Genomic DNA, 70,757 nt, shown 5'->3' with positions numbered 1-70,757 from the left:
TCTATAGTACAGACCATTACAAAAAGCAAGAAAGACGTTAAAAGAGTGGAACCCTTGCAGTTTTTAAGACTGCTGAGGATGCTGTGCTGTGGGTTCAGGGAGCTGGAAGCCATGATACACACAGGATGCAGCTTAGCCATCTGCTGAGAGCCAACTCTGAGTTCAAGCCAGCCGCATGCTGCCAGTAACACAGGCCATGGAGCCCCAGCAGAGCCCCGCAGCACAGAGGAGCCCCAGGGGAGCCCCGCAGCACAGAGAAGCCCCAGCGGAGCCCCGCAGCACAGAGGAGCCCCAGGGGAGCCCCGCAGCACAGAGAAGCCCCAGGGGAGCCCCGCAGCACAGAGGAGCCCCAGTGGAGCCCCAGAGCAGCCCCAGTGGAGGCCTGGAACCCAGCGGCTCACAGTTGGCTCCCGTGGCCCCCACTTTTGCCCCACTTGGACAGGGGGTATGTGGGTGTGATGGGGTTAGGTTAGGGCCTCGTAAGAAGCCCCGCCCAGTGACTCCCCATCCCTTCGATTCCTTTTCCTGTCTAACCCTCTGTGGTGTGTGACTGTTCTCCATCTTCCAATGGGTGGATGTCCAAAGATGGAAGCCAACAGGGGCTGATCCACAGCGGTCAGCTCCGCCCTGCCGCTCCATAGGAGACTGCTGTCTGTTAGCTGGGGCAAGACGCCACTCCTGCTCTCAGACAGCCGTCACTCCTGCTGAGCTCACTGCCTCCGCCTCTCAGCACCACTTCCAGCTTTTTAAATTAAAATTGAACTGCAGAAATAGCGAAAAGCATGTCAGCGTCCAGTAGGGCTACCACCTAATCCATGTCATCCCAGACACTTTCAACTAGGAATGGATTTGCAAAGTACCATTTCAATAAAAGGGGCTTGGATTTCACTTAAGAACTAAGTTCTCTCTGTGTGCTGATCGGTCAGTCTCCAATAATCATGCACGTGTCATTAATGTTAATGTGAAACAGCTGGATGAGTCTTTCAATCAAGCAATCAAACCAGTCAAAGCACAAGAAGAATTGAACTAATTAGCCAAGCACAGGAGCTTTTTAGTTTTAAAGTAGTCTGGAAAACCTGAAGTAGCTTAAAGTGTCCTCCCTAGCATAGATTAGGTAGTAACTCTAACATCCAGGCTGCTAGTCAGGGTGTAATGGGCCGCTGGGAATTGCAGTGCTCTTCATTGGCCGTCCAGGGCCTCACACACACACACAGACACACATAGCCTTTTGGGGGAGGTTCCTGCAGTAGGGTGGGCACTTAGAAGAACATGAGCCTGGGCAATAGGGCAGGAATCAAGGTAGGAATGAGGATGGACATGAGGACAGGAATTAATGTGGGAATGAGGACAGGCATAGAGACAGGAAGATGGGAATGAGGTTGAACATGAGGACAGGAATTAAGGTGGGAATGAGGATGGACATGGGGACAGGAATTAAGGTGGAAATGACGATGGGCATGGGGACAGGGATTAAGGTGGGAATGAGGAAGGGAATAAGGATGAGCATGAGCCTGGGTTGGGGGCCCAGCATCCTTCATAGACTCTCTAGACAGACATTTCATTTTAATTTGCTCCTTCATTTCCTGGCAACATCATCACCCAAGGCAGCTCACACATACTAAAATAACCCGGGCCATCCATTACAACATCTGCCCTGTCGGAGGCGCTTTAACCTGCGGCTGTCTGCATGTCTCACAGCCGTTTAGAGGACAGTTATGAGGAATGAGGGTGTATTAAGAGCCCAGCAGAGCCCATGTCTGTATCTCGCTATCTATGATGACGGGCATGGGGACAGGAATACTTCCTGTAGGAAACAGTAGCCAGAGATCAGAGCATAATGGAGACTCCAGGAGGATATACTGTCCATTCCCAGGCCCTCCGCCTGAATGCACAGCATCATGTGCTTAGTTACACACATTTCTGTTACCAGGAGACAGTTTGGCCCTCAAAGTGACCCGGCGTGTGCTGGGAAGAGGAGGATTCGCCACAATGAAAGTGCCTGACGCAGGCCTCACTGTACATACCTGCAGACACTGTCATCACAGAACAGCAAAGCACCTGTCACACAGAGCGGCGCTAAGTGTGAGGTGTTTTAGCAGCTGAGCTTAATCTCAGGCTACACACACGCACACAGAGGTGCTACAGTAAGTATGGGGTGCATCTTCGTTATATCTACCAGACAATTTAAGGACACAGCAGAAGCAGCATGTGAGCTGGAGCAGGCAAAGGCACTGCAAGAGATCCAGGAAGTCATCAGGAAGGGGGAGGAGGGAGTGGCAGGTGAGTGAGGGGATACCCACACACACACACACACACACGATTCACTCCCATAGCCCTGCACTGCCAGCACCCTGCGATAAGCACCTGTGATTCACACAGTCTTTTGAGAGGTGTGTGCTTGCCGCAGGTGTCCTGTATGAGATCTGCTAGGGAACCTGTTTTAGTATAAAAATCCTCCCCCCACATGAGCGTCATCTCCCCACACAAGCACCACTTCCTCGCACGAGCGCCATCTCCCTCCACAAACGCCATCCCCCCTTATGGGTGCCACCTCCCCATATGAGCGCCATCTCCCTGCACGAGCACCGTTCCCCTGCAGGGCTGGGATGGTGATCGTCCAGCACCCACCACCCCACTGCAAGCTCACCGCTCCTATTTTTAACTAACTAGCTAAATTCCGACACGTCATGTTATCATACCGTTACGTAAGGTGAGGGACGTTTCCGGCTGCGGGGAGGGAGCCTCTCCCGCTGGCCAAGGCACCCGGACCCACGTGTGCCTGGCGGCAGCGCCACCATGCCCGCGAGCGTGTGCTGTAGTGTTGCCAGGGTAACGGGGCGCAGATCCAGTCTCGGAGTCAGCTCCCAGTATCGACTGCGGCATCTCCACCTGCATGCGGCATCTATTGGGGAGTATGAAAATCGGCGTGTCCTGTCAGTGCGGGTGACGGAGGTCTCACCAGTGAGACGCTGCTGGGAGCAGAGCCAGGAGCCCTTCCAGGTAGGACAGGACCGCGCCGGGGACCGGCCATGTGAGTGAGCAGGGGCTCTGAGGCTGCCCTTATGTACTGGCTTTCCTGTAGGGCAGCTTGACCTGGGGGGGGTGTGTGACCTGGGATGTTGGCAGCGACCCCTGTGGCAGGGTGGTCGGTCACTCATGCGGAGATTTGGCCCACATCGCCATACGGGGGGGGGGGGGGGGGGTGGATCTAAAGGGCTAAAACTGCAGAGACAGCAAAAACAGGCAGTGAGCAGAATGAGAAGCCACCCGGCTGGGGTGATTCCACTAGGCCCCACAAGGCACATGGCCCCCTGCACCGCCTGGCCCTCGCTTTCCCATGATCCCATGGGGCCATGTGCCCCGCCCCCACTCATCATTTTCGCTTAGTTTGTAATTTACAGATGTCCCTCCATCCACACACAGACACACATATTAGGTATCTATATCTTTATGGGGACCATCCATTCATTTCTATGTGCATAACCTTAATCCCAAATATGACATCCTTATCCCCGTACCCAGTCCTCAACTTAATCATAAGTAACCAAATGAAATATAAGACTTTTGGTATTTTTTGTTTTTTGATTGCATTCACAAATTCACAAAAAAAATGTCCCACAGTGTAAAAATAACAGGTTTTCATCATGTTGTAGGGACATTTGGTTCCCACAATGTAATATATATGACCACACACACACACAGACACACACACACACACACACACACACACACACACACAGACACAGATCTACCACCTCACTGCCCAGCTGCAGCTCCTGGTTTCATAGCAACAAGAGCAATGAGAGAGAGGTTTGGCAGCACAACTCACACACACACACACACACACACACACACTCACAGAGTCACTTACTTCACAGATAAACATATGTTAATATGCACACTAATATTTAAATAAGGAATGGCTCTCATTTGCATAAATCCTGATGCCCCTAATCAAAGGAGGGTCTTGGTCTTTTTTGGAGCACAGGAAACCGCAGTGCTGGATCCACTCGAACTCCAACAGCACGCACCACTGCGAGGCCATGTGTTTGGGCCAGGTGGAGCATAGATTCAGCTGCTCACCTGGGGGGAGGGGGGGCAGGCTTGCTGTGGCAAACGCATGCCAGCACTGTAAATGCACTAGGCTAATACACACACACACTGCCGGAAGACACCAAACATCACCTTCCCAAGCACACTGCGCACGGTCCGGCCTCCTCTGACGCAGCGACACGAGCGCACTGACGCGCATTACCAGGCATTACAGGCGATCACAGTGTGTGAGCAGACGAGGATCTCCGGCGAGCTGAAGCCAACAAGCCCAAACACAGCGAGTGCAGAAGCGGAAAGAAGGAATGCAGGCGAACAAGATAATCTGCTGAGCAGACGGAAACGCCAGCAGTGTGCAAACCCCCAGCCACCCCACGCCTCTCCAGAGGAGCCCATTCTGAAGCTGTTTTCCCACATTTCCCAGCCCTGACCTCACATCAAAAGGAATGTTAGATTTCCATCTAATCATGTCCCCCTGGCCTGTCCTAAAGAAACCTCAGCACGTCCACAGATTCCTTGAACATCTAGGGCTCAAACTGGCTTCAGCATCTTCACTGCTTCAGGACAAGGGCAGATTCAACAGCGCTGAAGAGCAGATGGAGCCCTGGCCCAGACGGAGCGAGATGAGGAGTGAGGAAGAGGAGCTCACGTGTGCAGACTGCAATGGACAATCAGCTATTACTTTGGTCCTGTCGTGCCAGAGGAGGAAGAAGGGCATAGACAGGGCACCATGTCCTTTACTGGTTTGGCTTGGATATGCAACTGGAGTGTCCAGAGAGGACACTGGGACACAGCAGCTGTATAAATGATTTATAGACGGGGTGTGACAAGACTGTCTGGGATTAAGGAATTCGGCAAGTAAATAATGTCACCTTGAGAACAAGATCCGAGTACTTCAACCGAATAGGCGGTAATTAGATTGTATACTTATCTGACAGTGTTTCACGTTGCTGTAAGAAAACAAAGATCACAAACAGAAAGAGGCAGAATAAGCCCTTTGTCCAGGAGGGGAGGAAGGGGGTCAGAGAGTCACCGATAACGAGGCATGCATAATTAGGCACAATTACCCTAATTACCATGATAACGGCCATTGAAAAAAACGAGTGCGTGTTATTGAGAGAGATTGTGGAACTAATTAATCTCATTCCCAAGCAGAAAATGAGGAGCCCAGGGAGAGAAGTGCAGGACGCCTCCAGGGGCGAAGCAGGGCCTCCTGGGAAAGAGGGGCGCACCTTCTGCCCCCTGCAGGTCACCCTGAGTACCGTCACATAGCAACACCTACCAGGAAAGCTGTGTACTGGCTGGCAGCAGCGGCCCCCTCTAGGGGGTCAAGAACAGCCAGGTGTATCAGACAGTCCGCTGTTAAATATCCAAGTCCTGCCATTTATGAATTATCTCGCAAATACAGTGCACTCTCCCAGGGTGACATGAAAGTCGAACGTCATCCAAGTACAAGCCTACAGGCATTATTAAGTCCAATCATGTTCAGCGTAGACAGAGCGAACAGGAGTGAGGCTGGGAGCTGGAGGCAGTGCCTTGTCTGCTTAACCGTCAGTCTCGTGCTCAAATCATCCTGTTTCTACCCCTGGCCTGTTAATGTTTTGTCTCTCGGCTAACTCTGCTATCCCTAAGTGTCTCTGTGACCCTGTCGACATGTTAACCATGTGTTCCGATATCTCTCTGTCCCTCAGGCTCTCAGCTATCTCTGCACACCCTCGGTCTCTCTGTAACCCTCCATCTCTTGGTTAACTCTTGCTTGTTGTGTTTTCTCTCTCTATAATTCAGATGTCAGGTACCTTATGGCTTGCTGTCAGACAGACTGAGTAGGGTAATTAACAGGATTTTTAGTCCTGCTGCTGCACTGACCAAGTGGGCTGCGATGCAGTGATGTAGTGTCACACACACACATACTTGCACATACAGCCTGTCAAAGAGTGTTCAGAAAAGCCTTGAATAGGTAACAGTTTACGGCTCAATCAGTTACAATGTTTGAAATCTGTCTTTGGCAGCAAACTCCACTCAGGCAGCAGAATGGATTTGAGCCAAGCTCCAGTCTGCAGCAGCAAGAGACAAACGTAGGGACCAAAAACTGCGGGATCATCTTCATCTGCAAGCATAAGTCGCAGGGCCTCCCGGGATGTGAGGGCTCTGAGCTGCCTGCCAAGGCCGACCTGACAGTGATTTACATGGAGCTGAACTCGCACCGCTGACCAAAACATTACCGAAAATACCCAGCTGCAGAAACACACCAATTTAAGTCAATGTGTCTCCCTAGGCCATCCCACCCCAGCCACATAACTATAGGCAGGAGCGGGGGGGGGGGGGGGCGAGCAGAGAGAGAGATCCAGTAATAGCAGCTTGGAGGAACAGGCGGACAGAGTGGCATTTGGACCACTGTGCAGGCACACACACACACACAGACACACAGTCGGGTAAATATATCTTTATGGGGACTGCTCATTCATTTCTATGGGAAAAATGCTAACGCTAACTATGACAACCTTAACCCCTACCCAGCCCTAACCATAACCATAAGTAACCAAGTAAAATACAAGAGGTTTTGCATTTTTAGTTTTTTCATTGCTGTCATAGATTTTTATTAAATTGAGTTTTCCCTTACGGAGACCAGGAAACTGGTTAAAAAGGTATTCATCACACTGTGGGGACATTGTGTCCCCATAAGGTAAGGTATACCTGCTCACACACAGACACACACACACACACACACACAGTCTGCAGCTATGTGTGTCTTTTTAAAACAGAACCAGCAGCTAAAACGTCGCCTGGTGCCAGAAGCTGGTCACCATGGGAACGGCTGTTTGTCAGGTTACTGGGGCGGAGGGGGCTGGGGATGAACTCCTGCCTGCAGCAGGCATCAGCCCAGGGTTACCGTGGTAATGAATAAAAAAAAACACTCTCCAATCAGAACAATGACAGAAACTGCCCTACTGATGACAGCATCTACTGTGACATCAGGCAGCTGAGCCCACTGAGACTACAGCTCCATAACACAGTCCAGCCTGGTAAGAGATGAGCTCTCGTCAGGTTAAATCGATTCCTCAATGCCTGCTGAAAACTATCCCAGAGAACACCCACAGGAATGCAAATATTCCCTTAGGACCGCAGGCCTTACGTTTCAAAAGCCTTTAAAGCTAAGTTCGAAGTACCTACACTTTTGGTTAAATACAGAAAGTCAGAGAAGCAAACAGCTAACCAGATATGATTCTGTGATCGATTAGGTCTGCCTGCCAACATGTGCCCATTGCCTGGACCCGACAACACTTCACATCGAAGGCTGGAGGCCTAGGTGTCTCTCAATACCGAGAATGTAAAGATCGTACTTGTGGTCTTGGCAAAAGTGGTCTTGGTCTTACTAACTTCCCTCCCAAGAGCAAACTTGTACGCAATGAATCATGGGATTGGTCTTGTTTGACGATGATGCAGTCTATGCATCTTTGATATTTGGTGGAGGGCAAGAACGACATTCCAGGATTTTTACAGTCCTTTGTACTTCTGTTCATAGTACTAGAACTGGCCTTCGGCAATGGAAGATGATGTAAAACGGGTACATGAGAACACAAGTATGGTGAAGTATGCGTATTGAGAAACACCCCTGTTTTAAATTTCTACTCAATTAACCGACAATGGCCATATCAATGTATGGTGCCTGTATGTGGTAGTGAATACATCAACATCACTTTCCATGCTTGGGGGTAAGTAGTAATTCCTAATTGTAAATAGCAGTCAAATAATGAGTCTGATGCCTGGTCTCCACACAGAGTGTTTCCTGGAATAGACCTTAACTGAAATAACAAACCACAGCCTAGCTGGCTTCCGTTAAAATACGCCTCAGAAATTGAGCAGGCCTCTGTCATGCAGTTAGCACGTCTCGCGTTGTACAGTATCTGCAGTCAGCAATGCAAACGTCATGATTCCCGGCTGCATCTGCGCACACCTCTCTGTGCTGACCAGGGGCGTTGCTAGAGATTTTGGGCCCCATGAAAGCATATCATATTAGGCCCCCCAGTCCAAACCAATCCAGTTATTTTCCTAATTTTTTAGGGCCCCTGTCACTCAGGGGCCCTTGGAATCGTCCTAGCTTTCCTCCCCCTTACGGCGCCCCTGGTGCTGACACACACAGACACGCCGCTTAGCGAGCAGCTCATTGTCCTGGTGCTGTCAGAGGACGCCACTGACCTCGGCTGCCTGTCGATAGTAAATGCTGAGGGGGCTGCAGGTCAGTCACGCAGGGAGCCCCTTAAGTGCCCTAAAACGCTCAGTCTGAGGACTCACTCAGCACCGAGGACTTTCACACCCGTCCAAACAGACAGCAATTCATGTTGGTAATTAACTGGTGCCTGCTTGATGCATAGCATGCTAAATAGGCACCTTCGACAAAATCAGCTCTTTAATCGACTGAAACAAGAAACTCGTATTTCACTTACAGTAAATGGGTGTTCAGTCTATTTATTTTTCTAGTTTAAATTTATAAGGAGGCTGTGTTTAAATTTACTGCCTAATGCATTAGTGTTTTAAGTGAGTTACATAACAAGGAAAGACTTTTTTGAGCGGGATTAATTTGCTAATATAACTATTACCTGAGCCTGCGTGTGCCCATCCCTCCCTCCATCCATCCATCCATCTGTCCATCCACTTTCTGTAACCACTTGTCCTATTCAGGGTCACGGGGGGTCTGGAGCCCATCCTGGAGGCTACTGTGCAAAGCAAGGAACAACCCAGGATGGGGAACCAAGCCACAAAATAAGTCTGTATTGACTTTAGGGGTGGGAATAATATTGATTCTATGATTAATTGTGATCCTGGTCTTCACCATTCAATATCGATTCACAAAATCACAAAATCGATGTAGTTAATATATACCTTGTCCCCATGACTTTGAAAATTTTCTGCTTATCATATTATTAGCGCTATTTTCTCTCTCACCTATAGGAGGGTTGCAATAGTGCTGCGCAAACGCCTCGTGCCGCCATCTTGGTGCATTTTCAGACATGGTAGCGCGATACTCTGAGGACCTGAATGCAAACAAGACAAGTAGGGCTTTAATCTAACACCGGTCATATTCAGTACGCTGCTTATGGTGACACGAAATAAGTTTATGTAAAAGCAATATAAATGAAAAAAAATAAAAGCAAATGATGTTAAGAGAAAATGGATATTATTGGATGTGTCCTGCTGTCAGTTATGAGAATATTGTTAATATTCTGTTTTTTCAAACATTGTGGGTAACATTGAAGCAAAGTGCATGAAAGTCTGGAGGTATAATTTATTTCTAGCTGGATGCAAGAACTGCAGAGGAAGAAGTGTGGACAAAATGTTTCGGTGTATTCACAGGTAAGTACAAGAACAAATTTCATGCCACCTTGATGTCATCTGCAAATTTCACCAGTTTACTGTATATATTGATGTCTATATCATTTATGTAAATTAGGAACAATAGTGGTCCTAAAATTGAACCCTGCGGTACCCCACTATGAACGCAGGCCCACTGTGACATTGTGCCTCTTATAACTACTCGCTGCTTCCTATCCGTTAACCAGTTATCAATCCAGGTCGCTACAGTTCCTAAAATACCTGTCGCTTTGAGTTTAAGTAAGAGCCTCTTGTGGGGGACAACATCAAAAGCCTTTTGGAAATCTAAGTAGATGACTATATTTGTACATAATTGTTACTCCATCAGAAACTGAATTGCTACAAAGTATTTGTGTTACCAGTAAGTGCATTCAGGGGCAGGCTTCCCAAAAGTTCCCGTTTGGTTCCAACTACTGTATGTAAGTTGCTAAGGTTGTTAGCAACTATGTTTTTGGGAAATATAGCCCAGGTTGCAGGAGACCAGTAAACAACATTACAAAGTATGTGATACTTACATGGACAAGAGGCTTCTGTGCTGCCTGTAGCCTACTTCTGGTTAGCTAAACAAATATCTAATCGATACTGAAGTAAATAAATAAATAAATCAGAAGTACAAATTTATAACAAACAACACATTTAAAAGCTATTAATGAGCTTGTAAAACTGCTTATGGGCATTTTTTTGACCAAACCAAGTTCACATACCTTCTATGTAAACACCAGAGAACAATTTCTAATACTAAAAACATGCATTCTATGGCACCTTCAAATGCCCCTGTATCATGCCCGTTTCCTTGGGGTACCTGATCTCCTCCCATAGTCCTAGAACAGGGGTGGCCAATCTTATCCGCAAAGGGCCGGTGTGTATGCGGGTTTTTGCTGCAACTCCCTAATTAGATTACTAATTAGAGGACTGATTGGCTGAAGAGTCCTCACACCCGAGTTTGAACAGCTGACCTACAGGTTATCCCAAAAACCTGCATACACACTGGCCCTTTGCGGATAAGATTGGCCACCCCTGTCCTAGAACATGCAACCAGCCCAACGGTATTAAGCTCACTAGGCATCCAGCAGTCATCTAGCAAACCTGTTAATGATTAGGTGCTGCAGATCCAAGTTACAATTATGGATCAACTGCAAAAAGCAAATGTATTTCAAAGGGAACCACATAGTGTGTGTTTCACATAACTGATTCGAGATTTGATAGCCTATAACATTTGGCACCACTGCCACTTCAGACACTTTTTCTTTAGAATACAATCAGTGATACTTTATTTCTAATTTTATTTTGAAATACAACATTGTTTGGTAGAGGCGCCGCCTTGACAATGAAGAGGTCAGTACATCTCGGACTTCAGTTCAATGTACAATGAGATTGTTCCTGTTTTATCACAGCTCTAGCGTCTATGATTATAATTACTTAAAGGTTTTAATGTGATTCCCATATAGTACAAATAGTACAGCGATGAAGCGTTACCTCTCCCCCTCCCTTGTCTCTGAATCCACCGGCGTTAATCGTCCAATCAGAAAATTTCTTATGCAGTCTTACCATCCCAGGCAGCAGGATGTGTGCAATGGGGCGCGTGCGGGGGGCAGAGAGGGGGAGAGTCCGCCTTCCGCTCGCATCCCTTTCTTTTCATACAGGCTGCGCAAGGCCGGTGAGAGACGGCAAATCGGCTGCAATCGCGCTTGGGGGAAGTGATTTGTCGCACATGTACGGGAGGATAAAGTCGCGTATTAATGCAGAGACCCAGGAGAGTTCGATGTAGTTTTCAGTTTACAATAGAATCATTACATTTTTCTTGACATTAAGCATTGCATCGCACAGGCTGGGATATCCCGACGACGCATCCCCAGGTTTGCCATGTGGTCTAGGTGCTGTTTTTAAGGGTGCCAGGCGGACGACGTAGACCTTTTCGCCGGCTTCCACAAACACACCTCGCCTACATTCATACAAGTGGAGGCGATGCACCTGTACGGAGCCGGCTTGCACTTTTCATCGCCCGGAGCTACCGGATTCAACGCTGCGCTGCTGCATTTACGATTGATTAAAGCGCGGTGCTGGATCACACATTATATCAGGGATCTTGTCATAGGCGTATGATACTAGGAATATAGAGCAAATGAAATACACAAAGTTGTTTTTATGTATCGATCAGCTTGAAACAAGGATAGGCGTATTAAAAGATGTCCGCAATAGTAATGCAACAGCAACGGCAGACGGAGCTTTGACAAAACATCGAGCCTCCTCCTTTTTCGTTAAATTTTCAATTTATTTATTCATCCGAAACCTATCTACCCTAGATATAATAAGAAGATACAGCATTAACAAATTAAACGAAGCTTGTCAGTGTATCGATGAAGAACCGAGGGGATGACATAGCCAGCAAATCTGCAGCGACGTTAGTGGTATTGTTTTTATCTTGCGAACTTGTGGGGGAGTACTATTGCGGTGTCATGGTACATAATATGTGGGTCTTACAATATCCTAGTATGTTGGTAATTTCGTGATAGTAGCTACATGTTTGGACTGTTGCATCTGAAACGTGGACACGGCGCGGTATTTATTATTCTAAATAACATACGACAAAGATTTTCCTTGATAAATATACAGTGTCGGGGTAACAGATTATACTGTGTGGGTTTTAGAAATCTAATGAATACAGATGTGTTAAGTTCCGCCCTTCAACGTTATGCATTGAATATAGTCTGAAATTAATATTTGAGAAATAATCATGCCGAAAGTGGTACAAAAGTGGTGCCACCGGGCCGCATAAAGTTGAGCCGGATCACTGTCACACTGCGCGTGCATGGTTCTCCCGTGTAGCCGGCGGCTGCCTGTGCTCGAAGCCCCCGATGGTGCTGACCCAGCGCTGGGAGAGGCTCGCAACCCGCAGTGTGTTCCTCGACCCGCCGTCGCGACTGCGCTCCAGGATGCTGCGGCAGCTCCTCCACGAAGGACTCAGGACGTCTTTCTACAGGCTCGGACACTTTATCGCCAACCACCCGGTCTTCTTCGCCTCGGCGCCCGTGCTCATCTCCATCCTGCTCGGCGCCAGCTTCAGTCGCTACCGCATCGAGGAGAACGTGGAGCACCTGTTGGCTCCCAAGCACAGTTTGGCCAAGATAGAGGGCAACTTGGTGGACAGCCTGTTTCCCGTCAACAGATCGAAGCACACGCTGTACTCGGACCTGCAGACGCCGGGGAGATACGGGCGCGTGATCGTCACCTCCGGGCGGGGAAGCGTCTTGGACCAACACCATGTTGATCTTATTTTGAACGTGAGTAGTAAATATGCTGAGTAGAGCAGCCCTGGGGTGTGGGGGACGAGTGCTCGAGTGTGGGTAATACGCCTGAGAGCGACCTGTGGATGTGGAAAATGTCTCTAATTTTAAAACCACTTATCTTGCCATACATACGTCATAATTAATTCTTGCCACCAAAGTCACATAAGGGATCGGATAATCAACACTTAATAATAACATTTTCGTAATCATTTGATTTATCGCGGTTTTCACCCAGCAGTTTTATTAAATATATGGCTATGGCTCAACGAACGACTAAAGCATATACGGCTCTGGTTTAGTCATAAAGCCAACGTTAATCACTCAGCTATCTGTCTTCCAACCGTCTTTCTAATGCGGGTTCACGGGTAAAGTTAATCAGCAGGAGAGGAAATTAAACGGTATAGAGCAGGAGTAGCGAACCTGATCGGGGAGCCGCTGTGGGTGCCGGATTTTGGGATGACCTCTCCATCAGCCAGTAACAGTGGACCCCCAAGACTGGCGTGCAGAGCCACTGCTTTATTATTGGCTGATTGAGAGATCATCCCAAAAACCCGCACCCACACCGGCTGCCCATGGATCAGGTTCGCCACCCCCAGTATAGAGACTGAAGGCACGTGCTTAAGCGTGCAAGATGTACGTCCCAGCATCTCACCCCCGACTAAAGGAGCGGAAACTTCTTAGACAGGTTAAGTTTAAAGTTAAAATGCCCGTTAGCACATAAAAAGCAAAAGCATCGCATAGGCCCCAAAGTATTCTCAGTCCTATCACGTCCCTTGTGGAAAAGCTACGTGAAAATCTCAGAAGCGGGTTATTATTGACGCGCATGCCTGATCTTTGCATGCTATGCGTTCAAAACTAGTTGTTTTGCACCTGTATCGAAAGGAGGTAGGTTTTTCCTCATAATTTATGGGAAATTTTCTTTATTTCATTTTAAGGTCACCCTCATCTATTATGATTTTATTTATACTAGCTTGCTTTAATTTATAGAAGAGCGATGCACTTTTAAAAGCCAAGTGGTCAGTATGGCGTGAGAGCAGAGCCCTGCACTGGTGTCAGATGGGTATTTCAAGCAGTGAGGGTTGTCTGGCTCATCATGCTGCAGGCTGGCTTTGCTGTCAGTGCAGGTGAAGCGTTTGTCGTCCTCCTGCCTCATGTTTTTTTAAAAATGAAATGCAGTCTCTGCTTCTCCACTCAGTGTACAGCATGGCCTACTTCACACACCAGCACCCCCCTTGCTTAGATTCGTCTCTCTCTGATTGGAAAGCTTTGTAACCCCTACACTCATTCTCTCCAATGGGAGTACAAAGTGTCATGTCATAAGATGAAAAAAAAACAATGTGACACACCCCAAATCTTACAGGCCCACACCATTAGCATGATTAAGAGGACAACCCAGAGAAATGTCACCTGGAGGCACTGCATATGTCTCCTGATTTTACTCTGTGTCTGCAGTGAAAGTAAACCAGCTGAGGCTGTGACTGTGTTTTTGCTGCATCAAGCCACGCACAGAATCCTCATCCAGTGACACTTCTCACTGCACTATAAACATTACTTACTCCATGTGCATCTAGTTACATCCTGTTGTGCACCGTGGCCACGCCCGTACAAAATACCCATCCAGTGACACTTTTCACTGCACTATAAACACTACTTACTCCATCTGCATCTTGTTACATCCTGTTGTGCACCGTGGCCACAATCCTACAGAATCCTCATCCAGTGACACTTCTCACTGTGCTATGAACAATACCTGTTACTCAGTCTGAATCCAGCTATATCCTGTTGTGCTCTACAGCCACACCCCTTGGTTAATGACCATCAACTCTCAGCCATCAATCTAAAACCACATCATTTACCCATTCAGCATCCAGCCACACCTCCCCATGTTACACACAGCAGATTTGAGCTCTTCCCCAGCCTGCACAGAGCCACTCCCCTCTTTCACCCTGCATCAGAATGCAGGCCTCTTCCTGGCGCATAAGTACTAGTGAGCATTCAGCCACTGCATCATAACGCACCACTGCTCACTATGCATCTAAAGAGCCCTCAGACCTGTGGTGCACTAAAAAACAGACCATAGTCTCACTGTGTCAAAAAATAACACCTCAAACATGACATCATGTTCATTCCCACTGGATTATATCTCATTCACTCTGTTTACTTTGCTATATCCATAAATCACAACCTGATTCTCAACACCAAACACTGAATTTTGTACTGCGTCTTTCTGCATCTGAAAGCAATTTCACTGTAGTTCTGTACTTTAAAATAAAACTACACAGACTTTCCAGGAAAAACACCAGGGTAATCATTCTGTTCACTGACTCATTTGCAGCACCGTCTAGCTCCCACCTGCTTGGTCTAGCCCAGCTTCACACCACAGTAAGAGTAAAAGTTGAGATTTTCTACGGTGTGACGGGAAGACCTGCCCAGGTCCTGAAATATTTAATGAAAAGGTCCTCGAATACAGCAGAGGCCCACTCAGAATGCGGCTGCGGAGGCACCCTGGAAAAGCACCAGCGAGTGAGCGAGAGCGCACCTTTCTGAGCTCGGCGCTGGAGTCAGAATGACCTCATGCTGTAAACAGTGGTTTGAAAATAAGCTTTCTGCTGCAGTGGGGGCAGGGAGGTGACAGAGAATCTATCTACTCATCACCTACGGCAGCGGGGGGGTGGGGGGGCAGAGATTTAGCAGGAACTACCCTGACGGTACCACTGACCTGACGCTGGTCTTCTCCTGCTCTCCATGGATCCTCTCTTGTCCGTTGCAGCTCCACAGCGCCATCACCCGAATCCAGGTGGACATGCTGGGCTTCAACTACACCTTTGCACACCTGTGCCTGCTGGATGACAGCAACAGCTGCATCGTGGATGACATCCTACGTGTGTTGGAGGAGCTGCGGGTGTGGCGGGCCTCCAACCGGACAGTGCCGGCCCTGCGCTACCCCATCACACGGTTGCGCGACGGCCGCGAGGCCTACATTGGCCACCAACTGGGCGGGGTGCAGAGAGTTGGCCGCGATGGGGCCGCAGTGCGCTCCGCCCGCGCCCTGCAGCTCACATACTACCTGCAGGCGGCCGGGGCGCTCAACGAGGCGGTGGCGTCACGCTGGGAGACCCAATTTTGCCGCACACTGGAGCGCTTCCGGGAGGCACACCCGGAGCTGGGCCTGCTGCCCTTCACCTCCTCCTCGCTGCAGCGCGACTTCCAGCGGAGCAGCCATGTGGCTGGGCGCCCCCTGCTGGGCGGCCTAGCGCTGTGCGCGCTGCTCGCACTGCTGTGCTGCTCCATGCGAGACTGTGTGCGCTCCAAGCCCTGGCTGGGCCTCCTCGCCTTGGTCACCGTGGGTCTGGCCACCCTCACTTCGGCCGGCATCGTCAACCTCACCGGGGGCAAATACAACTCCACCTTCTTGGGCATCCCGTTCATCCTGCTGGGTGAGTCTGGACTCCCTAACTTCATGTCTGCTCATTTGTAGTAGCATCATTTCCTCATCATCATCTTGATTCTGCTCCACGAATATTAGTGATATTTTACTTGTAGTAGGGATGTACAGATGCTTCTCACGTTATGATGGTTTTACTCACGGCATTTTGACTTTACGGCGGTGCGATAGCGATGCACACTCAGTAGTCACATTTGAATTGAAATCTGTCCCTGGGCTAGCAATATACCGTACGATACTTTGTACTGGTGCCAAGCGATTCCAGCATCCACCAGTCACACTTCCAGTCTCTTTAGCCGTCGTGATCATAAACATCTCATACACCATTTAACGGTGCATCCTACAGTGTTCTTTTGTGTTTAAACTTGTATTCATTTATTTACTTTTCAGTTACTGTTATTTCCTTAGTTACCATAGTTATTTATTACTCGTATACCAGTAGTTATTTATCACATGATATTCATATTTGACGATATACACTTATGATGGGTTCATCAAAATGTAACTCCAACGTATGTCAAGGAGCACCTGTATACCAGATAACTTCTGAAAAAACATTCCTGAGTTTCTGTTTCCATGCTCTAATTCCAGTTGCTAGTTATTAGTTAGGAATTGGCATCATGTGTGGTGCAGTGACACATGACACTGGCACTCCGGTGTCTCCATAATGCTGCATAAATGGATCCATCCACCCTCCCCCAATCACGTCCCCCCTGCTGGGGAAACATCCACTTTGACATGTTCTCTAATTCATCCAGGCGGCTGCTCTCGCTCCTTTCTCTCTCATCAGTCTTGTATCTCTTGTGTCTGAGTTAATGGCCACCAGCTACAGCCGCGGACATCAGTGATGACATTGATTTCCTCTAAAAGCAGGGAGCCGGTGCCTCCACCAGTCAGATGCCACAAACTGAAGCCAGACGGACCTGCACATAAATACCAAGTGTTTGTAGGCATTTCCAGTTTAGTTCATTTTTATCGCAAAACCAAACTAAGACTCAACAAATGGTGAAAACCAAAAGCCCAGGAAAGCACTGGCATCATGAAGACAGAAGGAGGCCAGCACCTACACACAGCACACACATCCAAGGCGGCTATTACACCCCCTCACAGGGGAAAGCCAGGCACATTAAGACAGGCAGTCACACCTTGGACAAGAGTGACAGACAGAGGAAGACAGTGGAGCACAGCAGGAGGGAGAGACCTGAAGGAGAGCAGGAGATTAGTAACAGCAGGAGGGAGACTGCAGAGACTGAGCAGGAAAGAGAAGGACTGGAGAGGAAGAGCAGCTTGTATCACTGTGCATCACACAGAACGTCCACCATCATCCAATAGCAGAATCCCGGCTGGCCTTCCTCACCCCGCAGCATGCTCTCCAGCTCTCTTAGCCCTTTCATCGCTCCCTCAGTCTCCCTAATAATCACCTTCACCTCTGTGACAGCTCTCCTATAAGGGTGTGCTCACTCTGGGCCCTGTTGCCCTGTACTGGGCCCGAACACAATTGTACCTGTCCCCCCCGCATCCCTGCTGGTTTGCACTTACATTGCACTTAACGATCCTGGCCCAAGCATGCTTTCGTCATCACTGTGCGACTTTTAGTTGAAGAAAACATTACAAGGAAATCACTATCACACAGCTGAATGGGATTCATGATTAATGTCCTTATTTTGTGGCTTATTTGGCATTGCTTTTGCCGCAGTGACACAACTCTCTTTAGTTTAGATTTTTTATTTAATTGTGCTGATGTATAAGAAGATATTTTACCAAATATTTGGATACTCTTATCAGCCCAAATTTCCAGCAAACACTGCACCTCTGGCTTAGGCCAAAGTAATCCTGTCGCTACCCGATCTGTTATAGCCTACTTGCCCTGTACAGCCTACCCGCCCTGTACAGCCGACCCAATCCGTTCCTTCCGGGTGCTAGTAGCATCATTGCCGTCATGTCTGTGTTCTGTGCTTGGGGACAGTTAACGATCATACTAGATGTGTGTCATGTCTGAGTCCAACTGAACTGTGCTCAGGCCCAAACTCTTCAAGTGGGTTCGTGCATGGTTTAGCGTGGCCGGCTACAGTATGGAGCAGTCACACTAGTGAAACAACCTAGACTTTGGGGGTCAAACGTGCTCTGGCATGGTACAGATTGTCTAGTGTGAGTACACCCTAGCTGCGAGTAGAGCTACACTTTGAGTAGAAACCTGTACTCCTACTGAGTATAGAGCTATACTCCAACTGCGTACAGAGCTACACTCCAGTTGCATCAGCCTCCCCCACAGTGGTAGGCCCAGTAGGAATGCTGTCCTACAGCTCTTGTCCAAACTCTCACCATCTCCCATGGTGAAAGAGCACAGTGGTAATTATGGTGTGGCCCCTCCCCCCATGAGACAATGCTCATGCAGCCGGCCCCGAGATGAAAGCGCCGCTCTGTAATTAGGGCCTTTATCGGCTCCGCCCGCACCGTCAGGCCTCCCTGCACGGCTGAATTCCATTACTGAGACATCAGCCCGTTAATGGTTGCGTGAGCTCCTGTCCTGCTGCTGATAGGCCATGGAGGGGAGGGGCCCAGGCACCCGATTGGCCTAATTATTACCCCATTTCCAGAAAGCTATGACTCATGCTGTGGGACCCACTGCAGCATATATTCTTGTAGCACTCAATTCACGCCGTCCATCACTGTTTAAGGCCATTCCATCCGTAGGACCGTCGCCTTCCGCAATATCTGTCCATCGTAGTTGTTTGTTGCCACGGATCTCGTTTTATATGCGTCCGTGTCTCATGTGGGACGTCTGTGGCGTGGGAACTCGTCAACTTGTGTACCCATGTGAGCACCACACCGCCTCCCTTCACGCCCCCCCTCCTGGAGAGGGACCACTGCTTTTAAGTACATGAACCCGGGTTTCTCAGCCTCTTGTGGCGGGGGCTCAGTGTTCAATCAGTCAACATCAATCAGTGCTCAAGCAGGGTGAGCCCTCAGGGTGAGCTGAGCGCTCTCCAGTGCTTGAGTCTGAACGAGCTACTGCTGACCAAATGGCCAACTCGCACCAACCTCCCGGGGCTTCCTGCTCTCGCAGGACATGGGATCAAGCTCCCTGTAGGAGCAGATGAAGTGTCACAGCCTGCTAGGTTCTCACCTGCGTGGGTGGAGAGCAAGCCCGGCCATGCCGTGGCTCCCCACGCTCCTGCTGGCCCAACACCCGGGATCAGAGCTCAGATCCACATGCAGTGATATCGGCAGTGAGCCGACAGTCCCTCGTTCATTTTTGACAGTGAGCCAAGCCCATATCACACGCTAAACTGTTAGGTAGGAAAGGCAAAGCACTGAGGGGAAACTGAGCAGTGGGGGTCTTGTGTCTAGAAGTGAGTGCACCCCCTGCTGGTGGAGAGACTGTGTGCAATGAAGCACAGCCCCGTTACTTTTTTGCAGCCCTGTTTCAATGCGGTTTAAATGTGCTGCGTTGGCTTTGCATTTTACAAATGAGACAGCCAAAGACATGAAGCAGTAATAATGAAATACCCACCTATCCCAGGTTATTTTTAGCCACCCAAACTCCTGCATGAGCTCTGCCTGCTTGTTCTCCACCAATCACTCCTTGTTCTCTGCAGCTTTGGTCACCCCCCCCCCCATCTCCCTTGTTGACATCCTCTACGTATTGCTCCCACCCCCTTCCCTCTCTGAGGAACTCTCCTTAGCAGGCAGCCTAAACTGGGCCACTGGGTCAAACCTGGAACTGGTTCTATTAATATTGGAAATGTTCCCAGTAAACCGACAAACACACACACACTCCTATATCAGCACCTATATTACTCATGGCAGACTCACTCATATGAGTGCTGAAAGATGACGCTGTTTGGTGGCTTGTTGGCGGACACTGTGATATAAAAGGGGAAATGTGATCTACTTTCACCTCCTCACAATACCTTTAGTTCCAAAGATGGCAGTGACCCAGTTAAGCTGCCTGCAGTGTGCCAGTGGCCTCTCAGCCCCTGTCAGTGAGTGCAGTGTGAGGGAGAGGAAGGCCACCGCCAGGCACAAAAGCTCCATCTTAGATAAGTGGATAATGTGCCTGACTAGAACATGCGGTTAAGAGATAATTCATGGGATCCACATGCTGGTCAACCGTGGGAGGCCAACCGTATACACAGTATCAGAATGACAGACGCTGACTGCACGCGTAACTCTGCATGTACACACATGTTCCTGTCTGTCTGCAAGCTCGGCCGGCCTGCCTGACTCTCTGTCTAGGCAAAGAACTTGCCTGCTGTTCCTTGTTCCATAATTTACGCTGTGCTCCCAAAGAGGGTGGATGCAGAGACGAATGTCCCCCAGCAGCCCCTTCCATCACCCCGGCTGACAGGCCAGCGCTCTGACCTTTGTCCTCCTGTCCCATTTACTATTTTGCCTCATCAATGATTTGATGTTTCTGCTACAAATTTCACGGTACAAGCAGAGGCAGCCACTGGTGCATGAATGGTACCAGCCGGGGGATTTGCTGGCACGGGGAGTATGCCTGGCGTTTTCAGGGCAGAATCCTCATCGACCAGGGGGCTCTGCCTCTGCGGCTCCTTCCCCCCACCCACCAAGATGGACCCGTAAGTGCTCAGCCTGAGAGAGTCACTCAGTGGAAGGCCCAGCCGGAGGCACTCCTTCTCTCACACTGCAGACACCTCTGCCCGTCTTTCTCATCTTGAGAGGACGTGCTCGTCTCGCTCGCTCTCCTTCTCTCACCTCTTCATACAACAGTAACACTCAGACCTGCTGCGGACCCCAATGATTCACACACCCTGAGAGTCGGCGAGGAGACTCTGCTGAGTCATGACTCCCTCTGAGAATCCCGGCAGTAAAGCCGCGCACACTGTGGCAAGCACACCAGCCCCCCTGCATAAACACAGTGTATGGTACCAAAGGAAATAATGCACATTTACACACAGACACACTAAACACATGAGGAACATTTCTCCGGGCATTTGCATAGGATCAAAAACCAAAATTTGCAAATTCGCCAAATATCAATGGCCAAAAACAGGCCAGTCCTGCAACCCTAGTCTTCCAGCTAGCAGTCAGCCTCTTCTCCTCTTCCTCTCCAGGACACGGCTTGCTGGGCACCTTCGAAATGCTGTCATCGTGGCGCCGCACGAGGGAGGACCAGCACGTGAAGGAGCGTGCGGCGGCCGTCTTCTCGGACTCCATGCTGCCCTTCAGTGCAAGCACCGCCATGTACCTGGTGACATTCGGCATCGGGGCCAGCCCCTTCACCAACATTGAGGCTGTGCGCCTCTTCTGCAGGAACACCTGTGTGGCCATCGTGTTCAGCTACCTCTACGTCCTCACCTTTTACGGTGCCAACCTTGTCTTTGCCGGCTACCTGGAAAACAACTACCAGCACAGCCTCTTCTGCCGGAAGGTGCCCCGGCCAGAGGTGCTGCAGCAGCGGCCCAGCTGGTACCGCTGTCTCATGCACACGCAATACAACGAGGAGGCCACTGAACCGGGTGACCTCCGTGCTTACGAGCGCCACCTGCTGGTGTCCTTTGTGAAGCACTACTACTGCGACTGGATCACCAACACATATGTGAAGCCCTTTGTGGTCCTCTTCTACCTGGTCTACGTCTCCTTTGCCCTCATGGGTTACCTGCAGGTTAGCGAGGGCTCTGACCTCAGCAACATGGTTGCTACAGAGACTAGCACCATTGCCTACACGCGGGCTCAGCAGAGGTTTTTCAGCAGCTATAGCCCCGTCATTGGTTTCTACATCTACGAGTCCATCGAGTACTGGAATGCCAGCGTGCAGGAGGACCTCCTGGAGTACACCAAGGGCTTTGAGAGGATCTCTTGGTTTGAGAGCTACCTGGGCTACCTGCGCAGCCTCAACCTGAGCTCCACACTGCCCCGGCACAACTTCACTGAGCTGCTGCGGAATGGCTTCCTCAAGCAGCCGCAGTTCCTGCACTTCTCCGACGACATCATCTTCGCCCGCCGCAGCGACGGCGACGCCGACGTAGCCGCCTCGCGCATGTTCCTTGTCGCTAAGACCACCGAGAACAAGAGGGAGGAGATGTCAGTCTTGCTGGACACGCTCCGCCGGCTCTCGCATACTTCTCGTGTGAAGTTCATTATCTTCAACCCCTCCTTTGTCTACATGGACCGCTATGCCGCCTCCGTGTGCGCGCCACTTAACAACGCCTGCATCGCCGCCCTCTTCCTGCTCTTCTTCTCTGCCTTCCTGGCAGCTGACCCACTGGTAAATGTGTGGCTCACGGTCACTGTGGCCTCAGTGGCCTTTGGGGCGGTCGGCTTCATGACCCTGTGGCGGGTGGAGCTGGACTGCGTCTCCGTCCTCTGCCTGATCCACGGTGTGAACCATGCCATTGACGCTGGCAGCCCCCTGGTCTCCACGTTCGCCTTGGGCCGGGACTACACGCGCACCCGCTGGGTGCAGCAGGCGCTTGAGCGGCACGGGGTGCCCCTGCTGCAGACCTACCTGTGCTATGGCGCTGCCCTGCTGCCCCTGGCCGCCGTGCCGTCCAATCTGACCCGCACACTCTTCCGGTGCCTCTTTCTCACAGCGCTCATCACTCTTTTCCACTGCTTGGCCATCCTGCCTGTGGTTCTGACGTTCCTGCCACCATCCAAGAAGAAACGTAAGGGCAAGAAAGCCTCCGAGAACAGGGAGGAGATTGAGTGTGTGGAGATGGCAGATAGTACTCGCGTGGTTGACCAAATTACCACTGTTTAACTGGCAGAAGCAGAACCACCCAGGATGGGCCAGGGCACACAGTATGGGAGGAGATGATGACAGCATCTGGCAGGGCTGGATTGCAGAGCTTCATATATGGAGATTAGTGTGAGTGGAGCCAGTGACCAAAGTGGGTGTGGCCTGATATGAGGGTGGGTGAGTCCCAGATTCCAGCCTGCAGTGGTCCAGTGCAGTGTCCACAGCATTAGAGATTAGCAGCTGGTGTAAAGGTTTGCAAGTCACTCCTGAATATGGTTTGGACAGCATTCAGAAATGTATAGCTTAGCGTGAATTAGAAGTATTCGTTCGCACGTTTCACCATCTGTGATTTGAACAGTAATAGGTACAGCATATGGTCCTGTCTCTGTCAAGTGAACTGGGTGAAGGACAAACACGGATGCACTGCTCCCATGTTCGTGATTGTTGTATGTCTTTACTGGACTGTAGATCTTGTTGTCATAGTGACCTATTACTTCAGGCATTTCTGTTGAGGTTGGCTGAGCTGTCATGATGAAATGCTGTTCTAGGCCTAACTGTAAAAGTGAGTGTCTTGCTTCCTGTGGTGAATTTCTCATGTAAGACCTGTGTTACAGTGTAGAGTCATGTCTGGTTGAATTTTACAATGGTGAAATTCAGTCCAGGGAACGCAGTGACAGAGTCTGACCAGTTGAAATACCGGAATAGGCAGAGTTTAGGCAGAGACATCAGCTGGGTACTGGTTGGGTGGATGAATGTCAGAGCAGCTGTAAGGATCACAGGGTATGAATCGGTGTAAGAGCAGAACCGCAGACTGGCATGGTTACGGTTAGAGCCTTGGTTATGGTTAGGGCCTTGGTTACGGTTAGGGCCACACTTATAGCCTTGGGTGGATTGTGTAGCTGGAGTGTGTGAGTCTATACATTAAAGTTGAATAACTCCACATTAAAGTGTTTAGTGCCGATGACTTATGCAGCACAACTAAATATAATTATGATGTGGACTAGCTGAAGTATAAAATAAATGTGATTTACTTTATAAATTCTGTTCATGTAAACTGAAATTATATGAAAACCACCCCAGTTACCCTCCAAAATGACAAATTGTGTCGACTGCAGTTTCTTTTAGGAAGTGCATCTACTTAATGATTCTTATTTATTAGGTAGTCTAACGTTAATATATACAGATCGAAACATCCTTTGCCAAGTACAGTTACTCACTGCGAGGAGTGTGCATTCTGGTGTATGATTTTTTTTTTCTGCAAATACTGTCAGCACCCATTTGAATGCTGTAGAAAAGCTACCTGAAAATACAACATCGACCTTGCAGAAAATCAATGCCGCATTGGACAGTGTTGCTGAGCTGCTCAGAAATATATTCTTTGGAAAGATCTATGCATCCATCCTCCACTCATGGGGGTCTGGAGCCTGTCCCAGGCAGCAAAGTGCACGGGGCTGGGGGACACCCTGGATGGGATGCCAGTCCATCGCAGGGCCCAAACACATACTGTCATTCACTACTGGGGAATTAGAGACTCTGGCGTGCAAAGTCCACACACAAATAATATGAAGGCTAGTGTTTTTAAGGAAAAATTTATTTAATTTAATGTTCGTCATTGAACACATAACAGAACATGTCCATGCAAAGCTAGTGGTCTGGAGTTCAAAGTTCTATAAGCATGATGTTTGTCCATCAGTCCATCTTCCATAGTGCCTGTCCAGTTTGGCACTGGAGCCAGTCCCAGCCAGCACAGGGAAACAGACCTGGAGCCTCCTTTACAGGTTGCCCATCCATTACAGGGCACAACGGAACACGCTCAATCGCACGGGTGCACAAAGAAGGAAAGAGTCAAACCCACAGCCCTGGAGGGCTTTCCTTCTGCCAAATGTAGTGCTTTTTATAGCATTGGGATGAATGGATAGATGGATGAATATAGCCCAGTAATTAGACTTGCTTTCGGCGTAAGAAGGAAAGTACCAGAGCTGCTATCCATTAATCAAACGAGTTTCTAATGTGCTATTTGCTTCACTTGTACGTCGCTTCGGACAAAAGCGTCGGCTAAATGATGTAAATGTAATCAATACGTGACTGGCAGCATGCTCCAGGACGGACTGCTGGAAGACGGCCTGATGGATAACAGTCAATGGTCTTACGTAGGTGATTACGGTCGCAAATGGTTCACGAAAGTAATTCCGGTCTGAGACACATTACAGTCCTAATGGGAAATGCGGGGCTAATACTGTTGAAATATTAACCATTGCCAAAGGAAATATTTGTTTTGCAGGAATTTAATGATATTGTCAGCTAATTACTGTGACCATCATATCCTGACTCTGTTTATTGATCCAGATAATCAAATTCTCACTGGGGAAAAAATGGTCATGGGAGTTTTACCCAAAAATGTTCTGAGGGCAGAAAGAAAAATGATTGGTTCAGAGAGATAACAAATCAGATTGTACAGGGGGTGGGTCCAAGCCACTAGAGGAGGCGGGACCAACCAATCACATTGATTATCTCAGATGCAATCATTTTTTGTTCTGCTCTCAGAACATTTTTGTGTAAGTAAAACTCCTATGAGCAAAAAAACACTAAGGGACTTTACCTGAATTCTCATAATGTAGTGCTTGAAAGGGGAACTTTGAAGTGTCTGTGTGGATGTAACCATTACATTACGGTAATGTTAGTCAGTAGTGTAGATCTGAAGCATCTAAACTCTGAGAGAACCCTCATGCCAGCGCGCTATCAGGGTTGGATTTAACGTAGATGTGAGATGCGCTCGATTTCGCATCGATTTCGGGTCTGTGTTTAAACATAGGAGCTGCTTGCCCAGTTTTGGGTAATTTCATATTATGCAAAGGAAGGCTTATCTAAAATTGATATATGTTCTGCTGTGGTCTTTTTCATTATTCAGCACTAAAATATCAGTTATAGTTTTTGCTATTCTTTATCGTCATTTTGAGTATACTAATGATGAGCTTCTAATAGATTTATTAACAACCACATTGAGAATAGCTAGGAGCACTTGGGAAAGCAGGAATAAGATTGGTCACTGGGAAGGGCAGGCTGGCATGGTCATAAACACTCAGAAAGCTGGAAAGTGCCCACAGATTGTTTGGGGGTCGGTCCGTGGTGGTATCTGCCTGTGAGCAGCGCACCAAACATTTATTTATTTATTTATTTATTGTCACATATTCACTTAATATAATAACCCTTTGCAGACAGAGCTACGCATATGTGAAGGCATATATGGGTATATAGGTGGTAGGGGTGTAACGATACACCAAAGGCACGATTCGGTTCGGTTCACGGTTTTGGAGCCTCGGTTCGGTTCGGTTCGGTTTCTGTTTGCTGTGGGTTTGGGTTGATGTCATCTTAACAGCAATGCTAAGGAACAATAGATTCACTTAATAACAAGAACAACTAAACTTTTTCTTTATTAACTTTGCCATCACATTTTTAGTACAGTCAGGATACCTGAGTAAACAACAAAAATTAAATAAATACCTCCAATATAGACTAGTCAGAAAAAAACAATTCTAATAACTTTAGAATATAATATTTAGAACAAAATTTAGAACAAAAGCTCATCATTACTAATACAATTTAATCAAATGTGATAAAATAAAGATGTGTTTAAATTGGTTAAATTAGTTAGAGACAAGTGACGTCAACCTCAACTATGGGCAGCAGGGGGCGTGAGAGTACCGCGGTACGCCACGAGAGTTTCGCGATACGTATCGTGGTTGGTGTATCGCGATATTTCGGTTCGGTTTGTAATATCGTTACACCCCTAATAGGTAGGTATGTAGCCAGGTGGGTTTCAGTGTAGGAGTTTACCACTGTGGGGCCACTGAGACAGGGATATACCACTGCAGAACAGTCTGGGGCTGTAATACACTACCGCAGAGTGAGAGACCTGGTGTGCCTGTGAAGTAAATGTACCATCATACTCTCTGTAGATCACAACATCCTGTAGATGTGGTCTGGGCTGGAACATAGCATTGCGGAGTAAGCCAGGGCCGGGCTTGCCACCACAGAGGCGTTCCGGTCTGAAATGCCCCACCTCAGTTTTGTTGGTCTTTGTGAGCTCTCTCTTGAGGGTTCTCTAGGCTTATGATTTGAGCGGCTGTCTGTGCTTGAAAGCTTCTACCCTTTAAGATCTGTAAAGTATACTTTCTTGATTGCCCTCATTTTATAAATGAGCTCTGCATTTAGTGAGAGAGCTGCAGGCGTCTGATCTCTGTAAACCCTGCCTCTAGTCGCCCTGTGCACCTTCTGTCGTTACCGTAGTCCCGGGGTTTTCAGCTGCGTTGAGACGATGCTGTATGCTGTGAAGCTGTGGATTTGTGGCCGTGTCGGGGGGTCGAAGGGAGGGTGGCCGCTGTGTTATGCTGTGTTTGACGTTCTGCAGCATTATGCAGGTAAAATGAAGGCATGTGCCTGCTGGGACCCCCACTGTAGTGTCTCTGTACCGGCAGTGAACATGCTGCTCTCTGTTAATCCAACACACACATTTACACATGTACGCACACTCACAGCACTGATCACTGGATCAGACACACAGATCCTTTTCCTACACACACACACACACACACACAAATTCACACCTGTGAATTTCTCCCTCTGCACAGACACACATTCATAATTGAAATGTCACTGTTGTTACTTCTGACAAAGACCCTGCCATTTTTTGTAACTGTTTATACAAGTTGAAGATGAATAAAGTAAATCGTGTTAAAACAGTGTCACTGCCTTTGCCAATGCCTGTCACATTCTTTTCAATAATGCCATTTACCTATGAATGTAAGGTATAGTCTGTGTAGGCCTGTTATGCATTTTGTGTGGAATGTGGCATCCCCTAGTGGCCAGTATGCAGTACTGCAATTGAGGGGTCATGGTCTTGAATAGTTGTTTGTGTTACAAGGAAATCATGCCTTGCACTTCAACCAGGTGAAAACATTTGCCATTTCACTTGGGAAAGGACGCCACACAAAAAACAGCCTCTGGACAAATACACAATAGGGAGAGGTATGGCAGTGAGGGGGCTGAGGGGAGGGGCCAGCTATGTGATGGCTTTTTAAGCAAAGGTTATTCATGTTCCCACACCTTACTGGGGCAGGTAAACTTGCACCTGTGCTCCCCTTACACTGCTCATTTTCAGCTTCCAGGTTTCATTGCTGGGGGTGTCTGTGAAGAGGTTTTCTGCTCTGTCCTACAAAGCCAGTGTGCAGCAGGAATTTCCCGGGGGTCCTGTGAACATAGAGCAAATGTAGTCAGAATGGCAGCACTGGACACACTGATGTCAATTATCAGTATTTCTGAACCCTCAGGGAAAGGGAAACCAAAATAGGGACAGAGAGAGACAAAGGGGAGAAAATGAAGAGTCATCCAGGCTTGGTTTTGCTTACTTTAGTGTGTTGTGACCTGTTAGTTATCACCATGGTAACGCTGCACTGTACAGATTCTAAATCTCTTCACAACTATAGAAAAAAGAAGAAAAAAGCAAATGCTGGTGTGGAAAATGGGCCCAGTGTTAGGCTGCGAGCTGCGACGCTCAGCCGTTTCCATGCCTGTGACGCGATTCTCCCATCTCAGAGCCACATCAACTGTTTTCAGAGTGAGTCCCTCTGAATGACGCCGTCCAGAAGCTAACCATGGATTTTAAAATAAAAAGCAGCATTTCTCTTCCTGTCTTAATTCTATTGATACAGACTAACAGTACTAAAAGCAATCAAACCATTTGAAATCAAAACAAAACATAGTGATTACCTCTAAACAAATGTCCCTTAGTATGATTGTGGGTGTTTACCTTTTATTTGTACAGTACAGGCAGCTTCTGTGGAGGACAGGGAAAACAGCTGTATTAAAGGGTCCCACCCTCACTGACCCCCCAGTGACCCCTCTGTTACCTCCCAGCCTCCAAAACTACCTGAGGGTCCCAATCCTCAGTGGACACCTACCTAGCAGGTCGCCCCTTAACACGTGGTCCCTTAACAGTGCAGTGTTATGTTCAAAAGTCCCACATACCTGAGCAAACAGAAACAGTGAGAAGTATGTGATGCACGTAAGCGCATATTGACGTAGCTGCTAACATGCAGATACACATGCAAAGGGCTTATGACAAAACATTTCAAAGTTATTTGTTTGTTTATGAGTGTTACACATACGTTAATATCAAACACGTAAAAATATGGTATTGAGACTCGAAAAACAGGTATTATGAGTCATATGATGCCAGTGGAATGTAAGATGCAGCACTGGCGGCAGTGCAGAGCCCTGGGGTTAAGGTTAGGGACTTGGGTTATGCTGAGGCACTGCGCTGTGTGGATTCTGGCTGTCATGTAGTGCCACATCCAAACCCAGACAGTCACATGCAGCTTAGGCCTGAGGTTGGCATGGCAACCAGTCTCTAGGAAGCACCGAGGCACACATCCTGGCCCTAGCTGTCATGTGGCCTAGAGAACCAGGCATCACCATGGCAACACCTCCGGGTCCTTTGTGTCCTTGAGCAGAATTTAATGTATTGTTGGGTAGGGGGGCAGGGGGGTTCCAATATTGGGAGGATTATCAGCCACCCCCCCCATCCACATTATTATCTTTTTTAATGCTTGTTGCTTGTTTCAACTCCCAGTAAAGAATCTCACAGTGAGATATATGACGGTCTCACACTCTCTCCACACCGCCACACGTTTCATTTTAGCTTCATCAGTTGGGTCAGGACCTATGCTACACTCTGCACCTGTTTGCGTCACCTAGTCTCTTCACATACCAGGTTTTACTGGATTGCGACAGTATGACGTTAGTCAGTCCTGGATGGGAGGAAGGGTGTGAACACCAGAAGGAAGTTGTTTCCAGTCTCTGTTAAGAAACAGCATCCCGCTGTTATACCTGAAACGTGAGCCACGACGACAGGAGCATAAAAACGTGATTAACGGTTATTTTAAATGTCGATAACACTGGATTTTAATAGTAAATACACGCTGTAAATAAACAACCATTGAATTTGGCTGGGAAACTGTATTTTCTTTATAAAGTACCGTCGACACGTTGCTGATTGTGAAATGGTCCTCTGGGAGCAGCATACTATGACTGATGTGATTGACGTGCTGTGTAATCGCCCTGCCTTCCTGAACAGACTGTAATGGTGGGAGTGTCTGGCATTGAGGCTCCCTTTGCCTGGAGCACATTGCTACTCTTTGTAACTTTAAACTCAATTTCCGCACATAGTGCTTGTGTGCCCTGTTCACTTTTGTCGGGATCTGAACAGCTATCGGACACACTGTTTTTCGGCTGTCGGACACAAATAATTGGCTTCTTCTGATTGCCCTGGTGAGTCGCAAAACAAATGGGGCACCCGTGTCATGCAGGGCTGGAAGAGCCTCAGCGATTTCTCCTCCGCTAGGATGTACTGGCGCACAAAGGTAAGAGCATCCGCAGCACATCATTTTAATAAACCTCTCAGTGATCATTTAAAAAACATTTACTAGCCATTGTTTTATTGATTTTTTTCTAAATTGCTGAAACAAACAGGCTTTTGTAATGTTGACTAATGCCGAGTGACAGACAGGTGATAGTCATCTAAAATGAACGAGACACTTCTTGCAAATAGATGTGTCATTTAAGTTCTCCATTCCCCAGCTCAGCCCAACAGGTTTACATATATACACTATGGGTGTTATATTCACATGTGTGTCTTTGGTACTGGAATATAGCATTTTGGGGGCCTTGCTGGGGCAGGATCTGCCAACTAATGCTGTGTGGTAATAGGTACCTATAGGTACATACTCAGTGTGGTATGTACCAGTACAGGTTTTACACGGAGACCATAAAAACACAAAGTCACACATTGAAATCTTGGGCTGGGCATTCAGCTTAAAATCAGCAAGGTCCGCTTTCATCAAGGGCACTAGAATAGGCTGATGGTTGTGCTCTTTGATGGGACACCAGGTAGCGTCTCACTGAATGTCTGATTGATCTCCCACTGGCCCATAGCACCATCACCATGCTGAGCACAGACAGCTTTGGTACTGGCTTCTGAAGGTTATTTCATTTGAACGATACTTAAGCTGGAAAACCTACAGATGGGTGACAGGCTTTAACTGGCTAACCTGTAAAATCTCCCATCACACCTGGGCTGCCAGGCAGAAAATGGTGGAAAATCTGACAGTTTCTGTGTAAGTGAGAGTTAAAGGGAAAACTGAATGGAGAAGGGCGCTTTGTAAGCAGCTGTGTGTGTCAAATTTACAAAACTAAAGCTAGGCTGAGATATAATGGGAAAGCCTCTTCCCAACAGACACTCCATCTGTTCCTGTTTTCCAAACACAGACACATTCAGTCTGTTCCTGTCTTCCAAACAGACACACTCAGTCTGTTTCTGACTTCCAAACACAGGCACTCAGTCAGTTTTCCAAACACAGACACACCCTATCTGTTCCTGTCTTCCAAACATAGACAATCAGTCTTTTCCTCTCTTCCAAACACAGACACACTCGATCTATTCCTGACTGCCAAACACAGACACATTTAATCTGTTCCTGTCTTCCAAACATAGACACTCAGTCTTTTCCTCTCTTCCAAACACAGACACACTCGATCTATTCCTGACTGCCAAACACAGACACATTTAATCTGTTCCTGTCTTCCAAACATAGACACTCAGTCTTTTCCTCTCTTCCAAACACAGACACACTCGATATATTCCTGACTGCCAAACACAGACACATTTACTCTGTTCCTGTCTTCCAGAAGGATGCTGTGCAGGACCACAGACTGCCTCCAGACCCCTGGAAGCCTCACTCTTCTCGGCCTGCTCTGTATCTGGCTTCTCCTTTTTCACCTCCGAACAGGTACAGAAATCAGTCTAGCATCTTGACAAGGATCATTATGCTCACACAGGGAGAAACATAGTTCACTTACACAACTGGGAAAGAAGTGATTGGGGGTAGTAGTCTCTAGGATACTTGCTTTTGACCCTAGGTTGTCATGGTGTCTTTAGGGCACTTAACTTTGACAGTAGGGTGTCGCTATGTCTCTGGGGTACTTGATTTTGACCCTAGGGTCTTACACTACCAAGAGGACACTAGCACAGTTGTGAAGAGAATGTAGCAATTCTGGACCCACAGAGCCAGGGGCAGCATTACATTCCAGGTATGAGATGCCACAGTACCACCCCTGATGCAGCTTCTTCAGGATTTTTACAAGCTGTGGCTAAAATACAGTCATTACGTTCAGTAATGGCAGACATTGCAGGAATTCCTGAATTCAATGCAGGGCATTATAATGTATAGAAGCTCAACCATGTAAAAGCTGCTTAAAGTGTGATTGTCTGTTCAAGGTGAATGTTTTGACTTGATGATGTCAAGCCATAGCCTAGGTTACATGATGTAAGGAAACATTCTTCAGAGGTCACACAATATATTTGAAAGACACAGAAGAGGCCTGTGAGATTATGTGGAGGCTCTGCACACATCAATGGAGTGGCCAGAGGGCTAAGACCCTGGATTTGTTTTGAGTTGCCATGGCAATGGCTAAAGCAGAGGAGTAGCAAGGATAGACAAAGCAGACTGGATAATAACGTGATTTACCCACAGGCCCTTAAATAATGTCGATAATGCCTAACCAATCAAGTTACCATGTCCTAGAGCTCCCAGTCACCTCATTCACTTCACACTAAACTGGCTCATGTTGTATGACTTCCCTACAGTGAACTGCTACTTCATGGTTGAGTCCAAGGCTGAGTTCTTGCAGGGTTGTGGTGACTACTGGACCTCGCTGGAGCAGGTGCCGGCGCTCGTCCAGGTGACCGTGTGCATGGAGGTGCGAGTTCTCTCCCCTGGCCCATGGACAGCCTTTACCTATAGCTCCCCAGACAGCCCGCTCTATGACCTAGCGCTGCGGGGCGATGGACGTGGCCTGGAGGTGTGGCTGCTGGGAGTGAAGCACCGCTTCCCGGTGTCCCTGAAATCCCACCTCTGGCACCACGTCTGCCTCCGGCGCGATGGTCACACCTTACTCCTGGAGGTGGATGATTGGGCCGAAAAGCGCGCCGTCACTTCTCGGGCCATTCCCCCCAGTGGGGAGCTGCTGCTGGGATGCAAGGGGCACCGTGACTCTCAGGGGGGGGCGGGCCAGTTGGAGCTGTACCTCTTTCGCATGTGGGAGGACATGGCGGAGCACAGTGACTGCAAGGATGGTGGAGTGGTGAGCTGGGACTCACGCAAGTGGGCTGTAGCAGGCACGGCAAAGGTCTGGGACAACAAGCTGCCCTGTGGTGAGTGGCTGGGCTCCGTTACCATGGTGAGCAGGCTTCCGTGCCAGGGATGCCTGCTGGGTGAAGTGAGATTGGACTGGCCCTTCACTGAAAAATAGCAGCTATTGTGTGAATAGCTGAACGAGAGTAGGCGTTAGTCAGCAGCTTACGCTGATATACGCACATGACTTTCCCCAAGCAGGAAATGCCAGTTATCCCCTTTCAACAAGAATGACTCATAACTTCCATCGTAACAAAGAAAATATTGCATGCCTGATACTAAAAATAGCCATGTTAATATTTGGAACTATTTAGAACACTTTACAGGTAGACGGTATGCGTAAGTCAATTAATTGACTAATTACATGACTTCATGGTCAGAGACCCAACAATAATATCCCGAGGCAGAGCGTGTTACCGGGAAGCACAGTGATGTGCGTATGTGAGAGTCCCAGATCTGACCTGGCTGCTCTTTACGTGCCGTGTTTCATTTTTCAGGTCTGAAACGAGCAAAGCGAGAAGGTAAGTGCTGCACATTTTGGGACTCTTAGGGTACTGGGGGAGCAGGGCTGATTTGTTTAGTGTCTCATATCCAATGGGAATAATACAACTTCTGACTGACATAAGGAGGTAAAGAAGCAAATTAAAACGCAGTGAGAATAATCGCAGCTCTGGTTGAGCAAGTGGTTGGCTTCACCTCCCCTGGGAGACATTCTGGAAATAATACATCTGTGCCATCAAAGTTTGTGCTCCAGTTCGCTTTGAATGAGTGACTAAAATGAAAACCCAAAATGTTCTGGAACATCCTCCCAGACTTTGCCTCAGTGCCGACTTTCCTGGGCTCCTCGCTCTCTGTTGGGCCTTCTTTCTCCAGGACCTTCCCTTGCTTTTTGCTCAGCTGCTGCATTTTGCTTTAGCTTGATGGGCTTGATCAGCCCCTGCACTGATGTGTGTGCGGTTTTAAGGGGTTGGCTAACATGCTTCCTAAGGTGCTGGACGTCAACGTGACCAATCAGCTTCTTCAGTCATAGCTTGTCTCCTGTTTACTGAAAATTCCAGAACCTTTACCCATCGGCGCATCTAAGAGTCCAGATCCAACTGTCACGCCCACCCCTGTGCCATTATCCAATCACAGTACAGCTGCAGCCACAACCACAAACTCTGCCCCCATCATTCTCATGCCCCCCACTGGGCCTGCAAACAGCAGTAAGTCAGGGCCAGGTAAAGCTTCCTGCTCCTCATGCACTGTTCTCTAGCTTGACTACCTGTGCAAAGCAAGAGAGAAAAATGACATGATTGTCATCCTCTTTGCCTTCCTCAGGTGCTAGCAACAAGGTGCTAGAGCCACAGGACGCATATAAGAATCAGCTGGACCTGAACATCAATGCATCCTACAGCTCAGGTATGGATACACGAGAGCCCCAGCAAAGCATAATGCTCTGGAAAGTTCTGACCCCTTTAGCTGACACCAGGATTAATTGTTCGCCCACTGTCAGCTTATAATCGCTTTAAAAATGTGAAAGGATGCCTAAATAAATTAAAAAGCTAAAAAATAAAACTACAAGTTCATCTCTGGGGCCTTTAAGATGGGTATGCACAGATAACTCTGACGTGTGTCTCCTTGTGGTCCCCTGTCACTATAAGCGGACTCAGGCGCTGCCTGTCTGTGTTTCAGTGCTTCAGCCCGTCCAGTGTAACTTCTCCCAGTTCTGCGCTGATGACAGTGAGTATGCTGAGAGCGTCCCAGAAAAAGTCAGCCACAGCTTCGCTGTCAATATTACATGAAGCACTTGACTTACAGTACTGAATAAGTAAATTATACAGTGTACATTCTATCAATTAAACAAATCAAATGAAAGTTTTATTAAAGTGTATGTCCATTAAATCACTGCTTTATCAGAAATGAATATGAAATATGTGCTTTTTATATTAGTGAACAGCAGGGTGGGTCATGTTGTTTTTCACATACCTAATAAGTGTGTCTGTCCTACAGGGGCATATTACTGGATGCCTGTCTCTGTGAATACCTCTAATGGCAAAATCAATGAATCAGAGATCAGAAGCTGGGTACGAATTTTCTGGGCTCCTTTTGTGACTTTGTGAGTGTCTGTGTATATCTGTGTGCGTCTGTGACCGTGTATGTGCCTGTATGTATGTGTTTGTGTGTGTATGTGTTTAGTTTAGTGTGCATGACTCTCTGGTGCCCCCTCCACACAGCTGTCCGAGCTGTTTGCCAGTGTCCCCTGTGTGAGCCCCAGTCACGACGAACCCGAGGCCACTGACTCAGCACATAAATACACTGACGGTCTGTTCTCCACAATAAGCAGCCCATCAGAAATCTGGACAGGCAGTATCACGGCCAGCTACGGACCGTTAAGCCAGAGGTAGGACCCTGCCCATTAAAGGCAGCACTACACAAACAGGAACAGACTGAGTGTGTCAGAAGGCAGTGTTTCTGTGTGTCTTATCACATGCTGAGCGGTGTGACACATACATGTGTATCTCCGACCCTGCAGGAAGTCGGCCTGCAGGAATGGAACAATCAATCAGTTGCAGGTAAGCACCCGCCAGATTTCACATTCAGCATCCTCACACATACTTTGCTGCCAGCTCCTGAACCTGCCCGTCTTTCAGGGCATTAATGTGACCTGTGATGGGAAGAATCAGACAAGGTCAGTCTCTCACCCTGAATCCAGTTTATGCATGTTCTAGCTGCCTGGTTCTGGCTTTCTGTCTGAGTGGTATACCCACCCTTTTCCCCCTGACGTCCTGTTTGAGTGGCACACCCCCCCTGTCTCCTCCTAATGTCATGCCTGAATGGTATGCTCCATTCACCTCCCTGTGATACTTTGTCTGACTGGTATGCCTCACACGTTGCTCCCTGACACTCTGTGTGATTGATGGGATGTGGGTGCCTGTCTCTGACTCTCCCATATGAGCAGTGTGTCCAAGGTTCTCTCGCTCTAGCGCCCCCTGTACACCCCTCCCCCCAGGACAGGCCTCTGTAGTGTGCTGCTGCAGCTAAGCCAGCCTGTGGATACCTGTCTGCTGAGCCAGGTGCTGCAGGAGGATGGGGGCAATGGCACCATTCGTGCTTCCCTTCTCGGAGAGGTCGAAAGAGTGGGTGAGTTTCAGCTACGGTGGGAGTGTCCACCACCTTCATCAGGTAATACAAGGTAACACAGAGCTCCAGCTGAACACAGGGTAATGGTGCGTTCGATTATTTCTCTCCAAGTCGGAACTCGGATGAAAACGTCACGAAACGTCACGAAAATCGTCACTTCCCGTTGGAAACACGCCCCTTTTATGACGTTGAAGTCGGACAAGATTTTGTTGTCCGAGTTGCCCCTGTGACGTAATTTCAACATGGCGACTTGGTTTGTTTGTAGTTTGTTTACCGTTCGAAAAAAGAATATCGCTATGAATGTATTAAAATATTTTATAAAGCTTTTAATGTGGTTTGACTAGTTCGTGTTTCTTGTTTGTCTCTCGGAAAAATCTCCATTTCTCCATTTTCTCCATTTGGAAAACTCCAAATCTGCTAAAGTATAAAGCAACAACACACAGCAACGTGTTCATGGAGGCAGCCATGTTTGTTCCGAGATGTGGATAGCTCGAACGGGAGATTGTCGGACGTGATGTCACTCAACTCGGAATTACCGAGTTCCAAGAGAAAAACGAACGCACCATAACACAATGGCCTTTATACTGAGCTCGACAACACAGTATAACACAGACAATGACACAGCATAATACAGAGAGTGACACAGTGTAACACAAACAGTGATGAGGTGATGAGGTCCTACCAGGATCATGATACTGTCTGCAGCAATGGAGATTCCAGAGCTCACCAACGTCTTGGTGTCTTTAGGTAAAGGCCTTTGTCTTATTGGGGACATGCTGACCCCCAATGGCAGATTAGTGAAGTGCATTTCACCTGCCCCCCTCTCTGAGGTCTGCTCAGCTGAAGGGCTCGACAACGTCACATGGTAAGGCCCGGTTTAGCATGGGGGGAGGGGGATCTCCCCAGGTTTCCTGCCTTCAGCACACGCATGTGACCCCCTGATGTTGTCCTTCAGCGAAGCTGTGGAGTTGTTGAGCGGCCCCGTCGAACCCCAGGACCCTGACAGCCAGCTCTGCAGCCGTGAGTCTGCTCCAAACCCGAAGTTCTCTCACGCTCATGCTCCGACGCCACTAACACCAGTATGTGCAGATTAATGCCAGGGAAAAAAACAAGCATGAAATACACTCAGGCAGCAAGAAAGTAACACAAACAGTCAACAATCATCACTGATGATCAGGTGCTGAAGATGCACAGATACTGCAGTCAAGTAGTAGCTATAATCAAGCACCACGAGCTATCAGAGACAGTGTATTGCACTACTGACAACAAGCATCAACGATACTAAAAACAAGTACGGCTATGTGAAATTATCCTTAAATATCAAATTCCATAAAGACTAAAATCAGCACAGTCCATTAAAAAGCAAGCAGCCTGTCACAGTTGAGTAGCACATTCAGTAAACAAGTGCCTTGATCTTATCTAGCTTCTGGAGGGATGCAGCATGCCTGCGATTGCTCTGCGTTTTGCGGTGACACAGGTAAGGACCGCAGTCCTCCATGGGGCAGGGGGGGTGACCTCGCCCCCCCAGCAGCACTGACGTCTGTGTCCCCTGTGCTGTCACCCTCAGCTGTGTACTACACCGTGGTGCTTAACATCACCAGCCCGACCCTGAGCATGGCGGACCTGCAGAACACGGTGAGTTCACTTTGTGCCTCTTCGTATGTGTTTGGTATTGAGCAAGGCCCTTAACCCTCATGCCCCCCCCCCCAAATGAGCCATTGTGCCCCCCAACGCCACCCACTAAGGACACCATCATTAATTTTACTGTGTTCATCCCAAAACTACAATCTACATACAGCGCTTCACCACCCCCGTCAACAACGTTTACCCTCGCTATATATTATTATATATTTAATTTTATAGAATGACACAATGCACATTATCTCACTATACTTTTATTGTGCGTTAAAATTAGGGTAACATTATTCCTTCCTGGATTCCCCCCAACGCGAAAGCTTCGGTTGTGACGTTGCACAGAATTCACAGCTAAAATCAGAGCATTCAGTCTTGGGACAGCTGATATATGGGAATCGTTACTTGGTTCATTTAGCTTTAAAACATTGAGAAATGGCTCACAAGTTAAAAATATCAGAATTTGCAATGTTTGTTTTATTTTGTTGAAGAGTATTACCTTAAAATGAGGGTATGAGCAATCTTTCATAAACATTCACCTTTTGTTTATATCTCATGTATTGCTATCCTACGTAAAAATATTGAAATGGTTTTTGGTCCCTCCCCCGCCCCCCACAAAAATCTTGGGCCTGTATGCCGGATATGTCCTGGCTCCGGCAGTGACCTGTGGTCAGTCACCAGCATGTTTGTACATGTGCCGATACCACCAGCAATGTCATGGGTGGCTTGTTCTCCCGCAGATCTCTGAGCTGAGCTCACCCCCACCCTGCAATACCTCTGATGACAGCCAAGAGTGAGTGCAGCCCCCGCCCCCCCACGCACATACACACACACGCGGGCGTGACAAACATGTACCTGACGGTCTGTTTCTCACAGGAATCTCTGTGTGCTGATGTCGCGAGTATCACAGCTGTACCAGGTATGTGTGATTTACATGCGTGTGGCCCGTGCCCCAGTCATAGTCCCGTGTCTCCCGTTATGAGACGGTGCCTGTCCACGTGAGACGTCCTCCTGCAGCGTGTTGTGTCTGTGTGTCTACAGGGAACCCATCTTGAGTGCCATGGCATGGACGTAAGGTATGCCCTTTCACTCCTTGGCCACAGACAGGGTCCTGCTGCTGTCTGATAGGTCCACGTGGTTCTGCCCCCATCTGATTGGTCCACCTGGTCCCCAGGCTGTACAGCTGCATGGTGATGCTGAAGCTGGCCGGGCCTCCGGACGCCTGCTCTGTCAGTGCGGTCCTTTCCAGTCTGCTCCAGAATGACAGTGCCATCGCTTTCGATGGCCTCGTCACACGCACAGGTGTGGCCCGCGATGCACAAACCGCTTCGGGATTCTGGGAATGCCTGTACTGCCAGTACACCCAACCTGCCCTGTCATCCCCAGCGATCTGCGGCTGGCCGTCAGAATCTGCCGCCGACCTGCTGGACTCCAGCTTCACCTGGGTCTCCACGGATCTGAACGCTTCTCAGATATGCGGGGTGCAGGACCCCATCATTCTCACTTGGTCAGTACTGCCCCTGCCTGGTGGGCCACAGCAATTTCGCTCACAAATAGGGCAGCGTGTGGCTCAGTGGGCTAAGCCTGTGTGCCGGTAATCAGAATTAGACATCACCAGATGAGAAGACTGAATGAAATAACCTTTTGCCACTAGCATCACACTTACATATTTGCTGTGTGTCTAACAACAAAGATGTAAGTACTTTAAGAGCAGATTGAACTGGCCCTGTAATCTGCTGTGCATGTTATCTGAAAACAGTATGATCTGAGTGATTTGTTTTTTGTTTTTTTGTTTCTTTAGCCAGGATGGTGAAACCCTTAGTATTCTTCTGAATGAAAGCTGTACAGCTCTGCCCCTCCCTCCACCCAAATCCAAAGAGAACATCACCACAGCCAACAGCCTCACACAGGGCAGCACAGTGGAGTCTCCCAGCATCACAGCACAGAATATGACAACACCTTATCCAGCCAACTCGAAACATTTTAAAACTACAACAGCTCCACCCAAGTCAACCATAAAACGTACCACAGCATTGCATAACACACCTCTTCATCCTGAGAATAAAACAGTTGTGTATACTACATATCCCAGAAACACCAACAGCACTGACCCTCCAGGCACAAGAAGAACCACAGTTCCAAAAGACCTGCCCACTGCCGTCACCATGACAACCACCAGCACAGGTAAACACCTTAAGAATAGCTGAGTCCCAGTCTCTCCCACAGCTGCTAAGTGACGGTCTGTGTACTTCCTCTGCAATAGTCATGACAACAGGGATTAACATAGCCCTGCTGCTGAACGAGACCCAAGATCCCCTCACTCTCAATATCTCCATGGTGGAGAAGGTAGTGTCCCGCCTGGAGGAGGTGCTCTCCAGTCCAGACATCAGCCTGTCCCTGGGTCACTCGGCAATCGCCATCATCAGCAATCTGCTCGGTGCCCCTGCTGCTGCTCTGGCATCATTCTCCACCAGGTGAGGCCCAAGTGCTTGTGAAGTGCTGATTAGGAGGCTGGAGCTCACAGCTCAGGTGGGAGATTCTGATCCTAGATGGTACTTTAGCAGAAGATCGTTGCCATGCAGTCATTGTCAGAAAGCAATGGGCAGGGGTGCCGATTGTTTGGGTCCCATGAAAGCATATCGGGCCTCCAACCCTGACCAATCCAGTTATGGTCCAAATCGTCCCACCTTTCCCTCTCTTTACTGAAGCAAAGAAATCGTAGAATTGCAATTCCACGGAGGTGCCTCTGAGGCTAATATAATGCTGATCACATACCCAGAATGCCTGTCTCCCTGCTTAGGATTATCAGGATTGTGGACATTGTGGGCTTGAAGCTGGTGCTACCAGACACAACAGAAACCATCTCTGCAGATTCTCTTGCTCTGGCTGTGAGGAAAATAGACGCCTCAAACTTCCAGCGGACAACATTCTTCGTCTCTGATTCTGGCAGCTTGCAAGTATGACCAGCGACGTCATGAAACATGTCATATTCATCTGATCGCTTCATCAAACCCCACCATATGTTGAGGAATCTGACCTGTTTACTGCATGCCCTATAGATAAATGTCATCAACGAGCCCAAAGCCGCAAACACCTCTGCTTCCCTGGGCTCCATCACACTTCCCTCCTCCCTGACTGATGGACTGACCCCCGCAGATAAACCACTGGCCTCCAGGATCCAGTTCAACTACTACCTGAATGGCACTCTATTCCAGGTATTGAGCAAGGCCCTTAACCCCCATGCCCCCCCCAAATGAGCCATTGTGCCCCTCAACGCCACCCACTAAGGACACCATCATTAATTTTACTGTGTTCATCCCAAAACTAATAAGCAGATCTGCCGATCTCTCCCAGGCCCATGGCTACAGATCATCTATATATACAACAACCCATGCCAGGAGAGCTCTCCTTCACTAGGCCCCTCATCTGTATTCTTTACAGGACAGAAACCTTGGAAGCCAGAAGCTGAACAGCGGCGTTCTTGGCACCAGTGTGGGCAACCTGTCAATCAAGGACCTCAAAGACGACGTGATCTTCACCCTGAGAAATGCACAGCCTCCCCAGGTGTGTTACTCAGCTTCTGGGAGGCCAGCACACTCCTGAAAGGATCCAAACTTCACTCCCTATAACCCTTTTTCTCTCATGTCTTATCAGAGCTCATCAAAAGTCTCCTGCGTGTTCTGGGACTTTAACTTTAATGGTGAGTTGGTGTCCATTGAGTGTCTTTCACTGAATTCTGTACGCTGCGTAGGTCCTAATAATCCTTGTGAAGATAGAGGGCTGCTCCCCTGACAGTCGCGGAATTCTGTAGCTTTATGCCAGCAGGTGGGGGCCCTCTAGCTGTATGGTGGCCACCGCTGCTCATGTTTCGATGTTCCATGGCAGGAGGATCAGGGGGGTGGAACACAGCTGGCTGTTCTGTCCAGAATGAAACAGATGAGCGAACTGTCTGCAGCTGTAACCACCTGACCAGTTTTGCAGTGCTGTTGGTGAGTATACTGACCAGTTTTGCAGAGCTGTTGGTGAGATTATGAATAATTCCAATTTGGGCCTTTTTCTTTGAGTCACAATTACAAGATTTGTTGATATACAGCTCTGGAAAAAAATTAAGAGACTACAGCAAAAATTTTCTCAATCTATGGGTGTGCATGTGTGAATAACACACACACACACACATATATATATATATATATATATATATATATATATATACATATGCACAGTACTGTGCAAAAGTCTTAGGCAGGCAAAGAAAATGATGTTTAGATTATCCTCGTGTTGGTGTAAAACTATGATATTATGCCTGTCAAAGTGTGTCAGCTTAGCCATTTCAGAACCTCTGCTAATATCATCCCAGTATTTGCAGCGACCATCCAGTGCAGCCATGTATTTTTTGACTTGGCCACTAGCTCACCTCATACAGCTACTCAATCTGTCACTGACTTTTTAAACCAATTTATTTAATTATTTAATTGAGCTGTTGGTGAAATTGAACAAAATCATGGAATGGCTGAGGTGCCCCTGAGGAGAAGTTTGGGAACTGAAGCGTTGTTCATCTAGCCATCTAACTAGATATCAGTAACTTTTTAGAAAACAGAAGAAATTACTACTAGTTTTTGTTGTGTTACTCTTAATTTGCACATGTTCTAATGTTAAATTGTGTTTTTTTTCTAAGCCAAAGTACACTTGCTACCCAGATAAACAGCTTTAAACATTTCTTTGGACTGCATAAGACTTTTGAAGGTCACTTAACGTCATCCTATGATTCGTGAGAAACTGTCGGATAAGTTAACGCGCATCTCTGCCATTAGAATGTCACATCTGCCCTAGCTTCTGACCTGGCTGGTTTCTGGTCGTTCCCAGTGTCTCCTGCTTCACCTTATTCTTGTGTATTGCTGTCTTAGAAATTCTGAGCCTGGAAGCAACCTGCTGCTCAGTGTAGTCTTCTGCCAGCAGAACCACGATTAAACCAGGATTTAAGAATGCAGATTTTAAAAAACCTATAGAGGGGTCTCTTAATTTTAATTTAATTCTTCAGTGACATATGAGCCTGTGAGAGGGCAGCTGGCCAGCAGGGCTGGGAATTTGTGATTAAGGAGCAGAAACATCTAGCCAGGTGCCTTTAATATCAGGTACAGTTCTCAGGATTGTGTTCTGACTTCTGTGTCGGACCTGCTGGTTCTGTAGGACCTATCCAGGGGTGGCATCAGTGATCGCCAACAGGACATCATCCTCACCTTCATCACCTACATCGGCTGCGGGGTCTCCGCCATCTTCCTCTGTCTCACCTTGCTCACCTACCTGGGCTTTGAGTGAGTCACATTTCGGGAATGTCGTGCCACCTGTGGGCCATAATATACAAACACACCAGCAGCGAAGAGAGGGGGGCTTTGGGGAGGGGGGAGTTCTCATGTTTCCAGAAACTGTGAGGTTGAGGATAGATGTCAGATTGAGCCACTGCTCCTCCGTGACCTCATCCCCTTAGGAAACTCCGCAGGGACATCCCCTCCAAGATCCTGATCCAGCTCTCCCTGGCCCTGCTGCTGCTTAACATGGTCTTCCTGCTGGACTCCTGGCTGGCGCTATATCGTCAGGCCGTGGGCCTCTGCATCTCCACCGCCTTCTTCCTGCACTACTTCCTGCTGGCCTCCTTCACCTGGATGGGCCTGGAGGCTTTCCACATGTACCTAGCACTGGTCAAGGTCTTCAACAGCTATGTGAGCAGATACATGCTCAAATTCTCTCTGATTGGCTGGGGTAAGTCACCAAGGGCCAGTGGGTTTTATAACATATTTGACATATACATCGTAACAAATACAGAATATAGTATATTTTAGCCAAGTTTAGCAATGATTTTACAACAAATGACAAACCATCCAGGGGTTCCGCTGGTCGTGGTCATCATCGTTATTGCCATCAACAAGGACAACTACGGCCTGATTGCCTACGGGAAGTACGCAGACGGATCCACGGATGACTTGTGAGTTTGCCCGTCATGTGACAAATGTCTCTGTTAGCTTTATTATATTGGCTGCATGGCTTATTTTGACACATAGTCATGGCCAAAGCTCATGGTTTAACACTAGAACCAGCATTTTTTTCCAACCTCCTTTAACTGCCAGCAGCGACACTTAAACCTCCTTAACTGCCAGCCCATCGCATTCGCATATCCTTCACCCATCAAGAAAACAGTCAGTCATCCTCACAGCTGCAGAGGTGCTGTCACCCCCAAAAAAGCCATAAAACCCCTAATACAATTGTGTTTATGTAACATAAAGAATGTGTAGATTCTGCATTTTATGAAGGGCCTGGCGGGGGAGCCTCTGAGCAACACATCATGAATAGGGAAGCTAATAAAGCAAAGGGAGCATTCACTTTGTATCCCTTGTCTGCCGCCGGGAAAAACAGCTCAATGTACTTGAATTGCTTTATACAGCAAGGGCACGCGTGTAAAATGCAGTCAAGTTCAAAAAACATTTTGCAGTTCATTTCAAATAAAAACATACTTTTTAATTCAGGGGTGCAGATACCTAGTACGCAAGTACGCATTCACCTTTAAGAACGATACGTGCGACAATCGATTGTAAAAGCGTAAATGCGTACTTATTTTATGTGCATATGTGTTGCTATGAAAGAAAATACCTTGCATTTTAACCCGTATACCGCAAATGAAGTCGAGTTAGCATTAGATTAAAGTACATTATATTTTGTTTTCATTGCAGCGCAAATGCACATAACATAAGTACGCATTTGCGCTTTTACAAAGAATCGATTGTTGCACGTATTGTTCTTAAAGGTGAATGTGTACTTGCGTACCAGTTATCTGCACCCCTGTTTTAATTAGTATTTCACCTGTGTTGATTCATATAAAAAATTTACATTGCTTTATACAGTTGTTAAAAAGCAGAAACTTTGACGAACATTAAATCACCAGTGTCCTACATTCAATTTCTGATACAATACACATAATTACGCTGAAATAAATAAATCGCTATAAAAACTATTTAGAAACCAGATTTGTTTATACAGACTACGCCTTTTTATCCAACATTTCATACTATTTTATAATAACTTTTCATCTTTACCATTTCCCAACAGAGCAGCCACTACAGTATATTAGAAACATTATGGCTTTTTGATTTAGGCCGTTAGATTCTCTGCCATTATTAACACTAATGGCACATTTGCAATAACAAAAGGGCTGCATATACCATTTTATGTCTTGCTTGGCGGCTAATGGAGGCCGACGTTCATAGGTGTAGGAAATGGCGGTTTTAGTGTTAACAGTAACACAGATGCACCAAGAGCATCAATGCCAACATTCAGTAGTGTCTGTCAATTACTAGTGGACATTAAGATGAACCTCAGCAGATTAGTGACCTGTACACGCATGCAAAGATCATGCCTTTGAGCTTTAAAATGTTGCTTCCTCTAGATCAGGGCTTTTCAAATCTTGACCTCAATTCCAAATTGTTTTCAGTTCTCCAACGTAGTTAGTTTAATAATTATAGATTCTGATTGGGCACAGAAGTTTCACACCTGGCTCACAAGTAAAGGAAGGCTGGAAAATCAGCAGTGCTCAATGATCAAAGAATAACAGACAGTGACACAGTGCAACACAGACAATGACAAAGAATAATACTGACAATGACACAGTATGACACAGACAATAACAAAGAATAACAGACAGTGATGCAGTGTAATACAGACAGTGACGAAGAATAACAGACCGGACACCAATTTGAATAGTGCTGCTTTAGATGCTTTTGAGACCTTTAGGATTTTATGGGACCCCATGACCCTTCCATGATCATGCCCCCCCCCACAGCTGCTGGCTGAAAAATGACATCGCCTTCTACGTGGCTGTGGTTGGCTACTTCTGCCTGGTGTTCCTGCTCAACTTGGTCATGTTCGTGGTGGTCCTGGTGCAGCTGCATCGGGTCAGGCAGCAGAACCCCCACAACGTGCAGCAGAGGAATGTGCTGCAGGAGCTCCGCAGTGTGGCTGGCCTCACCGTCCTGCTGGGGCTCACCTGGGGATTCGCCTTCTTTGCCTGGGGGCCCGTCAACCTACCCTTCATGTACCTGTTTGCCATTTTCAACACTCTGCAAGGTGGTGTCCCATAGCCCATATCCAAACCTACTGGCAAAAGCATCCCAACAAACTGGCTTACACTCAGTCAAACTCAATTCATTTTGTCCACAGACCTCAAGTCCCAGCCAATCAGAATCCACTTTTGTCTCTCTTGCAGGCTTCTTCATCTTCATCTTTCACTGTGCCGTCAAGGAGAATGTCCGGCAGCAGTGGAGGACCTACTTGTGCTGTGGAAGACTCCGTCTGGCAGAAAACTCAGGTAAATGACCCCCAACCCCTCACATTTAACAGACGGTTCACAAGTAGCCCAAAATTGAGGCTGTATAATGAAGCCCCACTCCTCCTGTTTATGCCTGGTGGGGGATTTCTTGAGTGCCCATTGACAGAAAGTGTTGTTGATGTGCCTTCTTAGTCTCATTGAATTGCAGCAGAAACTCTTGATCAGTAATCATTTGATCATACTGAGTGCTTTCCATTTGTTGCTCCCCCCATTAGCTGCCGCAGTGTTAATTGCCCTTGAATGATTGACAGTTACACTGCTAACGCTAACTGCTTCCCCATTCTCACTGACCCAGACTGGAGCCGGACAGCCACCCAAACTACCACCTTGAGGCACCACTCTGTCATTACCATGCCTTCCATCCATTCTGGCAACACGTTCAGCACCTCCCTGCCAGCCAGCGAGGCCGGCAGTACTAGGCGCAGCAATGGGGGGTCACCTCTCCCCCTCAATTACTGCGCGTGAGTGTCGAGCTCCACCTCGGCATTGGTGCTTGTGAACGAGAGCGTGCCAGGTTGGGGCACTAGTGACCTGCATGAACATGTTCCCAGGCTGAGGGCAGTGTGATGACATTCCTGGAGCAATGAATTTTGGAGTATGGTCAATTACCTAAGATATGGCTAATCGTCTGGGATACGGCTACTTACCAGACATTGAAAGTAACCTCAGAATTTACCAAATGTGTAACCAAGTCATGGAGCATTGCACTCCACTCCAAGCAGTATTAAAAAGTCTCACTATGGCAAGAAGAAACTTCCATTCAACGCTTTCAGAGCAAAGGTACAAGGCTACAAAGTGGTGCAAGGCATTCTGGGAAGGAGCAGAGCCTGTCCATGAAGCAGCACCTGTATGGGCACCCAACAGGCACTGACAGACACTTTTTGCTGACATGGTTCTCCTTAAAGATGCCCCCTATTGGCCAGACCACCACTTCTACACAGGAGTACTGACCCTCATCACTGAGCCTGAACCTAATGTTTTAGGTTGTACTTATGAAGTTGTTTTTGTAGAAACGTGAGCTGCACATAAGTCAACCAGCTGTTACAGCTTTTATTGTTCTTTGTAGAAGATTTAATTTAATTCCACATATATAAGAAAATAAAATTATAATAATGTTAAAGATGTTTTTGTATCAGTTCCACATCATTCTTCTGGGGATGTTTTTCACACACACACTCACAAAGAGACACATATATACACCAACATGCACAGGCATCTGAATCACACACAGCCACACACATGCACTCGCATGACAAACCCACCCACATGTGAGTACAGAATATTGACAGTACTCAGCAATAATGTCTTCAAGCTGACCTGCGAGTTGCTAACCCTAATCCTAACCCTAATCCCCCCAGCATAACCCAGTCCAATCCTGTGTGTCGGTAGTGTGAGCTCTTTGAGAGCACAAATGGCTCTTCCTATAAGACTAGATGCAGTGCGGTCAGACCTGTCACCCCAGTGCTGGACCTGACAGTCCAGCCTTGATACCTCCACCACAGCATGAGGTCCCGATACTGTGGTCCTGGAGGCCTGCTCTAATGTACTGTAGTTATTTTGAAGCAAAATTGTCTCCAATGCAGTTTGCGTAAATGGTACATTTTAGCTTGCTATTTGACTAAATAGATTCAAACTGGAGTATAGTGTTGCTTGGGATAGTTGTGTTTGTGGGAATGCAATGTCATTGGAGTACAGTGCTGTGTAGGTTTGGGGATACAGTATCATTGTGGGAGTATACTGTAGTGCTTTTTATGTGTGGGGATGCAGTATCGTAGGAGTATAGTATAGCTGTTTAGGTATTAGTTGTTGATGTGGGGATCAGGGGCACCACTAGAGAGTTTGGGCCCCATGAAAGTATATAATAATGGGCCAATAACCTAAACCTATCCAAATATTTTCCAAATTATTTTTGGTCCCTATCACTCAGGGGCCCTTGAAACTGGCCTCACTTTCCCTGGTGGGGAAGCAGAATTGTTGTAGGAGTATAATGCTGGGTAGGTCTGGGAATAATGAATTGTAGGAGTACAGTGCTGTTTAGTTGTGGGGATACAGTATCTTTGTCAGAATATAGTGCTGTTTATGTGTGGGGATGCAGAATCATTGTAGGAATATAATGCTGTTTATGTGTGGGGATGCAGTATCATTCTAGTAATACAGTGCTGTTTAGTAGTGAGGATGCAGTATCACTGCAGGAGTATAGTGCTCTTTATGTCACATGTTCTGCATTGTGTATACTAGCAGGTCTCCATCCTTTGACTTTAGTACAAATTGCACGGTGTCTAAGAGTACATGCTCCAGTAGATGATGTTGAAGAGCAGGTAGGCCAATGGGAAGAGAGCGCGGGAGTATGAGTCGATCATGTAGCTGTTGCTCATGATGAAGCTGAGGTTTCTCCTCACAGACCGTTTCCTGCGTAGCCAGGTTCCCTCTGTGGGAGCCGGCTCGGCCAAGTCGTGTGACTGGGTTGCCCGATCAGGGATGCTGGTGACAGGGACCTCCGGGAAGGGGGTGAGGTCCAGCTCGTTGTCATGGAAGCAACCATCGAAGGCCATGGCTACAGTGGCGTTCAAGGTGGCAGGTCCCTGTGGAGAGGAGGGAGGGACACGTGGAGCTCAGCAGCTGGTGCTGACGGACCCCCAGGCAGTGCCCAGCACGGGAACCCGAGCCATTTAAGAGGCGCATTAAGAGGCACCATAATCTACACCAGAGGAGTATTTGGGGTACCCACATGTATTTTTTTACTGGTTAGCAGTGGTACCCATAATCAGTTCCCCACTATAAACTGAAAAATAATTTCTCTGGAAACATGTTCTGCAGTTGCTATTACACCGATAGCCACTAGGGGGAGCGTGAGCTCCACATTCATATGCTTTTACCCTGCAAACTCGCAAAAAACTTATGGTTTTAACAACTGCACATGGAAAGTGTAATTTTAAAAGAAGTTATAACTTCCTGTTAAAGATGTTCATGCAGTCAGGGTTCAGTGTTAATATCTGTCGTTAAACCAATGCTTCTTCAGTCAAACCACTTCCATCAACTAGTTTGTGGTTCACAGAGAACCAGAGAAGGACATGTCACATTTTCAGTCTTAAGAGCACCTTCCTGTTGATCCAGCCAGTCTCATAACCTCTGACCACAGAGGGCATGAAGGTGACAGTGACCTTTGCCCTCGTGAGTTTCCTCATCTCCTCCACCGTGGTGAAATAGTTGACTGCGGCGTATTCAATGACGGACAGGAAGACGAAGAGGAAGCTGGCCCACAGGTAGATGTCCACGGCCTTGATGTAGGACACCTGGGGCATGGAGGAGGACACGCCTGTGATGATGGTGGACATGGTGAGCACAGTGGTGATGCCTGTGAGAGACACAAGAGGGCACTGTAGCGAAACACAACAGCAATCAAGTCAAGGGGGGACATGATCCAGGTCTATAAGATTCTAACAGGTTTGGATGCTGTTCAACCGAATAGTTACTTCAGCATTAGTTCAAATACAAGAACTTGTGGCCATAGGTGGAAATTAGCGGGAGAACATTTCAAACTGGATTTAAGGAAGCACTTCTTTACACAGCGTGTAGTCAGAGTATGGAATAGTCTTCCTGATAACGTAGTGCAAGCTGAATCCTTGGGTTGCTTTAAATCAGAGCTAGATAAGATTTTAACAACTCTGAGCTATTAGTTAAGTTCTCCCCAAGCGAGCTCGATGGGCCGAATGGCCTCCTCTCGTTTGTATAGTTCTTATGTTCTTATGTATAGAGCTGACACCAGGTTCATAGCCCCTCAGACAGGAAACCCACAGCCCAGAAATATGTCAGCATGATTTATTTAGCCAAACGTTCATGCTGCCGAGCTCAGCTTCCTTACTAACGTGCAAACATTGTGTACAAACATTGTGTAACCTTAATGAAGCACATCTGTGAACCATTAGGCAGATTTAAGACTGCTGCTGCCCCTGAGGCCCACTCCCGTGGGGCCAGATGTTACACATGTGTTACTGGGCTTTCCTGGAGATAATGAGGCCCCAGAAGGCCAGGCAAGAAGCGGGCAGTACCTAGGGAGACACGGGCGGGGACGGCCCTCCGGTCGATCCAGAAGGACACCCAGGATAGCATCACCATCAGCATGGTGGGGAAGTAGGTCTGCAGCATGAAGAAGAAGATGTGCCTTCTGAGCAGGAAGTTAATGTACAGTCTGTTGTACCATCCTGCAAGGAAGGGAGACAGGGACAGGAAGGAAGATTAAGATTTGGGTTAACTTTATACGATCAACGGGGGAAATCTGGAGCAAACAGCAGCAAGAACATAGTGCACAGATGGTTATACATATAGTGGCATACAGACAAGGTGCAAAGACAGTGCACAATGCACAATATGGACAGTACTACACACCCCTACACAAGCTACTCAGTCAGTCAGACACTCCTTCAGTTCTGCTGCAATAAGGATCATTACAGGAGGTCATTCCTGCCCATGGCAGTTACCATCTATAACGACACTCTGTGCCAGTAGAGGAATCTCCTCCTCTGAGGTAATACATAATACACAATGTACATTTACATGTATTTTGCACACTAAATATATATTTGCATATTAGTACATTTAGCATATTTGCACATATATAATTTGATGCTATGTCTACCTTTATGCCTAAATTGTGTCTGTGTAAAAGATTAATGCAAAAATTTCCACTTGGGGATAAATTAACAGTGAAACATAATGCAAAGTAGGGTGGCCACCTAATCTATGTCAGAGGGGACACTATGAGCTGCTTCGGGTTTTACAAACTACTCTAAACCTGAAAGACTCCTGTGCTCTGCTAAATTGTTTGGTTCATCTTGTACTTTTATTGGTCTGTTGCCTTGATTGAAAGACTCATCTAGCTGTTTCACATTACAGTTTTTTCTGAATGCTTAAACACTAACAGTTATTCTCTCTCTGAAACCATTAACACATGTGGTCAATGCATTTACCTAGTGTGTCAAACTGAATGCATCTTCTCTCTGCTTTACACTCAGATTTAAAACACACTTCTAGCAAAACCATTATCGTTGGTCTCTACATTCCTACAGTATTTTGCCAAATGCTTTTCCACATTGGCAACAAAAGGTGTGATTTTCCCTACTTTCTTTCTATTCGTTGTTTTCATAGCACAAATGTTGTAGTTTTCTTCTTTTCTCTTTTTGTCCTTTGAGCTTTTGTTAGAACATTTTGAGGAAAATACCTTTATCCCCTTGTTTGATAAAGTTCTTGTTATGTTGGAAATACAGATCAGTACTTTACGCATATGGATACGTATGTGTGTGTGTGTGTGTGTGTGTGTGCGTGCGTGCGTGTGTGTGTGTGTGTCTGTGTGTGTGCGTGCGTGTGTGTGTCTGTGTGTGTGTGTGTGTGTCTGTGTGTGTGTGTGTGCGTGTGAGTGTCTGTGTGTGTGTGTGTCTGTGTGTGTGTGTGTGCGTGTGAGTGTCTGTGTGTGTGTGTGTGTGTGTGTGTCTGTGTGTGTGTGTGTGTGTCTGTCTGTGTGTGTGTGTGTGTGTGTGTGTGTGTGTGTGTGTGCGTGTGTCTGTGTGTGTGTGCTACATGTATGATGGCACTTTTTTGCAAACTGCTGTGCTCTGCATGCAGGAAAGCTAAAGCCATGAGTGTGTCATTTATACAGTCAGTGTGTACTTGGTGCTTTGCAAGAACTGTTTGGTTTTTCAGGTGATATGCAAAGTATTGCTAGTTTGGTGTACGGTTTTGAGGTTAGTGTGTAGAGTTTTGCAAAAATAACCTATAGTTTTAAAGTTTCTGCTTAAGCAATCAGATAAAAACTAATAGAAATAGATTATACTGTGTTGTTTTAGCCAATGAAATGTGTGCAATAAATATATACTGTGTCTTTATATAATCAAACAATTTCATGACAAGGCACACTGTACACACACGCTGCAGAGACACTGATGATAGCCACCATATTCAGAGATTAGGTTAGTAAAAAAAGGTAAAGTTGCATTGAAAATGGATTGAAAACAGAGGAGGACCTATTACAGATACTGAGATACACCTCAGTTGTAATTTTCCATGCCATGTTTTACCTGCAGGAATCACTCCAAGCCAGCCAGGGTCTACAGCTGGAACTTAATGCCGTCAATAGCATTTCAAGAAACGCTGAAGTTTATTTAGTAGATGTTGTTGTATTTAACCTTTGTAAAAACTTTTGGTGCCCACTGCTTTTTAAGCTGTCCACGCACGTTTATGAAGGAGAGGAGCAAATTTATTTAAATTTTATTTTTTTCAGTGATGTAGAGATGACCAGTTAAATTCTGTTGCTGTAAAAACAGTGAACGATGGAAAGTCAGAATAGTGTATTCAAAGTACTGGAGATAATCCTGCTGTGTAGGATTTTCATTTCCCTTTCAAGCAGACCCAAACAAACCTTTGGAATGGTGTTGCTATATGCAGTGTTTTTGGTCAGTCAGTGACTGGGTGTCCAGGAATTTTACAGGACTGAGGTGGTGACCCTACTGCAAACAGACTGAAAAAGTACACAGTACAAGAATGAAATGTTCTGAAAATCAGACCGTGAGACTAACAATAAATATTTAAGGATACCATCTTGGAAGGGAGGAAGGACAGACAGATAGGAAGAGACAATTCAATCTCCTGGAAGGGGGAGTCAGTTGGGAAAAGAAAGTTATTCTGATAAGAAAGAGACAGGAAGAGATACGGCACCTCTCTAAGATATGCTATCAGCACATCGACTGATTTTGTTTTCTGTCCAGTCTTTGTACTTTACTTCTGTGTGTGTGTGTGGGGGGGGGGGGGGTTGCAGATCCACAGCAGTCACTGGGTGCAGAGAGGGCAGGCACACTCACCCGTGCTGCTGTAGAAGGCCAGTCCGAAGGATGGGTGGAATTCTTCAATGAAAAACTGAGAGAGCAGGATCTCGTCCGTTCGCAGGGAATCATTCCCATTCTTCCAGTACAGCATTAGGTCGTTTTCGTTATATGCGTCTTCAGGAAAAGGAAGACATTTAGAATAGAAGAGAAGCCTCAATGAAAAGCTGGTCTGAGCAGAAATGGTGACAGGCCGGCTGGGATATGCTGAGGGCAGGCTGGGATATGCTGAGGGGGTGGGGGCCCAGTGGGGCAGATGGGGCGGAGGCCAGCAGACAGGTACTCACAGCTCTCCAGCTCCAGAGAGCAGTTCTGCGTGTCCAGCGGAAACCTGCTGAAGTCCATGGAGCAGAAGGCGGTGACAGTGATCCTGCAAGGCCGGGCAGCACGGGGTGAAGGCCAGAGCGGGACCCAGGCAGGCGGCTCACCAGCGAGAGGCGCGTACCTGACGCTGTACAGGATGTTGCCGTCAGGGTACACCCTCAGCATGATGTTCTCCATGGTGGTGTCGTGGATGAAGGAGCGCTTGGAGTGCACGAAGAAGACGTCCGGCACTCAGATCTTCTTCACCAGCCGCGCATCAAAGGTGCGACTCTTGTTGCTGCTGGAGGGGAAGGCCAGCCGGTCGTCCTGCCAGTAGTGCCTCAAGTACAGGGTCATGGTGAAGTCCTGCAGGTCACACACATGCTACTGTAAATCAGACACAGGTACAGCACCCAGACCGCAGGGGGTGCCGTGTGACTGCATTAGGACATTCCCACGATCGAAAGGTTGCTGGTTCAAATCCCAAGTGGGCAGAGTGAGGCCCATGGGCGAGGCCTTTAAGCCCTAAATGCTCCGGGGACTGTCTGACCCCAATGTCACACTCAGCCCTGCTTCACTGCTACTCACCCACATTCCTGTTTATTTACACGGAGCCGCTCTGATTGCATTTGTAAATAAATGAGCGGCATGCCAACAGCAGGCGGCGAAGCTGGGGCCCTCCCCTCCTCTGGGTCTGAGGGGGCTGCGCTGCTGTTAACCTGTCCCCCCCGCCCTTTATAAGTGGGTAAAGATGTAAGTAGACACAGAAGTAGGATGTCTGTTCTGGCTGGAAGGAAATGAGAAGCTGAATGGGACATTAAGGGCGGCCGGGCAGGGAGGGGGGCTGCGGCCATGCAGGGATTATCTGCAGAGATGGGAGGGTTGGGCTGTGTGTGGCAGCCACAGCAATGTACACACATTCCAAGGAAAGACAGACAGGTGGAAGAAATCAGCGAGGCAGCCCCCCCCCCCCCTTCCCACCACTCAGCTAGTCAGCTAACTGTGATGGATGCTCTTGTGACATGGTGCATTTAATCTGGCTGCCTTCAAATGCGACCCACATGTTTGCCTGGCAGGCCACGTACACACCGTGGAATTTGCTAGATTCTCTCACACTGCACAGCTGCATCTTTGTTTTGAAACCAGTGGCCTGAGATGGCACACCCCTATGAAGATGCGAAGGAGCCTCTTACCATGTTGACCTCTGAAATGCTGTCGATGCTCTCCACCTGGACGTCGATGCCCACTGGGATCGCCGCACCTGCAGGGATGGGAAGACGGTCGCTCAAACTGGAAGGCATGCAAACCACCTACAGGGGAAAGCAGCATGCGGGTACATGCTACATAAACACCCGCAGAGTGCTCCGATCCCCGTGACAAGCATTCCAAGGGCAACACCAGCTGGACAGGTCTTCAGATACCTGTGCTGGGCCACAAAGCCTCTGTAGGAATGCAGGAGAACCCAGGGGCACCAACTCTTTCAGAGGTCTCCCTGGGATACGAAGGCCTTGCTAAGAGCTGAAGCAGTCAGGAGAGGTCAGGAAAGACAGAGACTGAGAGCCGGCACTTAAATACCTCTGAACTACAGGTCAGAATAGAGGAGGCTGACAGCAAGCCTCATGCTGTACACCCCAGTGAGAAGCAGGCTTCATGCTGTATTCCCCCATGAGAAACGGATCATGTTAATTATAAGCCAGAAATAGAACAGCCCTGGACCAAAGAACAGCTTTGTCACTCAGTGACAAAAGTCCTAGAAAACAGGACTACTGTGCCTTTAAGAAAGATGTTGCCGCTGTTATTAATCGATTAGTGCTTGTTTGTATAAAAACATTTTGAAGTGTTTTAGTCAGCTGAAATATTTTTGAAAGCTCTATTTAGCTGTCAGACTTTCCAATAACACAGAAAGTTTTGTGCAAATGCACAACATGGCTGCCCCTACTGGTTTGGTTAGCTTTAACCCAACACCGGTGTTGAGCTGACATTCCAGGTCTGATGTACACTCACGCAACCATGTGGTTTTGTAAACAGCTAGATCTTTGTGTTTCTTTTCACCTCACCTGATTGGCTGTTTCCCCCAGCCCGTGTAACCACTCCACTGTGTGGAGACCCTCCCCCTGAGCAGGGTCCAGCCGGAAGAACGCAAACATCCTGGGGAAAGCTCGCCCTCATCTTGGGCCACAAACACACACCCAGCAACCTTCGCTTAATTAAACAACATTTTTTACAAAAACAGCTTAAAAGGATTATTATTTAGACATTGATGAATGAAGAAAAAAGGGTTTGGTTTATGGAGATGTTCCCAGTTTCAGGGACCATACATCTTCTGTGTGCCCTCACACACTCAGCTGGAAAGGTCGTGGTCACATCCGCCTGAGGCTAGCAGCAAGCTAAGAAACACATCAGCAGGATCAGACCAGTTTCAACAGGACTTCCTGCTATTTTTGTCTTTTCAGCCTGACCAATACCCTATAACAGGGACAAGAACAAAGATTTGCTGCTAGTAAGGGTAGAGTAATGACATCATCATTCATTAAGGGGTCTGGTGATGATGTCATCATTCAGTAAGGGGTCAGGCAATGACACGACAAAATGCTAATAACATCACCAAGCTTTTATTTTGAGTGTTAATATCATAGCAAGTGGTACTAGTAGTAGGACCAGGAACAAATAGCACTGCTCATTAGCACAGACACAGAGTGAATAACCTGCTTAGATGTGCTGGGATCTCCCTCTGTGAGCATGGCCCTGCTTCAGCCTGTACACAGAATACCAGTAGCCACTGTACTGCACACATTTCTGCAGACCTCCGAGGAAGAGGACCGGATTCCCATGGAGAGCAGGCTGGGAGCTTCCCGTGTGCCAGTACAGCTTGTGAGCAGTGCTGTCCTCGATGGGAGCTATTTTCAAACAGGTCTACGTGCTGTGCTGTGAGCGGTTCTGCCCTGGTTCCCAGGTGTAACGTGTTATCTCGCCGCTGTGACGGCTCACAGTCTGAGGAATGCCTGTCTCTCTCTCACCAAAGGACTGGCGGGACATCAGAAGATAGGAATCTCGGATGCACATCTGTGTCCGGGACAGCTCTCCAGTGGAGAGAGATTAAATTGCAGGACATGTCGCCCACACACGCCCCAGAGCCTTGAGAAGTAAGGTGGTAGAAAGAGGAACTGCAGGCCACAGGCTCTGTCTGCTGGCTTCTCACCTTGCAGCAGCTCTCGCTCACGTCTGGGTCACATGGCCTGTGTGGCGATGTGACAGCCGGCAGAGAGGAGAGCCCCATCTGCGGCGCAGTGTACGGTTTCACTCTCCTTTCTGCTGAGCTGACAGTGCCACTCTTGTCTTCATTCCCACGTGACCAGTGCAGAATAGGCAGAAAAACCAACACATTTACAGAGATCAGTCGCTATTCTTATGGCTGTATTTCTCAGTACAGTGCAGCAGGTCCCAAAAGAGGCACGGAGGGGGGCCGGGGCATGCCATGCTGGGAGATTCAGCTTCCCATTCTGGGTCACTGATCCATGCTGTGAAGGGGCTGAGCGTAAACACTGTAATGAATGTCAACAACAGCAGCAGAAATAGGGGTCAGCATGTGCCAATGGTGGCTTTGGTTTAGGACTTACTATGGAGGATTAATTTCAGGGCAGTGTGGCCTTGCTCTCTGCCTGCCCCCCGCCTGCCCTGAAGCTTCATTACTCTCCCTGCCACAGGTATAATCTGGGTTAAACCACCCAAACCCAACAATCTGGGTCACGATCTGGCCTGTCGCTGTCCCCTCTGGCACCCTGACCCATTTGTGAGAGACACCGAAACGACATGCAGCCGGCAGCTACACCTCGCAGCGGGAGCCCCCCATCCCCCATCGCCATCCCACAACGCACCTGCCCGGGATCCCCCTTACCTCCAAAGCCGGGCCTCATGGCGAAGTCGTGGTCCTCAATGCGGAGCAGCTGCTCGGACTTGATCAGCAGGGACTTGGTGCTGTCCAACTTCTTCATCTTGAATTCGATCCGCCTGAATCTCAACAGACAGTCAGTGTGACGCTCGTTCACATCAGAGCCTGACCACATCTGCTAGGGATGTGTACCCCCCCGTTTAATGGACTGTGCTCCCTAGAGAACTGCGCTAAGTGTTCTCTGTGGAGACTCCATATGCTGCTTTCTCCTTAATCAGCCAGAAGTGTGGCATGTCCTCACAACATGGCACTCTGAGGGGGCATCACTGTTAAAATAGCATGTCTCCCTGAGGCAGGAGCTTCCCTCAAAGATGGTGAGGGTAATTAAAGGCCGAGGCAGGGACCTCCTCCCACCCTCTCTCAGGTGGTGGGGCAGGCTGCAGCCTGTCTCAGCGACACCTGCACAGGTGAGGTGTAGCCGTGTTCCCAGTTTTTTAGCTTTCGGGGGGGGGGGCGTTTCTTCACCTCTGGGGAAGCATGATGGTCCCTCAGACCAAAACAACACAAAGTCACACACGCGGACTGTGCTGGGCGCATGGCTAGGAAGGCGCTGAGCCCTAAACACGCACCGTGTACCGACTCACTCAGATGGGCCGTAGAGGGTCGGCAGGGCCACCCCTCGCTGTTTACCGCATGCGTGGGAGAGTTTGCCGAATAGGCCTCACCATTATCATTACAAATCCTGCAAAAATGTTTGGCTACCGGCATCGCAGCGCTGCCGCAGTGCCACCCTCCACTCCCACTGCCGCACCACCCCCCCGCTCACCGGCCGTGGTTGTGGCTGCTGCGCTCCCCCAGGTGCACGTCTTTGTGTTTCCTGAGGCCCAGAAACTGAGCTCCATCGACGGGGATGACCAGCCAGAGTCCGGCGAGGAGCAGCAGGTGGGAAGCCAGCAGAGAGACGCGCATGATGAAGGATGAGGAGGAGGAGGTGGCTGGCTCAGCTGTGCTCTGCTGGCGCCGCAGTCCGTATCAGGCACTCCTGCTCGGCTTCTGCCTGGCCGCCACCACACTGTTGAGTTCCCCCCGGTTTAGCCCTCCTCAGTGGCCTCACACTGAAGCCACCCTGCATTCACCTCACACCTCCCTGCACTCCGCACTGCACACAGCATCATGGGAAATCTCCGCCCCGTGCCTACAGATTAAAGCCCAATATCAATTCTGCCCCACAGTTGCACAAGAATGGCATTATTCCCTAATCTCCTTATCTACAGAAATCTTTCAATAACCCACAAGCCAAGAGGGAGTCTCACGGAACAGTGGGCGGCCCAACGCAGAGTAAGCAGCATCCTAACCCAGTTTTGGGCGTTCAGCCCCCCCTCACCATGAAAGACGTTCAGGTCAGACTAGGACAGGCTGGGCTGGGACAGAGAGTTTGTCGCCCTGAAGGTGCAAGATTTCTCTGCCAGACACACACACATATAGACACAGACACGCACACACACGCACACACACACACACACACACACACACATATAGACACACAGACACGCACACACAACTCTGCGGGCTCTCAGTGCTAGGCAAGCCCCTCTACATAATCATCAACATAATGTGTGTGTTTTGGGCTGGTTCAATCACATTTGCTGTTAAGGGAGAGGTATAGGTATTTTGTGCGTTTACACGCAAACATACACAGTCCATGTATTCATATCTCAGTGGGTACTGTCCATTCAGTTTTATAAAATGACAATCACATTTTTATTTTTATAAAATTTTTCCTTTTCCTTGTGGGGACTGAAAAATGCATAAAAAGTTATAGGTTTTTACCACATTCTAGGGATATCTGGTCCCCACAATGTAATAATTACAAAAATATGCATACACGCACGCACACAGACACACACACACAAACACACATTTGTATTTTTGTGGGGACTATCCATTAATTTCTTTGGGCAAATCCCTAATCCCAAAAATGACAACCTTAACCCCTACCCAGCCCTAGCTTAACCATAAGTAACCAAATAAATCTTTTGGAATTTTTAAATAGCTGAATTTCCCCTTATGGAGACCGAAAAAAATGGTCCCCACAACATAAAAATAACAGGTTTGTGACATTTGGTCCCCACAATATAAAGTATATCTGAGCCACACACACACATACACACCAGGAGGGAAATTGATCATGAAATGGCATCCTTCCGGGAGTAAGATACACGGGGTCATGTGACCCTAATCTGTGGGATTACGGGTTTACTGGGGACAGCACGTGCAATGCCCCTGCCCTCCCTCACAGGGCCACTGGGGGCTCTCTGAGCGGGAAGCACAGCCCCGCACATCTGTACACTACCTACTGTGGCCAGCAGTAGGCACTGGTAGACGGCGGCAGCCAGCTACGCTCAGTGGCCTCATGTCAGTGCAAACCCAGCTGAGGATGGGACTCAGCAGGGATCAGTTAAGCAGCCAATCACTGACAGTCTTTGCATCTCTGGAGACAATGGGGATTCTGTTCTGAATTAGACATAGTATCATGACACATTTGAGACAGATAAGTGGACTGCTCCCTTCCAGCACATGGGTAACAGGGTCTCTGCCCCAGCCTCTGACGCTGAGCCTAACCTCCACGATGATGGCCGTGGGAGCTGCGGGTCACATGAACACAGCCAGTGGCAACCAGAGCTGAGGCAGACAGCCCACTGGGAGCCAGCAGAGTGATGGACAAGGCTGGTACCAGCAAAGACCCCAGAGGCTGCAGGAGCCTCTCTGTTTCCCTGAGAAAAGCTTCTCTGAGGGGGTGTGGCTTTACTCACTCGCTCCTTCCCGGTTTGTGAGTGTGTGTGTGTGTGTGTATGTCTCTGTGTGTGCGTGTGTGTCTGTGAGTGTGAGTGAGCGAGCTAGCGACTGCCGGCATTTACATGACTGCACATGTGCGGCACAGACCCTGACGTGCCTCGCAGTGGACGGGGCGTGAGTAATTACTCCCTCAGCTGAAGGGGGGGGGGGGGGGCGTGGCCTCCGTATAACCTGTCAGCCTGGTTCACCGGCACGGGACAGAGCGGCAGAGCAGTGCCTCGACCGGCAGCCGCGCGGATACACCCAGCACTGCCACCACCACCACAGGAGGCACCCGGCTCACCTGCCTCACTCAGCCCAGGGAGGCTGCCCCTGGATGACCTGGGACTGCTGTAAGTCACCCCCTGGGGGGCGTCCACACCGGACTCCTGCTCTTCCTTTCTTTGGCTGTTTGATGCTCTCTCTCTCTCTCTCTCTCTCTCCTGAAGGCGGGAGGCATGGGGCTGTGTGACTTAGGCACTGCAGCCATTCCTCTGGGTCCCGGTCGGGTGGGATGGGAAACGTCTGTCCTGCGTGTCCCTGAGCTGCAGTGGCGAGCCGAACTTAGACGGGTCCTGGCTGCAACACTGACAGGGCAGATCAAACGGGGCTCGGCATCCGGCATGGGGATCGTCGGAAGCCCAAATCGCTAGCATGTGGCACTTATCACTTTGAAACGGTGTCTTCTGACTCCCACAGCCGGTGATCCCAGAGTGGCTGGGGAACACAGAGCTCCTTACTCCCATCTGGGGTCCCCTTGTCCCCAGGAGCCCAGCCTGAGGTCAGGGGCCGCTTTCAGTGCAGAGGAGCAGCAGCAGACCCCAGATGGCGGGAGGCTTGGTGCGGGCTTGTGTCTGCCTGTGGATCCTCACCACCGCAGACTGCAGGACCCCAGGTAAACCCTCGGGCACCTATAGGGGGAGCTGCGGTCCACCGGGGAGGGTCACAAGGTTCGGTTGAGGGAGCGGGCTGGCGGTGCAGGGGTTGCTAGGCGACACAAACACACTGAGAAACACTGACTGCACTAACTGAGGGCCACAAATCAAGCTTCGGAAAAGCCAGTTGCAGTCCGGTCTGCTCCTGCTGAGGGACGGGGGGGGCCACATGAAAGAAGGAGCCGCCGTCACACCTCAGTTACTGCAAGCAAAACTGGGGGGAGGGGGCGGTTTGGCGTTATTCTGCTCACAGCACACAGGGACTGCATACAGGTGGGGAGGGCTGGCACAGCACAGCAGACAACCGGCAGGACAGTGGCGGAGCGCCCCAACACGTTCCACCTGTCGGATGGTTATGTGAGTGAGGCACTCCCTCACACGGCATGTGGCAGGGTGCCGCCGAAAAGCTCTCCCGCGATTAGCTGGCCTTCACGTGCTGGGGCGGGGTCGCGGAGGGGGGCATGTCACACCCCACCACTGCACTTCAGACCTGCAGCTCCCCGGCCCAAGCGGGGCAGTCCACACTGGGAGAGCGTGCCAGCGAGGCAAACACCAGCAGGCAACGCCTTCCCAGGGCACAGGCATTTCCTTTTTCAGGAAGAAAACGATTTTCTCTGTTTTACAAGAGCTTTAATTAGGCTGTTTATGATTCAGCCATGCAATCGTTGCATGGCAGTCCTTCCTAGGGGTGATGTCTGACCCCCTCCTCATGGCATGACTGGGGCCTAAAGGTCACTCTAGCTGAGCTCAGTGGGGCTCTTTGCAGCTCACTGTACTTTGGACTTCACTTCCTCAATGTGGCCAGTGACACCATCCCAGCAGACTGCATGACATTTACACATAAATATTTGCATTGCCACCCTCACTACACCCTTCTCTCGTTGAGAGCTGAATGGCTAATGTAGCAGCAAGTCCCTCTGCTTCAGGGCTCCACCATCCATCTTCTGCTTGATCCGTAGTTAACTAATCGAACAGAAACGGTGCGACGTCGGCTCAGTCGGCAAAAAACCAAACTCGATTCCCCAGACAACTCCTTCCGTGAGATGGGCGGAATAGTGCTTATGGGCCCAGAATGTTGCACAATAGATAACTTGACTTGATGAGGCTCTGTTTGGAGTGTGTGGTTAGTGTGTGTGTGAGCTACAGGAAGCAAAAAGGAGAGCCCAAACAGCCAGCGAGCTAAGCTCACAGCCCGGGTGAATCCCAAAAGGCACATGGCCTGTTTTACAATAGAGGCATCTACCCAAGCATTAACACAGCAACACACACGATCACAATCAACCACATTACCCTGACAAATGTAACACAAAGTCCAGGCATCTCCTTGAACTGAGCAAATGAAGTGATCTGCATTAAAGGAACACAGAAATGAAGATAAAAGTACTTTGAAAATTAAATTTCAGAAGGATCTTTTCCCCTGGAGCCACAGACACAGCTGGGAATAGTCATGTCGCTGCCGCTTAGTGTTAAACAAAAGAAAGGCCCACGTCACACAGTGGAGGAGACCCGAGAGTATTCACATGCAGTTACACAGCACCCTGCTGAGTAAACACACCTGTGGAGAACAATCAGACTGTCTCTGCTTCCCTGAAGGTATTCGGTGGCCCTTTGCTGTGAGAGACGGGACCCACCTTGTTTTTGAAGTGGCTGTCGTGTGATCAGAGCGTGTGCTCCTCTGTCAGACATCCAGGTGACCTGCACCTTCGCTCAAGACTGCCTGCTTCCCTGCATCTTTGAACCTGCGAGTAGCGTCAATGTCTCCTGGCAGCAGCAGGAAGACCTATTCCTCACATTCAGGCTCGGCGCTGGCCCAGAGGAGCTGCTGCTGCCCAGTTATGCAGACCGGGCATCACTCTTTGAGGAGCAGGTCTCCCACGGCAACGCCTCCCTGCAGATCAAGCAAACGAGCACTCAGGATCGGGGCAGGTACCGCTGTACCGTGAGCACCGACCGGGCGGTTGAAGACACCATCGTCATCGTGAGGGTGGAAGGTGGGTCCCAGGGGAAACCCTACTATGGCCGGCTTGAAACAACATGGTCGTCTGTATCTGATTATCAAGTCCATAAACACAGCACGGAGCTCTGCCAATAACTCAGCTCAGAAGATATACACTATATATACCGTAAATATATAAATGACCGAAGATGACACATGCTGTTCCCTGTCACTTTGATCTCTGCCATGCTGTTTCCTGTCATGTTGACCCCAGTCATACTAATCCCTGAAATGCTGATCTTTGTAACACTGATCTCTGTAATGCTGATCCCTATCACGCTGATCCCGGTAACTCTGGTCTCTGTAATGCTGATCCCTGTCACGCTGATTTTGGTAAAACTGATATCTGTAATGCTGAATCCCAATCACGCTGATCCCAGTAACTCGGATCTCTGTAATGCTGATCCCCATTTCACTGTTCCCATGCCCCTCAGCCCCCCTCAGGTCACTGACTCTGGAGATTACCGGCGACTGTCGAGCAGTAAAGTGCTCTTCTCAGGATGTCTATCCTGCCCCACATCTGAGCTGGTCCACGGAGCCCTCACTGCAGCCGGAGCTACTCAGGCCCAGCACACACATGGCAGCTAACAAGCTGGGCCTCTACTCTGTGGAGAGCAGGCTGAATCGGCCTAAGACTGGCTCTGGCTACACCTACACGTGCACCATCAAGACATCCTATGGCAGCCAAACCTGGATGGCCTCACTGAGAGACACAGGTAGACCTTTTCCTTAGCCATGTACACTCACACCATGTACCTGAGGGAGATACAATCACATATGCTTGCCCCAATAAGACATACAGATACCTGTGTGCAGTCACATTTCAGTAAGACACTCTCATTCCGTTGACCTGAGTAAGTAATACACTCACACTCATGGGAGTTTTATGTACACAAAAATGTTCTGAGGGCAGAATAAAAAATGATTGGTTAAGAGAGATAACCAATCAGATAGTAGGAGAGGTGGGTTCAAACAACTAGAGGAGGTGGGACCAAGACCTCTGATTGGATGGTCCCTCCTCCACGAGTTGCTTGGACCCACTTCCTCTACAATCTGATTGGTTATCTCTCTGAACCAATCATTTTTTATTCTTCCCTCAGAACATTTTTGTCTAAGACTCCCATGAACTACACTCAGACCAGTGTACCTGTGAAAGATACAATTACACCAAACTCGTTCTCAATGACAGAAGTCAGTGCCTCGTCTGCAGAAGACAATTTCACCACATGGCAAAATGACTGACTGGCCATATCACAAGCGCCTTCTTCTCTCCCTAGAGATGAGGCCCACAGAGGGCACCCAGGTCACAATCCCCTGCACTGCCCCAAGAAACCTGCAGAACTTCACTCTCACCTGGAGCTTCACGAGGCAGAGGCAGCTCTCTATCATCCTCACGTATGACAGCTTGACCCGGCATGTCACCAACCACTGGGGCAAACGAGCCCATTTGGACCATAATTGGGCTAGTTCGGGAGATGGCTCACTGCACCTGCAGGACTTGGGCAGCTCAGCACAAACGGGGATGTATATCTGCATTATCTCCACGCCAAGGACCAAATATCTGACATACACCAGCGTCAATGTCAGCGCCATCTCAGGTATGGACATGTCAGCCAAAGGAATGGGGTCCTCTGCAACCCCACCCAAGGAAATCAGTGCAACCATCATCACAGGGATTCGAAGCTCATACTGTCAGCAGAAAAGGGCTGTAGGGGCAGAGCTCCAGTCCCCATTCTATGGTCTGATGTGTGACCTATCCACCGTAAACATGAACATGCCAGCTGTGCATAGCAGACAGGCAGCAGTATGGATGTCACCCGTCCGAGACGGAGGCCTGACGGCTCCAGCTGCCACACTGTACTCCGTGTGCCACAGGTGTGAGTGAGCCGGACGAGAGGGTGCAGAAAGGCAGGGAGTCCCGGCTCTGGCTCATCTGCATCGCCGTGGTGGCCGTCGCCCTCTGCGTCGGCGCCGTGTGGTGCGTCAAGAAGAAAGGTAACGCCAGAAAAGAGTGCACCTCAGATGCCCTGCTGCCGACAGGGAGAGTGCCAAACCGCACCCAGTGCATCTATTACATTAAGTGCAGAGGGGGGGAAACAAGGGACTGGAAGCAGGTGCTGCCATACCCAGGTCTGATTGCCAAGTTAGTCACCAATTAGCATTAAATCAGGCTCATAAAAGAGAAGGTGGCCCTTATGGTAACCACCTTGGCTAGATTCTCAATCCTGTTCCTGGGGGAGCCCCCGCCAGAATGTTTTCATTACAACCCACACTGCTTTCAACCTGCCACTTTTGATATTAGCCTATTAAGGACCATATAAGCCTGATTAAGGTAGGTTTGGAATGAAAACATTCTGGCAGGGGATTTCAGAACCACTGGACTAGAAGAGATATAAGTGTCTTGATTGTCATTAGTGTTTCAATCATTTGCCTGCGGGTGTCAGTCTAACATGTAAACCGGCAGTTTCCCGAAGTGTCTGGAAACGCTGAGACCCAAACACTGGACAGGCTAAGCAGACACTGGCATTTCTGATGCCTTCAAACCCGTCCAGTGCTTCACGGTGGCCCAACAGGCCATTAAGATGCTGTGTTGGGCTCAGGCAGCCGTGTCTGCAGCACATCAGGCCAGCGCATGCCGCGTGCCACCAGGCTGACGTGCTGCTGTCCATCCTTCATCCTCAGATGGTGATTCACACCCACCGGCCGAGACCACGGAGATGAGGCAGTTCACAGCAGGTGAGCACCACTGCCGGCTCGCCCTCGCACCTGTGATGTTGGAGCCCTTCACTGATCACTGACAGCATGTGTCCTCCCCTGCCACTCCCACTGACAGGTCACAGAGAAAACGGCACCCCCCAGGAAAGCAGTCCCTTGGCTGTGGCCTGAAACATTTCCAACAGGATAAAGTCACTGGGGAAGTTTCCAGCCTCCGCTCCCACGGACTTTACCCAAAACTTACCCAATGCCAGCCTCCCGCCTCCAGTGGGGCCCGTGGTGGACCGGCCTCTGACATGATGCAGCCACATCTGGGCTTCAAGCACTCTCTGTTACGGATGCTGGATGATGCTGCTTCCTGCTTCCATATTGTCTCACTCACACACTGACTGCTGTCTGTGCTGACTGTCTGTGTTGATTGCTGCCTGTGCTGACTGCCGTCTGTACTGACTGTCTCTGCTAGCTGCCATCTGTGCCTATGCTGACTGCTGCATGTGCTGACTGCCATCTGTGCTGACTGCCTGTGTTGACTTCTATCTGTGCCTGTGCTGACAGCCTATGCTGACAGCCTGTGCTGACTGCTATCTGTGCTGACAGCCTGTGCTGACTGCTATCTGTGTTGACTGTGCTGACTGCCGGATGTGCCTTTGCTGGTTCTGCCGAAGTCCATTGGGACACATAGCAAGGCTGTGGTGAATCTTCCCACAGGTAGTAATTGCATCTCCTAGCAGCTAAATATTCTGTGGACCTTAAAACATTCACTATATCACTGAGCGGACATTTGTACTGACACACTTTGGGGTGAGTTCCTGCAGTGTAGTTCACTAGCCGCCACACCAGCTGCTGCTCTAACAATGCCTCTGTCTGACTGAATGTCCATGTTTATGCTGCTTTTGGGGGACATTTCACTCCACGGGACTGGTTTTGCTGTAAATTTCTTCATAAGCTGAATGATTCATAAATTAAATAAATATTAGTATCCATGTCCTGGGGTTGTTTCTGAATTAATCACGAGTGACTGATTTATTAGACCAAAGTGGAAAATAAAATCATCACATCCTCTACAGCGAGGGAGGGCAACGCTGATCCTGGAATGCCAGTATCTAGCAGGATGTTCTACCTGATGTGTTACTATCTGCCCAAGATTTGGTGTGGTCCATCAGAGACCAGGTTGGGTACAAAATGTGCTGGATACTGGCACTCCAGCATCAGGGTTGCCTACATCCTGCTCTATAGTATTAAACCATCATGGCCTGCATGTGCTCACTTACTGAATTATCACAGCTTTCATTACATTCTAAGAGATCAATGTTTCACTAGAGTATTTCAAAATTTTCTCAATGGTGCAACAACAGATCCCTCCTGGGACTGAAGCCAGGAAACTTTAGACTGCAAACCCATGTCCTCACGCATTACACCTCCTCCCACTGCCCCTCTGGCCCTGGGATAAGCTGCCAATCCACATTCAACTAATAGCATTGCACATCAGGACAATAAAGGAAGTGTAACAGGTGGCACAGGCTCCCCTAAGCTGTTCACCACACCCCCTAAGCCATTTACCACGCCCTCTAAGCTGTGTACTACACCACATAAGCCATTTTCCACGCCCTCTAAGCTGTTTATCACACCCCCTAAGCCATTTACCACGCCCTCTAAGCTGTGTATTACGCCACATAAGCCATTTGCCACACCCTCTAAGCTGTTTATCACACCCCCTAGGCCATTTACCACACCCTCTAAGTTGTGTATTACACCACATAAGCCATTTGCCACGCCCTCTAAGCTGTTTATCACACCCCCTAGGCCATTTACCACACCCTCTAAGCTGTGTACTACACCACATAAGCCATTTGCAACACCACCTACGCTGTTTACCACACCCACTAGATATTTACCACGCCCCCTATGCTGTTTATCACACCCCCTAAGCCGTTTGCCACACCCCCCAAACTGTTTATCACACCCCCAAGCTGTTTATCACACCCCCTAAGCCATTTGCCACACCCCTCAAGCTGTTTATCACATTCCCTAAGCCATTTGCCATGCCGCCTGTTCCACTGCTTACAGACAGGATATCTAAATCTAAATCTAAAGGCACATGTGCACTTCACCTGCACACTCTGTCGCTTGATCGTTCACCCGACAGCCATAGGAGAGGCACTGAGTTGTATAGCTATCACATTATTTGCTGAATAATTGTCATTGGCTCCAGGAGTCTGACTATAGTGTTCTCACAATGCTGCTCGACGGCAGTCACAAAAACATGAAACCCGAGAAGCTTCGTTAATGCTCCTTGTCATACACAATGCTTATCTCACCCCCTTCACACGCGAGGGAACTGTAAAATTAACACAAATTAAGTATGATGCAAAATATTGGCCTTGTATGATGCAAGTAAAAAGCAAAAAAAAAAAAAAAAACTGGAAAATTGTGAGCACATACATACATACATAGTTGATTAAGGACCACCTGTGTACAATTAAAGTATCACATGATCTGTCACATGACGTCTGTATTAACAGATCTTGTGAAAAACCCCTGACTCTGCAACACCACTAAGCAAGCAACATGAAGACCAAGGCAGCCTCCAAACAGGTCAGAGACAAAGCTGTGGAGATGTACACGGTGCTCACAGAAAGTCTTGGGACACTTGCTTAAGTCAGGAAAAATATTGCAAGTGTACTGGTTTCCCCTTAAACCACTCCAGTGTAGCTTTAGCAATATGATTAGGATCATTGTCCTGCTGGAATCATTACTTCATTCCTTTGTTGACTAAAAACCATCAGTATTTTTAAGTAAACCATTAATTTCAAGTATTAATAAATCAAAACTCAAACTATAGTTTTGAGTTAAAAAGTTCATTGGTAAGCAATCTCATTGGGTGCTTTTTAATTAGTACCCCCTAACAATAGTATAAAACACCAAACATCTGTGTTTAATATCCCTTTCGCAGTCAATGTTAATTGTAATTAACAGCAAAATGGGAAGAAAAGAACTGAATGCGCCATGAGACCAGCAAATGGTGGCTCAACAAAGTATTGATTATGGAGGGTGAATACCTATGCCTGCTGTGTAAGTAAAATGGTGCTGACGCCGCAAAAATCCATATTAATTCCTGGTTGTAATGTAACAAAACAGGAAAAACACCAAGGGGGTGAATACTTTTGCAAGGCACTGGACATCATATGAAATGAAAGATTTATGCTGGATTTTCCCTTTGAACTCAAGGCATCACTTCTAAATATCTAGCAAAATGTGTGGAATATAATATTTTAAGTATTTCAACAACAGCTACTGTACTATGAATATTGCTACTCTGAGACACTGTAGCAGGATGATTCCTCACCTGCTTACTCTGCCCTCTGTTTAACCATGTGACCTGGGTATACCTGAAGATGTTACCCACTTTGCAAGTTACAAGCTGCACCAAATCAGGTGATCCACTGGGGGGAGATGTTGTTCATTCCTTCTATGACAGTGTTTCTCAACCCAGTCCTCAGCAAACCCCAGCCAGTCCATGTTTTTGCTTCCTCTCAGCTCCTAGCGCACCTGTACCAGCTATTCGGTGTTCCTGATTGGCTGGGAGCTGGGAGGGAGCAAAACACTGGTTGAGAAACACTGTTCTATGACAACAGAGACCAGCTCAAGTTCAAAGACTTTTGCTGTGCTAACCAGATAGAGCTATTTTCATAATTCATAATTTTATTTTCGGGGTGTATAGAATATATTTACTGTGGTAGACTGGCAACCTGCCCTGGGTGTACCCCGCCTCTCACCCGAAGATGCTGGGATTGGCTCCAGCTTCTCTGCGACCCAGATGGATTAAGCGGTGTAGATAATGGATGGATGGATTGAATAGATTTACATGTTTCTGAAACACTTTATTTTTCTCACACTGCACATCTCTGTTCACTTTGTTTATGCCCTGTTTGAAATGCCCTGTTACAGTTCTAAGCTTCAGACTAGTGTGCTCTGATTGGTTAGCTTGCCCAACACGTTCCACCCCTGTCTAGCAGTCTGCAGACAAATCCTTGCAGGTAGGCAGCCAATAACATTTGTGTTACGAGGTGACCACACCACGTCATGGAAGTAAGGGCTGGAATTCCAACAAGACATTGCAGACAGATTAAAGAAGAGTGGTTTCTATGGTAAGAGTTATTCCCTTTGGCATGTATTTTTGGCCATAAGACTTTCCAGACCAATTACAGTCACATAAAGCTATATAACACACTAAAGGAAAGAGGGGAAACCAGAAAAGCACATTAGGGCTCTTTGACGGGGCACATTGACATTCTGACTGAATTCGGTCAGGCTTCAGCATTGAGGCATGTGCAACTGTTTTTCCAGCACAGAAATGGACAGCAAAGTGTTTTATGAAAGTGGAGGGTAAGTCAGCAGCATAACTCCACTCACATGCTCTGTATCACATACAGTATATGAAGAGAGAGATGAGAAACATACAGGTGTGAATTTTTTTTTTTTTTAAATATACAACACATATGGTGTGATGGGGTGCTGCTGAATGGTTATGTAAAAGTTGTTATCCCTTGATAAAGAAATTAACCAGTGATACATTTCATATTAAGTAACTTATAAATGTGTTCTCCTTGAGACCTGTGTGTCCTGCTCCGCTGACTTGAGCCAATAGATCCTTCACCCCTGGGCAGCGTGGACTCCCAGGACCCCTACAAAGCGGGCAGCAGTGTGGGTACTGTGGGTAACCTCTTGGGCCACTCCTGCACCTGCGGGGGGATGGACCATGACACTGACACGGCCAGGTAAGGCCACATCCAGCACCAGCAGTGACCTTACATTACAAGAGAGCATGCAAGAGGCAGCATCATACACCTCAATCCGATACACCTCATGTTCACCTCAATCCACAATCACTCATATTCACCAGCAGGTACAAAAATGCACCCTTATATGTGATGTGTCTTATTTATACGTCTATAGCTGTGGAGTGTGATGGGGG

At 48.3% G+C, this 70,757-nt stretch overlaps 4 protein-coding genes across 6 annotated transcripts; 3 read left to right on the top strand and 1 right to left on the bottom strand.

Annotated features, from left to right (window-relative positions):
* Positions 1-11,026: 11,026 nt before the first annotated feature.
* ptchd1 (patched domain containing 1) lies at positions 11,027-27,606 on the top strand. The gene is made up of 3 exons (XM_023800674.2): positions 11,027-12,701; positions 15,478-16,144; positions 21,234-27,606. The coding sequence occupies exons 1-3, from the start codon at positions 12,276-12,278 to the stop codon at positions 22,880-22,882; spliced, it is 2,742 nt and encodes a 913-aa protein (XP_023656442.1). The 5' UTR covers positions 11,027-12,275; the 3' UTR covers positions 22,883-27,606.
* A 2,005-nt stretch (positions 27,607-29,611) lies between these two features.
* LOC111838075 (uncharacterized) lies at positions 29,612-47,357 on the top strand. 3 transcript variants are annotated; one of them, XM_023800665.2, is made up of 34 exons: positions 29,612-30,279; positions 31,604-31,704; positions 32,562-33,128; positions 33,606-33,629; positions 34,167-34,313; positions 34,429-34,509; positions 34,783-34,830; positions 35,101-35,174; positions 35,325-35,491; positions 35,624-35,663; positions 35,742-35,779; positions 36,101-36,231; positions 36,979-37,096; positions 37,187-37,251; positions 37,655-37,708; positions 37,799-37,866; positions 38,604-38,656; positions 38,740-38,782; positions 38,905-38,939; positions 39,038-39,165; positions 39,250-39,370; positions 39,665-40,047; positions 40,127-40,337; positions 40,664-40,820; positions 40,923-41,078; positions 41,305-41,427; positions 41,518-41,563; positions 41,749-41,852; positions 43,051-43,175; positions 43,349-43,620; positions 43,744-43,843; positions 45,692-45,975; positions 46,115-46,216; positions 46,533-47,357. In XM_023800665.2, exons 2-34 carry the CDS (start codon positions 31,608-31,610, stop codon positions 46,700-46,702), a joined length of 4,332 nt encoding a protein of 1,443 aa, XP_023656433.2. In that variant the 5' UTR covers positions 29,612-30,279; positions 31,604-31,607; the 3' UTR covers positions 46,703-47,357. The 3 variants fall into 3 exon arrangements, with proteins under 3 accessions (XP_023656433.2, XP_023656431.2, XP_023656432.2); XM_023800663.2 differs by having other exon boundaries at positions 34,167-34,328; XM_023800664.2 differs by lacking the exon at positions 29,612-30,279 and having other exon boundaries at positions 31,497-31,704; positions 34,167-34,328.
* On the bottom strand, positions 47,274-58,503 carry LOC111838076 (gamma-aminobutyric acid receptor subunit rho-3). The gene is given in 9 exon segments (XM_023800668.2): positions 47,274-48,819; positions 49,336-49,592; positions 50,287-50,439; positions 53,089-53,226; positions 53,397-53,479; positions 53,555-53,778; positions 54,606-54,673; positions 57,308-57,420; positions 58,128-58,503. Coding segments are annotated over 9 exon segments (1,482 nt in total). The 5' UTR covers positions 58,271-58,503; the 3' UTR covers positions 47,274-48,516.
* A 1,832-nt stretch (positions 58,504-60,335) lies between these two features.
* hhla2b.1 (HERV-H LTR-associating 2b, tandem duplicate 1) lies at positions 60,336-66,767 on the top strand. The gene is made up of 8 exons (XM_072711419.1): positions 60,336-60,489; positions 60,836-61,031; positions 62,754-63,062; positions 63,502-63,783; positions 64,345-64,665; positions 64,943-65,062; positions 65,750-65,803; positions 65,901-66,767. Exons 2-8 carry the CDS (start codon positions 60,962-60,964, stop codon positions 65,951-65,953), a joined length of 1,209 nt encoding a protein of 402 aa, XP_072567520.1. The 5' UTR covers positions 60,336-60,489; positions 60,836-60,961; the 3' UTR covers positions 65,954-66,767.
* The last annotated feature ends 3,990 nt before the right edge of the window (positions 66,768-70,757 follow it).

Source organism: Paramormyrops kingsleyae, chromosome 4 (assembly GCF_048594095.1).
Source record: "Paramormyrops kingsleyae isolate MSU_618 chromosome 4, PKINGS_0.4, whole genome shotgun sequence".
Lineage (NCBI taxonomy): Eukaryota > Metazoa > Chordata > Actinopteri > Osteoglossiformes > Mormyridae > Paramormyrops > Paramormyrops kingsleyae.
Note: the sequence above shows the minus strand (reverse complement) of the source record. Positions and strands in the feature narration are given on the sequence as shown.

What these genes read in the sequence shown, in the direction of transcription:
- ptchd1 (XM_023800674.2), top strand. Translation starts at nt 12,276, where the DNA reads ATGGTGCTGACCCAGCGCTGGGAGAGGCTCGCAACCCGCAGTGTGTTC. An exon ending in ATGTTGATCTTATTTTGAAC is followed by an intron (nt 12,702 to 15,477) that starts GTGAGTAGTAAA and finishes TGTCCGTTGCAG; the next exon opens with CTCCACAGCGCCATCACCCG. An exon ending in CATCCCGTTCATCCTGCTGG is followed by an intron (nt 16,145 to 21,233) that starts GTGAGTCTGGAC and finishes CTTCCTCTCCAG; the next exon opens with GACACGGCTTGCTGGGCACC.
- hhla2b.1 (XM_072711419.1), top strand. Translation starts at nt 60,962, where the DNA reads ATGGCGGGAGGCTTGGTGCGGGCTTGTGTCTGCCTGTGGATCCTCACC. An exon ending in CAATGTCAGCGCCATCTCAG is followed by an intron (nt 64,666 to 64,942) that starts GTATGGACATGT and finishes CGTGTGCCACAG; the next exon opens with GTGTGAGTGAGCCGGACGAG. An exon ending in GATGAGGCAGTTCACAGCAG is followed by an intron (nt 65,804 to 65,900) that starts GTGAGCACCACT and finishes TCCCACTGACAG; the next exon opens with GTCACAGAGAAAACGGCACC.
- LOC111838075 (XM_023800663.2), top strand. Translation starts at nt 31,608, where the DNA reads ATGCTGTGCAGGACCACAGACTGCCTCCAGACCCCTGGAAGCCTCACT. An exon ending in CTCACCTACCTGGGCTTTGA is followed by an intron (nt 43,176 to 43,348) that starts GTGAGTCACATT and finishes TCATCCCCTTAG; the next exon opens with GAAACTCCGCAGGGACATCC. An exon ending in GACGGATCCACGGATGACTT is followed by an intron (nt 43,844 to 45,691) that starts GTGAGTTTGCCC and finishes CCCCCCCCACAG; the next exon opens with CTGCTGGCTGAAAAATGACA.